The sequence below is a fragment of the Lepisma saccharinum genome, chromosome 7, assembly GCF_977018435.1.
Source record: "Lepisma saccharinum chromosome 7, izLepSacc3.1, whole genome shotgun sequence".
NCBI lineage: Eukaryota > Metazoa > Arthropoda > Insecta > Zygentoma > Lepismatidae > Lepisma > Lepisma saccharinum.
Window position 1 is genome coordinate 49,032,686 of NC_139235.1, and position 72,089 is coordinate 49,104,774.

At 36.5% G+C, this 72,089-nt stretch overlaps 1 protein-coding gene across 1 annotated transcript; it reads right to left on the reverse strand.

The window, feature by feature from the left end:
- Positions 1–3,056: 3,056 nt before the first annotated feature.
- On the reverse strand, positions 3,057–57,555 carry LOC145990460 (DNA-directed RNA polymerase II subunit RPB7). The gene is made up of 8 exons (XM_083126153.1): positions 57,544–57,555; positions 38,646–38,755; positions 32,382–32,541; positions 23,304–23,354; positions 22,327–22,392; positions 13,185–13,256; positions 8,318–8,351; positions 3,057–3,673 (listed from the first exon to the last, which is right to left on the reverse strand). Exons 1-8 carry the CDS (start codon positions 57,553–57,555, stop codon positions 3,657–3,659), a joined length of 522 nt encoding a protein of 173 aa, XP_082982279.1. The 3' UTR covers positions 3,057–3,656.
- Between the last annotated feature and the right edge of the window lie 14,534 nt (positions 57,556–72,089).

A 72,089-nucleotide genomic window follows, 5' to 3' on the forward strand; every position in this document is an offset into this window, starting at 1 on the left:
TCAACTGCGACCACTCACACGAATCGTCAGCAAGTGGATGAGTTGGTTGCGCATCATTCACCTCGATTTCCTGGAATGCGGTCGTACCATCAACAGCGAGCGGTACATTGAGACACTCCATAAGCTTAGAGAAGCCATTAGGAGGAAGAGACCGCACAAGAATCTGAAAGCTATCCACATTCACCATGACAATGCAAGACCACACACCTCTTTGGCAACAAATCAGGAGATTGGCGAACTGGGCTGGTCCATGGTCCCCCATCCACCGTACAGCCAGATCTGGCACCCTCAGACTTCTACTTGTTTGGTCTCATGAAGGACAGTCTTCGGGGACAACGATTTGATGACACAGACAAGGTGAAAGTGGTTGTGAAGAAGTGGATGTCGGACAGTGCACAATGGACTTTTTCAAAGAGGATTCTAGAGTTGGGTTCAACGATGGTGCAAATGCATCACTTTCAATAGAGACTATGTTGAGTAGCTGGTTTGTATAGAGGAAGAGTCACTCCAACTACATGTGCAATTTGAACAATCTACATCAGTTAATAAAGAGGTTATGACCACTTGCATTACTTTCGGTATGACCCACATATCTTGTCTCAAACTTACAGTCACTCACTGGACAATCTATTCAACTACACTGGAAAATTATTATTGTAAAAGTTCCAAACTGGAATATGATCCTTTTAGTTTGCCAGCTTATCTGGAAACTCTTAACCTGAAATTGGGTGATTTCTTAAGTACTGTTAAAGAGTATTCAATGACTTATGGTCGCTTCTAATGAAGACCTCAAAACGAAACTAGAACAGTCTAATGCAGAAATCAAGGCTCAGTTAGAACAGTCTAATGCTGAAATGAAATCTCAGTTAGAACAGTCTAATGCTGAAATGAAATCTCAGTTAGAACAGTCTATGAATTTGCAGTTAGAACAGTCTAATGCTGAAATAAAATTCAGTTAGAACAGTCTAATGTGGAAATGAAATCTCAGTTAGAACAGTCTAATCAAGAACTAAAAACACGAATGGATCTTGCTAACCAGGATAGGAAATTACAGTTAGATCAATCTAATCAAGAATTAGCACAGTTTAATAAAAATATTAAGTCTCAGTTTGAACAATTGCAATTAGACATTTATAGTAACCCAAGTTCGAAATTGGAATTGGTTCATGAAGAAATTAATACTGTTAATGAAAGATTAGACAACTTGAATTCCGATGTTAAAACACAAATTGATTCAATAGCTTCTGAATGTGTTAAGAATAATGAACATTTGGAAAGTATTTTTAATACTGTTCCAACATTTCTCAAGTTCGTGCAGAACAAGAAGTACAAGGGCAACACATTTTAAAGAATAAGGATTTGATTATGGATAAGGTTAGTGAACACGATAAATCTATTACGGTATGTTCATCCCAAATAACGGATATTAATAATAGATTATCATCGTTGGAAGTTTCTGGTAGTGAAAATGTACATTTTGGAACATATATTACTGATTGTAATAACAGGTTGCAACATATAGAATCTCGTGTTGATGTTTTACAAACTAATTATGCAAATTTTCAACGCAACACAAAAGGAAAGCTGAAATCTCCCCTTGCACATAATAGTTCTCATACTAAGACATCACATCAAAGGGCTAGAAATGCAGTTGACTCAGGAGTTATTCTAGTTATTCTTCTGATGAATGTTCAACACATGTAAAAATAATGTTTGATGAACTGCATGTTTGAAATCGTGTTCACTGGAAGCAAAACAAAAGATTTATTTCAACCTGTAATAAGGAACATTACCGAAATAATGTGCCACCTAATAGTGTAGTTTAGGGACACAAATAATTATCCAATTGACATGCAGACAACTTCTAGATTGAATTCTACTGTTACAAATATTGATAAACATTCTAATGTTCAACAATGTTGTACTGCAGATCATGAAAATAGTTACATAAATCAAACGTTTACATGCTCTCAAGAACTTAACCTTCCTGTAGTTCATTGTAATAATGTTCCTGGTGAAACGTGTAGGTTGTCATATTTCTTCCTTGCAGAATGAAGCGTGCAGACCATGGTTTCAAGGTTAAAGGCTTGATGCAAATTTAATGACTGGCACAAGTTATCCAAATGCTGAAATTGGTGTTAATGATCCAAATACAAATAACAATTACTGTGATAATCCACAAAGTCAGTTTGATTGTTGTATTTCTCCAACATCTTCACTTGTAATTACTGTTGGGAGTAGACGAAACAGATATTTGGAGATAAATGAACTGTCTCATTTACCCAAATTTTCTAGGAAAATAGAAGAACAATTGGCGCGAGAATATCTAGAACATCTCAATTCTATGCTTGATTTTATGGGCATCCCAAATAACAAAAGGCTACAGAGTATTCAGCAGTGTTTCACCAAACGAGCTGCATACTGGTATACAACTCACAAGCATATGTTTTCTTCATATGATCATTTTAAACGGGAATTTATGAAACAATTTGCAAGTCTGGAAATAATACAGTCTCAGTTGGCAGTATTAAGGAATAGAAAGTATGATTCTGCAGTACATGGTGATTTAGAAAGTTTTGTGTTGAAAACATATTCCAATTATTATAATTTAGTTGAGAACCCAAACAAATTGGATGTTATTAAATTACAAATTAGCCAGTTACCAAATAATATAGCTAATAACAACTTGTTATGAGATACGTTCTAAGGACCAGTTAACAACTATGTTAAGGAGATTAGAATGTTGTAACAATAGCAACAAAAAACAATAAGTACAAGAAGTGGTGATGGAAGTGGTGCGATTTCCTGTGCCTGTACTGTATTTGTTTTAAATATAATTATTAACTATAATTACCGCAATATTATTTGCATTGGTAATTGTTCTGCAAGTTCAAGCGCAGCAGTGGTTATCAAAATCCACAAATCCCTCTTTATAAAAAAGGCTATCGAGATAAGCACACTGGTATACTAACAATCTAATAAACCAGCTGGTTTCTTTTGCAGGTAAACATACTAATATCATTATAAAAATGTAATAATTACAACATAATTTTATAATTTACCAGTTTATTATAATAAGAAATTTTGCAATTATACAATAGTAACTCAATCACGTAATACTTTTATAAATTTAAGACCTACATTTGTTTGTATCAAAATATCGAATATTTACTAGTCAAATGGTAAAAATGTTGTCTTTTGGTATTCCATTTGCTACTACCCTACCTTACATGCTATAAAAAAAAAATTTGCAACAGTTTGCAGTTACTTCAAATATATATTCCACTTAAATAAAGTGATTAATGTCATACATTTAAAGAACAAAATTATTTTGTTCATATGAATTCATCTTCCTACACTATTATTAGGTAAATAATGCCAAACAATACAGACTGCAGTGATCATAAGAAATGTGAAGTAAATATTACTGTTCTCGAATATTCACTTTTTCCACAACATGCTCTTCTGATGGCAAAATGGTCCTTTTATTAAATTTTTATGACAATACAACAATTTATGAGAATTATGTCTATATAATGTAGCAATCACTACTATGCTCCAATGCATATATCACAGCATGGAAAAGGACAGATATATTTGGTTAGTGAAAAAGCATTTTCAACTCCATATGATATGCCTGTAGAATGAACAATTTCTCAACTGCACACCAATCCTGAAAAATAAAATATACAGCATTACATTGCATTACATACACACACACACGCACACAATAGAATGAAATAAGAAGAAATCCAAACTTGGAAATTATGATATGTTAATTCATGTTTCATGCTTTCTTTTTATTGCAGTAACAAATTAATATACTGAAAGGAAGACATACTTATTGGCAAAACTGGATTTCTTGGTGTTCTGTTAATTGTGGTGACTATAGAGTGACCACAAACAAAATAACCTTTGGCCAAAAGCCTTCGTGCATTTTCCCTTCCATCTGTTCAACTCGGGCCATAAGGAAGCATGGTCCACTCCACCCCTACTGAGTACGATGCACATGCCATGGCAGTTCTGCACAGGTTCTTTTACCTGTGGTTTCACTATACCACAACCATCTTCTCGGGAACTTGAATCAGTTTCATAGTGAATACTTCCTTTCAGGACATTAATATTAATTTTAAATTAGATTACATCGACCTTTTCATTTCTTACAGATATTTAAAGAAACAGGTTAAGCAGACTATTTTACATTACAAATAACTGGTATATGGTATGTCTGAGGACAAAGGCCACTTGGTATTTCCAACAGTTTTTCAGGTCAAAATCTTGACAAAACTATACTCAAAACCCCCAGAGCTTGGAGAGATATATTTCAACGGAGTCTGGAGGAACCCAATTCTGTAAAATTCACTCACCTCTTACTTATGGACCCCCTGCGATCTTTCAAGAAGCAAAGGAGAGAATGGAGTGCAGAAAGTAACAGGGAGTCGCACACTTTTTCTTCCCTAGAAAAACCACAACTGCCATGAGCAGTCTTTCCAGGGTAAAAGATTCCACATGCCTGGGAAGGATCCTCTATGACACAAGTCAACAGTGATAAGAAGAGAAGTCATCAAAAGAAGAATAGGTTGAGGATTGGAACATGTAATGTCAGGACACATCTGCAGGCAGGGAAGTTGGGAAACTTGAGAAGAAATGAAGTAGATATTATGGGAATGGGAATATCAGAAGTAGATGGGAACGAAATGGTAAATTGGTCAGTGAAGAATTTAAATATTTTATTCTGGAAAATGTAAAGGAAGTCACAGTGTTTGCATGCTATTTGGACCATGTGTGAAAAATAAAGTGAAATCAGTGTGAAATGTGAAAGACACTGCAGTGGTGAGATTGCAAGGGAGAAAAAAGATTTACTGTTCGTGCAAGTTTACATGCTACATAGTGGATTAATGGAAGACGTGGAGGAGAACTACGATAAGATTGAAAAGATGGAAAAAAGAAAAAGATTGTGCGATGATTGTCATGGAGAACTGGAATGCTGTAGGAAGATATGGATTAGGAGAGAGAAATGAGAGGGAGTGATCCCTTGGTGAAATTCTGTAAAAGGAACTCACTAATTGTAGGTTATGCACTACTCCAACCCAACATCATAAAATAAGATACACATCGATATGTCCAAAAGGACAGTAAACCATATCCGAGACACTACCATAGTACAAGATAGATTCCAAAATTGTCTGAAAAATGCTAGACCTTCCTCGTGGTTGGTGGGTGAAATAAACATCCATTGGAAGATAAGATGAGAAATCTTCAGAGAGAGTCGTTAAATTAAAAGACAGACCCAAGAGTACTGATAAGGTTTGGGATGGTATTAAAAGCTCTAATGTAAATACTGAAGAAGAATGACAAAACCACACAAAACTAAATAACCAGCTAAGTAGAAAAACTGGCAAGGAAAAAGATGAATAGGTGAAGCAGAATAGTGAAGAAATTAAGGAACTAGAAAAAAAGCAGAAGGTATGATCCAATGTATCGTGCATGGACTTGCAACAAAACAATGTGGATAATAGAAGGAAGATGACAGAGGTTGCGAAATCAGACAAACCAGGACTACTGAATTTATGGGGAAGTATGTAAAAGAACTATAGGAGAAAAGGAATCATTGGGACACCCTACCTATAGAAAATGGAGGGCATATACCTCATGATGAGAATGGGCTTACCATTCTGAAGTAGGAATCGAGCAAGCACTGAGGGAAATGAAGTTTGGAATTCAATGCACTATTTTTGGCCAAAAATTGTCTAATCCATTTACAAATGGTCAAATAAGGTAATAACTGAAAAACTTTACGAGAAAAGAATAACTTTTATAATTGAAGGGCTCGGGTGTAAAACATGGTGACATTTTAGTCATTTTGGAGTTACAATGTGCATCGTGTAGTCCATCATAAATAGAGTCGAATCGTATTCGAAGTGTTTCGTTTCGTCAACAGATGACAGAGCTAGACATGTTGAAAGTTATGGTATCTACCAGTTGTTTCATGTAAAGTATGGTAAGTAGCAGAGATGGCAGCGAAACGGCTGATACTGAATTGCAACGTGTCTCAGAAAGTTCGCGAGTATTCAGGCAACAGCAAAGATGAGAACGAGTTAGAAAGTGTATATGATTCCCATAATGACCCGGAATATGTACCACCGACTAAGAATGAGGAAAATGAAGAGGTTGCCAATCAAAAATGCGACAAACTATGCATGGCCACGTACATTCAATTTCATGTAGTATCTACTGCAGATACCATTGTTTACATGCAGCAGTGCTCATAATGGCAGTTTCGAATTAAATTTTACTCTCGTACCTGGATGTGAGCTGCGATCTAGTAGAGAAGCACATACTTTTCTTCTACTAGATATAAATAACTGTAGTCACATAGAAATTCGTTTGGTTTTTACATTTAAGGCTGCTTAAGGCTTGCCTTACAAGCAACGTCAAAAATGTATTACACTTAAGGAATATGTAATTTTATCTGAATCATATAATTTATTTGGAACAGTTTAGTTTTTTTATAAAATATTTCTTTCATAAATCTGTAATGCACATTTTAAAAGTTATAATATTTTTATGCTGGACCTAATAACATATTTGTAATTTTATTAACTTTCGTATTTATGATATGTGTGACTTTGATGAAAGCAAATTATTTTATTGTTGATATTGCAAATATGTCTTCTTCTTGGTTCGAAATTATAACTATTTTAATCCATGAGAGCTAAATATCAGTGAAAACTATTAAAAACTTAAGCCCTGTGTACATTTTAAATCATTCTTTACAAACATGTCAAAGAAAAATACAACAGAAAGTTAAAAGGTCATCATTGTGTCTGCATTGATTTGCTTAATTTTACTTCTCACTTTTGGCTTTCAAAAACTTCCATGCCCAAGCTGGGATTTGAACCTGGGACCCCTGGCATCGTAGCGCGATTTCCTAACCACTCCGACACGGGGGCCGGTAATTGTTATCTTGAAGATAGAGATTTAAACTAGGGATGGCCTTTTCGAAAAAATTGATTTTCGATTTATGAAAATTAAATTTTTCGATTTTTTGGTTTTCGGTTTTTTGAAAAAAATAAATAATCGTTGTTCACTTTTCGCTTTCTTGTTTTTCGAAACAAAAAAACAAAAAAAAAGTTTTTCGAAGAAAAAAAGTTTTTCTTTTTCGAAAAAAAAATCGTTCGTTTTTTGAAAAAAAATCTTTTCTCGAAAAAAAGATAGTTTATCTTATTTCGCTTTTTGTTTTTCAACATCTTTTTCGTGCATCCACTTTTCATTTTCGAAAAAAATATTTTTATATTAAATTTTTCGAAAAAAAGAGGCCATTCCTATTTTATGTATAAATTGCTTATTGACTCACCAAGATCAAATATTGGCATTGTATGCAATTTGGATAGTCTACTTAACACAGCTTTGTATAAAGAGAGGCTTGTTAATTGCATTCTGCTTGACATGCTGAGGTAATAAATAGAGCCTCTGTGTGTGTGAAGTAGATATGTGAAGCTGAAAAACCGCTCATATATAAACATTTTTTTACGAATATTGATCTCCATATAGATATAAGGAAGTTATTCACAAGCATTCAGAACTTATTTTTTTTAAATACTAACGTAATAAAACGATGAAATCTACTTTTCTAATGGTGTCCATTTCAGTCATAGATATAGGAAAGCAGAAACTTGTTTCAAGTAGCTCAGATTATTGTTTATTGAATAAAATTATTATTATTAAAGGCTTTCATTTTTGTGTTACAAATTGTTATGGTTGCTATAAAAAGTCTAATGTCAAAATATTATTATTGAACTGACATCACAAGTTAGCTTGAATAAAGCGATATCTGATCACTCATTTTGATAATATTGTTGCATGTAAAGCATGGTTACTACAACAATTCCTTGAACAACCCTCAAACAAATCGCACGTAGCACCACCGAAAAAAATAATTCGGATGAAATATCATGTTTGTATGATAGTAAACATACAAGTGAATCATATTTGCTGTAAATAATTTAGAAATTTATTTTAATTTGTAAATCAGATTTTTTTGAAACATCAACTTTCAATATCTCGAAACCTGCATTTTGTCACTTACCATGTTTTACACCAGAGCCCTTCAATTATCATTTCACAATAGTACATGTGGTTACAGAATTATTGGGGCACAAGTGGGACTTTTAAAAAAAAACACAGGCAGTAATATTTTATTTCTCCTGTCAAATCTCTTGCAACAAGTACTTCAAGATTTATTATGGATGGAACATCATTCGTCAAAATACTACACATTAACACAAATATTTCTATTTTAAGTACATGAACTTACCCAAATAATCATCCATCAAGGTGCCAATGGCAAACTGTAAAATAATGGAAATGAAAAGATGTTTAATGTTTATTTTTACATGTGAGTAACTGTAAATATAATTTAGTTACTGTTTAACAAAATATGTGTAGGTCAATTATTTTTTTAAAAACTAAGTTTCCAAACACTCGATTACAGTAATGTAAATAAGCAGCAACATCACCAAATGAGGAGAGGGTACCTAAGTCTCGCGTCAGGTTAAGTTTGCAGCAGGTTTTCGCATATGTAGATCCAAACGTGAGCGCAGAATATAGTTCCGCTGAGACTGGTTCCATTCCGACACAACTGCACAGTTGCAACAAAACAGTAATTTAATGTGTAATATACAGACAAAATGACATCCATTAGCAGGTATGGACTTTATCAGTTGCAATCACTGTGCAGACGAACTTAAATCTGCAGATTCGCTAACTGGGCAGTCGGTAGCGCTGAAGCAAAAGGTCAAGAGCGAGTCGAGTAAGACTGAATACGTTGCAAAGCACGTGGAATCAGTGATATCAGTGTTGCACATCCCACTATTTTAACCTTATTTTTGTTGTGATTCATTGCTATTCGTGCTGTACAGCGGCGAGAATGGCTGAAATTGAGGTCTCCTGTTCAGTACCCAGCTTTGCCCGAGTGTTATTTTGAGCATCATATGAAGAAAAAATCTCTTCAAAGTTAAACAAGTTGTTTTAAATACATATTCCTCCTTACGGCAACAAGGCCAAAATAAAACAGGGCGTGAGGTGATTTGCCGACAATGAGCGCATGAACTGTCTCGGATGTTGAATGATTTGAGGTTGAGTTTAGGAGTAGGAAATGATTGTTTGTTGTTTGACGACAAAAGAATCTCCGTGGCATTAAAATATATCGCCGTGAAAAAAAACATGTTAATTATTTGGACGAGGCATGAGTCAACGCAGGTCGTAAATTGATTCAACCATGGGAGCTTGCAAAACCACCGCCAGGGCTGAAGCAACCGACGACAGGGGAGGGGGAGGCTTATTGTTTCACGCACTGGTGGCAATGAAGGCTTTGTTGAAGATGAATGTTTACTGTTCCCTGCAAAGAAAGGGAAGGGTGATTATCACCAAGAAATGGACAGACCAACATTTGGCTCCTGGTTTAGTGAAGTGATTCATAAATTGAAACCAAACAGAGAAATAGTAGCAGACAATTCACTACATTGTATATATCACCAATAACAAATCATGCTTGCTTTTTTGGTAGTATAAACTTGAAGGGCGTTTATCTTATAGTACTTATAGTAACGTATGTATTGGGAACGAAGCAACCAAGATTTTCATAAATTTATTTCTTTCTAAACAAGAAACAATAACTCGTTAAATTCAAGAGGGGCCTGTCGTTTCATTTACCTTTGTTTTTTACTTTTGCGCATGCTCGACACATACACACATGCCCTCATGTTTCGAAGATATTTCGCGATTTATATTAAGTAGGGACACATTTATTACATAATCTATGCCCAGAAAGTACTTTAAAAATTGTATGGTTCAAGACAAAAAGAAGCAAAAGTGCATTCCGCTTGATATGCATGTACGGGTTTTGATATGTTAAGGGGTTGGCAATACTGCCGATTCTCTCATTGTCTGCGATACGAAGAGTTCGGTGGTTCAGGCAAGACTGGTACGGATGATTCTGAGCTCTGTTCTCGCACTGATTAATACATAAAACCTGCTGCAAACTTAACCTGACGTGGAGCTAAGTTAGCTTCTTCCGACCAGAACACAAACAAATAAAACTGAGTAACGGACTTCTACATCAGTAATTAATTTTTAACGTACTCCTTACGTAACCTTACTACAAATAATATTGCATCTCAAAGCAAAATTTTCATATATTAACACAACCTTTTGAATTCCTGGTTTTTTCATTTCAACAATCCGTAGTCAATCGTACTGACAACACCCCCTCCCCCATCTTCCCTTTCGCGACAGCTATGCCTTGGATCATTCACCTGTGATAAAGACTGAACAAAACAACCAATAGCGTCAAAGAATTGCATTGAATTGCATTGAGTCATCGACAACCCCTGCCTGTTCATGAACCAGGCTGTGAACTGATGGGCAAGTAAACTTTCTACTCTATGCAGGGTGGTCAGACTGGTTCAAGACAACAGCTGCGCAGGGGAAGCATTTCTTACCATTAGGCTGGGTGGGCCATGGATCAAGTTTGCAGACCTCTAGTAATTTTACATGTTAATAACAAATGTTTTAAATGTTAAACTGCACTAGCTTTTCAAAAAGAATAAAGTTTATTTAATGCTGTTGAAAATAAACAAACAAAAATAGCCTGTAGAAACATTTTTATGTACAATAGCTCCCACCAAGAAGATTGTTGAAGAAAAAAATTCATTCTCAAATCCTGACCAAGTACAAACACTGCTTGATTTGCCTGGACTTTTCCATTTTTTCCAGAATTTCCATAGCAGTAGGCACATAGTACATATGACTAGATTAAGCATGCTTGCATATAAATGAAAACAAAAAACAAAATGCATGAGCAAATTTGAACTAGAAACCAATAACTTTTGATTTGTGTGAATGAGTAAATCTTTTTATCCTTTTTATAGTGGTACTTACTGAAATATTTAGTAGGGATAAATGTAATGCAGAGTAGCAGATTGATTTTAATTCCAGTAAGCTAAGAAATGGAAATAACTGTGCAGCAATGAAATGGATCCAAGTGGCCTTTCAAATAAAGTATAGGCTGCTGGAACTTATCATTAGATAGACTTAGAAGCAGGGTGGATAAAAATCGTGATTTTTATTTAAAAAATCATTTTGGATGATTTAAAAAAATGAAAAAAACCACTTAAAATTACTTGTATTGTTTTTGGGACCATACATATAGTTTTCTTTTGTAGAAAATGGCCCTGTAAAATATTGGAACAGGGTGATTAAAGCAAGTAAAAAAAAATATGTAAAAATATATATACGAGGGTATATTAAAAATTGAGTAAATTTTATACAGCCAAATGGAAATGTATTCACAAAAACTGAAATATACATTTTGAAGATTGGACATTACTCTACTTTCCACATAACATCCATTCACATTTATACATTTGTCCAACCGTGACACCAATTTTTCGATTCCCATGTGGTAGAAGTCGTTCAGCTGGATGGGTAACCAATGACGCGTGGCTGTCACAACTTCCGTGTTGCAGCTGAAATGTTTGCTGGCAAGTTATTTGTTCCTTCAGTGGGCCGAACAGGTGAAAGTCTGATGGGACCAGGTCTGGACTGTATGCTGGAGAATTTCCCAATGCCAGGAATTGACTTCTTGCATCACTGATGCAGCCATATGGGGATGAGCATTATCATAGAGAATGATGGCCTCCTTCAGAGATTTTGTTGGATGTTTACGGCACAGAGGAGCTTGTAGACGATCCAGTGTGGCACAATATGCAGCAGCATTTACAGTTGCTCCTTTTACCCCAAAATCAGCAAGAATGACACCCTGGCTGTCCCAGAAAATGGTAAGCAAAACATTTCCTGCAGACAGGGTTGTCCTGAATTTTTTGGGTGGGGGCGAGTTTGTGTATTTCCATACCATACTCTGTTGCTTTCATTCGGGGGTGTAATGAAAAACTCACGATTCGTCCCCGGTAACAATATGGTCGAGGAATGCGTTTCCAGCCCTATGGTACCGGAGCAAATGCTCAAGACTGTATCCCATACGGTCTTCCATACGCTGTGGTGTGAGCTGTCTGGTGGCCCATCTAGCTGACACTTTGCGATACCCAAGTTCTTCATGGATGATGGAGTATGCACCGCCATATGAAATGCCCACTGCATTCGCTGCTGTTTGGATTGTTGACTGTTGATTCTCCTGAATCAATGCCTCTACAGCGTCAACATTGCTCTGTGTGTGGGATGTGCGAGGCCATCCAGAACTTGGTTCATCAAAGACATTTACATGCCCTGCGATGAACTTGGCACACCAGTTACAGACACACAACTCACGATAGATTTCAGGTGGTCTCTTCCCTTTTGACCACAGAAATCAAATCACACTCCGCAGCTCAACTGGGTCGAATGTCTCAAGTGTAGCTGCAATTTTGATACAATTGCTTCTCTGCGTGCGCGAGGTTTCACACACCTCCATCTTGTGGAAAGGTGACAAAATACATGTACTTCCAAATGTATATTTCAGTTTAGCTGTAAAAAAATTACTCAATTACTTTTTGATATCCCCTCTATTTTCAGTTTCTGATACTGTATATATGAGCCTACTATGGTAATGTTTGTTAAGGGTGCTAATGAAACTATAATAATTCAAGTAACTTTTCTTCCAGTGAAAAAAAATATATATATTCTGAATGTATCCTATAAGTCTAACTTAAAATATTTTTTGTAGTCTTTATAGCTGAATTTTGGCATACTTTTTACGATATTTTGCAAAATATCAGCTGCCATGTTTATTTACAGTTTATGATAATGACACTATTTACTGTTTAACATGATTAGTATTTTGTATATTTTTCTACACAAAATGTTTGCTACTTTTGCCTATAAAAAATATTGAATTCAAAGATAAATTTAAGTGTGTTTACAGTCTTCATATTATATTTCCTTTTGTATGAGCATCACCCCATCAGTACACATATTTTGTTTCCTTTCTTAGAGCGTAATAAACACCATTAAATGATGAGATTAATGTAACTTCACCAAAAGTTATTGTGATCTCTACAAAATCCTTACGTACATTATTCTCTAAATTATTTCTTTAAAGTGATTCAAATCAGTGATCTTTTATTTTTTTAAATCATCCACCTTGATTAGAAGTACCAAAAAAAAAAAGAGAAAAAGTTGTCACTTACAATTCCTGAGGCATCCACTCTTGTTCCAACTATTTTCAATCTAATTTCATCATCTGGTTGAATAACAACATCCTGAAATTATCAATTGTATTGTAGTTAGTAATATATTTAAGACATATTACATATTTTTGTGGAACCTTGACTTTACAATTTTCAGGGAACAACAATGAAAATACTTAAAATACAGACAAACGAAATTTGGGAAAATTTTATAACAATAGAATGAATGTATAGTGTTGGTCAATGTAAATATGCAGAAATATTAATGCAATTTCTTAATTGTGTATTTGTCTATTTTAGCTTTGTGGTGTAATTTTTCAGAAATGGCAAAATTTGTATAAAAAGTTTTGAGATGTTAGTATACAGAAAACCCACTGCTACATAAAAAATAGAGAAACCAATAGAAATTCTCCCTACTGCAGATATTGGAAAATATATTATTCTATTTATTTCTTTAATTTAATACAGATCAATTTTTAAAGTCAAGTAATGTGTGCTGCAGTTCACAGACAGAGGTTTTAAGTGTTTACACCATAACTACTATAGTCCCTTTAGGTGAGTGTAACTACTGTGGTGGGATCAAAATGAACCCCAATATGTATATTAAAATTTTGTCTCCTTGCAGAATTCTTGCCTGATTGCAAGGTTTAAATATATATTTTAAGAATATATTTTTTACATAATTGAAAAAATATGTTTCACAAAGATAATTGTAAGTTTTTAAATTTTCACAAAAAAAAACTGGAATTGGGGAAAAAAGGGGGTGGTTGTAATTGTTGTGACCCAAGAAAAGTTTCCACAAGTCATAGTTATGATGTTAAGATACATAGTTAAGCTAAAATGTTATTGAACAAATAATAATAATAATAATAAAGACAATGACCTTATGAATGCTACTTACACTGTGACGAGTTCTTAACAAATCATAATTTTAGGCTATGGCATGTCATTGCTGACAAGAAATCAACTTTATTGCAATATATGGTTATCACACAAAAGGATTGATTAATTGAGTTTGTGTTTTAAGTCCACTTTATGTACAGTAAGGCTAATTGGGACTGGACATACAGTCCGGGTATTGAGCCCGGGACCCCTTGATTACAAGGCGACGACACAATCAATGCACCATCGGGGAGGCTCCCTACACAAATTGGATTTGCTGACATTCGTACTATAACCCCCCCCCCTCTCCTCAATACTCATATATATATATGAAATTTGTGGAGAAATGGATGAAAATGCTTCCTCAAGTAATCTTTAAGCCAAGTAATTAATTACCTTTGCTAAACTTGAGTGTTACTAACACGAACAAAGTGGACAACTTGAGGAATAATCATGATTTCTTTACTGAGACAACATTCCTCCTCTTCTTTACACTGTACTGGGAATAACCTTTAGTGAAGGTCAGCTAACCAAAGGAAAGAAGAAAAAAAAATTGTCACCCATAAGGTATATTCATATCATGTTCAATACAAGAGGTAACATCCCTTGATCATTGGGAATTGCAACTATTCAAGACTGGAAAATTTTCAGCATCAACATGTTTATGTGTATTTTCAGGGTTGGTAAGCATCTGGAAAACCTACGAAACTGGGAAATGTCAGGGAATTTGGCTTGTCAGAAGAAAAGTCAGGCAATTTCGCAGATAATCCAAAATTTGCATATATTTTGGAGTCTGCAAAAGAACAAGGTGCAAAATTTACACGTGATCTACGTATTTCCACTTCCAGATTTGGTTCTTGTGATTACACTCCCCAAAAAGATTCAGTTCAGAAATTTGTTTCTCTCATCCTTATGATTCTCAGTCTGGTGCAAAATTATGGTTCCTTCAAATTTCAGTTTTACATTCCTTCCCTCTTGAATCAAGGTTCTTTGATTCATTACAACTAAACCGTTCCAAATAAAAAAGCTTCCATCACTGAGATAGGAGGTTCCATTCATTTTGCCATTCGTTCTATTAAACTTGTTCAGGGAGAACAAGCTAGAGGCCAACACACATATCTCTGCCGCTGCGCAGATCCCAATTTTCGTTTTATCTCCCTCTCTCTTAGCATCACGTGTTCTACCCTGCTCACCAACCTTCGCCAACTGTCATTTCATTCCTAGACACACTCGCGCAAACATTATTGAAAACAATTGAATAGTGCTCCAGCTCCCGGTTCACACCGTTGGACAGGGACTGTAATGTGGCAATATAGCATGACGTAATGGTTGCTTCTTTCATGCAGTGCATGTTCATTGGCTAGCTAGTAACTAGTGTTGCCAACTGTAAATATGAAGCACTATTTTTGTCACGGAAGGAGAAATGAAAAGTGGTGGTGAGTTTTGTTAGAATGGAAGCGCCATTGTTTTCACTTTAGGTATTTGACCGGTTTGAGGTTGCGTGTGTGTATGTAAAAGTGCATGTGTTTGATTAGTGAAGTTAAATTCCATAATGCCTCCAGTACTAATGTTCATATTTCATCGCTCGGCTCCAGCATGTGCTCTTGTAGGAATTGTAGAAAGGAAGCTGTTATTTTTGCTGCTTAATGCAATGGAAGGTTTTTTTTCTTTTCAAAATTGGCATGCTTTGATGGGTGACAAGTTCATAACGAAAGAAATAGCTGCGCAGCTTATCGTCTGGTGGCAATATATGTACAGTGTGTTTCAAAAGTCGCACAACCCAAACTTTGAAAATTTATATCATGAAAACCATAAGATATATTTACACCGGGTTTGCTGCATTATGAAACCTCATCCATTGAGATATTTTTCAATGCTTAACATTATCAATTTATGCCATACAGAAAATTAAATAAATTAATAACTGGCAGAAGGCAGAGTTAAAATTTTTCCAGAAATGCACTTTTGAGACATAAATCCATCAAATGCTGTACTGAGACATAAATCCATCAAATGCTGTACATGATCATTATTGGTTGCAAATGACAGATTGACATGGCATCACTCATCAAACTTCTAATTATGACTCTCCGATAATTTCTTACATAGTTTACTCACTAAAAAGTGCATTTCTGGAAAAATTTTAACGCTGCCTTCCGCCAGTTATTAATTTATCTAATTTTCTGTATGGAATAAATTGATAATGTTAAGCATTGAAAAATATCTCAATGGATGAGGTTTCATAATGCAGCAAACCCGGTGTAACTATCTCTTACGGTTTTCATGATATAAATTTTCAAAGTTTGGGTTGCATGACTTTTGAAACACACTGTACTTCTTATTCTTGTTATTGTTGCGGAAGCCGGCATCGTTGGTAAATGTACAACAAAAACAGACGACTGTCGCCCATCACAGAGAGGCAATAATACTGCTTAAGGAAGAGTGTTTGTGGTCCAATTGTCACGGTTTAACACGTTCGCAAGTTACACTGTTCTACAAATTTTCACTTTTTTGTGTTACAGAAAGGAAAGTAGCGGATTCCTACAGAAATTGACTTCCTGAACACAAATATGCACTTCATTTTCTAAGATTGGCTCTTAATTTCAAGTTACGGCATAATTCATGTTACCCATAAGCAATGCATTGGCACTTATTTTCAAGATAAGAATAATTCACGTTACATAATATTTAATCATAATCAATGTGAGCATAACTTAATAAATATATTAAGAGTGCCCGCAAAAGGAGGCCAGGGGGCACTTCCACCTATATCCCCTTCCGATATATGGGAAGAACTAAAACAATTCAAATTTTGAAATTAACAAATTAAAGCGTGAAAACATAGATGAGAGATGCCGTGAAAGACAGATGCAAATTAACTTAATGCTGGTGATGCTTTATGATAATTTCTTAACTGGGGGAAAGCATAACTCTGTTTCCTCCACTTCAAACACTTCCGTATTCAGCATCCTCATATTAGTAAAGATTGGGTACTCTCATTTCTGTAACAAAACGTGTGTAGAACAGTGTTATTAGTTCTCAACCCAGTGGTAGTGTCAGTCGTGTATCACATGTCGTTGCAGTTACAGTACCAGTGTGAACTGTTAAAATGCCACGAGGTCCATTAATGCAATGGAAAAAAAATTGAATAATTTTATTTGAAATCACTATGAAGAAGTCTTCTTTGTCATTTTGGGTAATTTTATGCATGTCATTAGTGCACATTTTAGTCCATATTTAGAGAAGTTTTAGTCCATATGTATGTACATATAAAGCCACATATTAATCCCAGCCCTGGTTATAATGCATGGCATATAACGTTGAGAGCTGAGTTCTCTAATTTCCTTGTTCTACAAACAGCTGTGCCTCGGCGCATTGTAGCAATTTTTCTATTTAACAGGTTAGGAACACTGGTTCTTGCATTCTGCTGCGTCGATCGCAGCAGATATATGTGTGTTGGCCTATACTCAGGACGATGAAAAGAGCCATCCTCAGAATTTCGTGCATAAAAAAAAGGGTACCTTTATGTGTGAGTGTGTGTGTGTGTTTGTGTGTGTGTGTGTGTGTGTGTGGTGAGGAAATCCCATTTCTTCAAGAACACACCAGTGAAACCTGTACTCTTTTCCTATGTGAAGCTGAGGGGTATGAGGTTCATTTTGGACAGTTCAATGGTTTGGCATCTGCAATAACTGCAAATTCCTTTAACACTAGGATCTCACGTGACTGGCTGTGGTTGATGTCTCACTGGACATTAACATTGTGGGTGCGAAGTAAAAACAAAAGGACTGACTACTTTCCCCCAGAAAGGAATCTCGTTCTGTGCATTTTGGTCCTTGTTCATCATGACCTGTTGAGGAGCAACCTATCTCAGTTGCTCATTGCAAAGATTTGTTTGTTCGCAAATGACTCATACCTATGTTGAAAATCCTTCCTTCCATTTAAGAACTGTAAGACTGGTAGGTACTACATTTAATTTTCACTTTTTCATACAAGGTTTTAGAAAGAACAGTGTAACAAGAAAATAAATTTTGTTAACAAGATGATAGAATTTTACACAATGAACTTTAGCTAGACTCAGGATGCCTACTATTTTGTGAAAATAAAATTCCCAGACTTTTCCAGACCAAGAACAAAAATTTTCCAGACCAAGTCATTAAGGTAATTAATGTCCATGAACATGTATGTACAGTAGCAGCTATTAGGGTGGGAGGGTGGGGGGATTGTCCCCCTACTTTTTGCTGCACCAGTACGGTCTCTTAATGCTATCCCTTATCTACCAAGAAAAATTAACTGTCCTTGCCCCAACCCCAAAGTTTCGGCACCCAGTCAAAGGTGATATACTGTATGTAAGAAAATCAGAGCACTTAGATGAAAATTCACACTTAGTAACACTCAAGTTTAAAACCGTAAACTGTAGTACATCAGATTAATCTTTTCACTAAAAAGCATACTTATCCTCTTGTACCTGTAGATTTATGGGAATTTACCAATATACTAGCAAGCTTTCATTGTCACATTATGTGAAATTATTCATGGCCTCCCTTCGCCCCTTATAGCCATCTGATCCACCCACACATTAAAAAATAATTGTTATACCAATTTTTTGGAGTTAATTTATTTCCATAACAATTCAGTAGTCGTAAAGAAAATAGTATATATGGTTATAAACTGAATGTAATTTTGTACAATAGTTTTCTTCCTTTAAAATAAATGCACAATTTGAATACTTGAAATGTCTTTCTAACATATAGGTAGAATTGGCGTTCATGAACGTGAGTGAGTGAGAGAGAGAGCGGGGAGCACCCCCAAACCCGAGAAAGAGGAGAGAAGAAGGAAGAAGAGGAGGAAAAAAAGAAGGGGGAGGGAGAGAGAGAGAGAGAGAGAGAGAGAGAGAGAGAGAGAGAGAGAGGGAGAGGGAGAGAGAGGGAGAGGGAGAGGGGGGGGGAAGAAACATTAGTCGGAAAAACACAACTACACTATTATCTTCTTTAATGCTTTCACCTTTTCATCAACTTCTTGGATTTCCTTTGCAGATCTCTCTAGGATTTTATCTTTCTTTGTACTCAGTTCTGCCATACTTCTTTTCCTCTCTTCTAAATGAGCATTCTGAGTTCCTGTTGTATCTAGCTTCCTTTTCAGATTTTGTTATAGGGACTTTTTCAACCCCTCCATAAGTTACAATTGCATCATGTATACATCGTTGGGCAATAAGTGAGTCCTCATCAAGATTATCCACAAGGCATTGCTTATTTACAGAGAAACTCCGCTCAACAGAAGCATTTCCATGTGAAAGCATTAACATCTTCTGGACAAACAGTATAAAGACACTTTTGTTACAGTTTTCAAGAATTGTCATCCACATCTGATCCAGCCGATCAACAGCAATGTCAAAATTTTTCATTCATGCAATCACACTGTCATTACTATACTATATAAGTCAGTATAGAACCGTTTTATATAATCTGCAGCAGGGCCAAAATAATGACACTTTTCAACTAGGACTTGTAATGCCACATTTACTTGGTCTTCACCTACTTTTCCATCCAAAACAGATGCTGGAGAGAAACATGCTGCACCATATGTGAGCCTATATTTCAATGGTGATCTCATACATATTAGCATTGTAATATTTTCAGACAATCTTCACGAAAATGTAACACCTGAACGTCAGATAGTTTCACAGATCTAAATGCTGCTCGGGTTGCAAATCCAATGCCCACTTCTTTTGCAGAACACACACATTCTGGATCAGTTAGATTTAGTTTCAAAAGATCTTCAGAACTTACAGCTTCAAGCAGAATGGACTTCTTTATAAACCTGGACATAAGGGACTTCAGTAGCTTGAGCAAATGTTCATAAAGGAAAGGCACTATTGGTGAATCAAACTGAAACCTGACAGGATTCTATATCAGCTGCAATAGTCTGAAAGCAAGCTAGCCTGACTGGTAACAGAGGATTGCTCACTTGTGACTTATAGTTTTAAAACTTTCACACCTTGGTTGTTCCTTGGTACCAGAAACTCTGTCAGCATAGGTTTTCAGAAATGGTAAAAGGTACTGTGCTTTTTCCACCACACTATCATTGTCTAACCACTGAATTGGACAAAACTTTCTTGGAAAAACTTTTGATCCTGTAATTCTTGTGAAATCTGCTCTCTGAGCTGGAACATTTTTAAATAAATTTTACACTGCTCTTAAAAATACTGCTACATTCCAACCAGAACTCTGAAAAGATGCTTTGAAGCACCATGAAGAACATGAAGCATCTTTTCAGAGTTCTGGTTGGAACGTAGCAGTATTCCTATTTCCAGCAATGTTGTACTTTCTGGCTAATTAATAGCCATGTTTTCCTTGAAAAAGGTGAGAAATTTCCAGTTAACTGCTGGTCCAGTCATGGATATTTGCACTATGTTTTTCAAATTGATACCTTTTATATCTTCTTGAAATATCAGTAGCTTTGGTATAGCCCAGAAACAAAAACACAAATTTTTCCAGAAAAATAGTAAATTTCCCTGACTTTTCCAGAAAAATAAAATTCCCTGACTATTCCAGGTTTTCCAGACTGGTAGACACTCTGAGACTGTTATCGGTTGATTCTCCATAATAGTAATAAGATTTGTGAGTAGTGATTTTATGCAATATCAGTTGTGACATCTTTGAATATGCATGTGTATTGTGCAGAAAGTGAATATAGTCTCGTATAAAATACATTTTTTTTATAAGCGCACAGCATCGGAGAAATATTTCTTGCATACAGGAATTGTATAGCAAATCGCTAGAAAGTAGAAAATTTGGTTTATAAAGATTGTATCTCACACAGTCTATCATTGTATCTCACACAGTCTATCATAGTTTTTAGCTCGCAGAGATGTGTTATAATCTAGAAATTAGTGATTTTATGTAATATGAGTTGTGACATCCTGATGTCATTCTTCGAATATGCATGTATTTTGTGCATGTGGAATGAAATTTGTTTATGATTGATTGGGTTGGTGTTTTAAGTCCACTTTATGCACAGTAAGGCTAATCAGGACTGGACCTACAGTTTAATGTAGGATCCAAACCACTATGTGCCTCCACCGGGTATCGCACCCGGGACCCCTTGATTACAAGGTGACAATGTGACCACTGTGCCATCGGGGAAGCCCTGAAAATTGCATCTGAAAAACTGGTGACGTTTCTGGTTTCTGCATCTCGAAATAAATTTCAGGCTTCATTAAACATGATACATTTCACCTCTGCAATCACTTAACGGGAAGTGCATATTTTCAAGGTATGCATATAATTTTCTAAGATTGGCTCTTAATTTCAAATTACGGCATAATTCATGTTACCCATAAGCAATGTATTGGTGCTTACTTTTTAAGATAAGAATAATTCATGATACATAATATTTAATCATAATCAATGTGGGCATAACTTAATAAATATATTAAAGAGTGCCCGCAAAAGGAGGCCACTTCAAAAACTCCGAATGTCACTTATACTGTCACAGTTTTAAAGTTTTAACATTCCAAGGAGCAGTTTCTAATCGGGGAAACAGCAAGGTAGTATGACGTGCACCTGTAATGGGTTTTAGATTTTTATTGTTTTTTAACCACACACCTTTTACCAATCCTATATCCTGTACCTATGGAGAGGTCGACGTGGTTATGATTTATATATAACCTAAACGTGAACAGCCTGAGGAAGGGAGCAGTTGCGTCCCGAAACGTCGCAGGAGCTACATAGATACTCGCAAAACGTAACTTATTAATATATTTATACTCTACAATAATGACAAATCATTACCAAATTTTCAATAAATCTTACAAAACTAGAAAATAAAACTTATTACAAGGTAAAAACTCTAGTATAATCTGTACCGGTTTAAACATCGGATTTTTGCCGATGCAGATACCGATGTGTTAATTTCTGCCGATTTTCATACATCTGTAATCAGCTTCGGCACATCCCTAAGTATTAACCTATTACCCTGACTACTCTGCAACCAACAATGTTCTCTACTTAAACTCAAGTCAAGATACAACAATTAATATATAATCAGAGAATTGAATAGAGCAAAAGGGTGCACACAATATTTTCTTGTTGGTTCTGCTTCAGTTGTCATATCAGCTACATATTATTCTCATATATTATCAACATTTAACCAGTATGTTGAAACATTTATTTTATTTAGAAATTTATCAAGTACATAAGTGACACAAAAATCATTAAAGATTTCGAAAATGGCTGTGTACTGACATGTTATAAAAACTTACCTCCTCTTTAGTTTTGTAACATGGTGGATTAGAATTTGGATCAAACTGCATATCAGCTGGTATTGACTGTAAAAAGAAAGAAAAAAAACTGTCAGGATGTGATTTATGATACTCCCGTATTAGAATTACAGAGGCACTTGCTACATGTTATGCATAAAACCAGCACTATTTCATTTGTATAAGTGAAATGCAACTTATAATTTTAATGGCATCCCTGCACCATTACAAAAAATTCAACAAAAAATATTTTTTTAAAAAACCCAAAGAGAACTTGCTACATCTCCAACCTCAATGACATCCTTCCCTGCAACATGTGCGGTGGGTTTCACCATGGAGAAATATTCTATCCACTGTTCTCAATTTCAGGATGAAGAACCACAGTTCTTCCACTTATATTTTTTTTTTCCAACCTCTGATGGTGGCGCCAGGTGGCCCATGAAGCACTAGGAAGCAGACCTGGCTCAACAGACAGATAGATGGCACAGTTTCTTGCAGAGGGTATTGGAAAGCTGGTGCATCGGTACGATAAATGTCTGAATCTTCTTGGTGATTACGTTGAAAAGTAGATTATACATGCACGTAACTTTTGCCAATAAACCCATTTTGCTATTCATTGTGGTTTTGATTTCATGCACTATCGAAGGTTGAAAAAAAAATTGCCCTCCTATAACTTTTACCACACAGATATCTTTCATAGAATCTATAATTTGGAGACTTTTGTGGCAAGAGATACATATTAAGGACTAATGTAAAAAAATACATTTTTTTACACACATCAGTGTTTAATATAAAATGGTTGTGGTTACATCAACAATCTGCAAATTGTTGTGTTTGAAAAAGGCCTGTGGGTTCTTACATAAAGCTTGGCCTATTTTTGAATATAGATAAGAAGCAATTGTAAAGACAAGTGCAATTCAACCACTAAATTACCACAAATTTTAAACATGCAATCAATGAAACTAAATTTAAATACTTACATGGTGTGATATGAAGCAAGACAATGGCCCAATCTCTGCAAACATACCAACCTACAAATTAAAATAGTATTTGTCAACATTTTTACATAACAATATATGTACGAGGGGGTATCAAAACGTTTAGCTGGTTGGGGTATAATTTGTTTAATAATGGAAAGATTGAAACAACGAACATACATATAGTTTGCTTCTAGTGTTCTCTAATCAGAGTTACCCTTCCACACAGTTGCCAACACGTTCGACGCATTTGAGCCAGCATTTTATCCAGCCCTCAAAACCAGTTTGGAAAAATTCCACAGAACACTCCCTGCCCCACTGTTTAGAGTCGTTTTAACCTCCTGTAGGTCATCGAATCTCATACCACGAAGCACAGACTTAGCTCAGACTTAAGTAGTTAAGTTCAAAGTGGGAGAAACCGAAAGTGTGGACATGACAAGGAGTGGCAGGTCATCAACGTCGTTGACCGACGACAACTGCCACAGGGATGATGAGCTCATTCGAGAGGATAGACGCATCACCACCAGGAAATTTCTGATGCAGTGCACATGTCCTATGGGTCAGCACATGCAATGATGGAGTGTTTGGGATACCATAAAGTCTGAGCTAAGTCTGTGCTTCGTGGCATGAGATTTGACCTACAGGAGGTTACAACAGCTGTGAACAGTGGGGCAGGCAGTGTACTGTGGAATTTTTCCAAACTGGTTTTGAGGGCTGAATAAAATGCTGGCACAAATGCATCGAACGTGATGGCAACTGTGTGGAAGGGTAACTCTGAGTAGAGGACACTACAGGGAAACTATATGTATGTTCATTGTTTCAATCTTTCCTTTATTAAACAAATTATACCTCAACAGGCAAAACTTTTTTGATACCTTCTCATATTCAGAATTTCTAATATTCTATCAGACTCTTTTTCCCATTATTAAAGCAGTGTTCTACATGCATATATGAGAACATCTTATAAAATATTAACAGTTTCTTCAATCTAACTGGTTTCTTATGGTGCCCCTTACAGAACAATATAATGTAAGTAGTGTTTTTGAATGCAACATAATGTTGTAACTGTTTTGTGAATGATTGGAAGTATGACACATTTATGATGAACTGGTGGTTGACGACCAACCTGTGTGAAAAACTCTTGAGGGTGATAGAAGGAAATGGAATAACGGAGTATGTTAAGGGATAGACATTGAAATAAAAGTAACAAGTTGTAAGTTACATGTTAATTAATTTTTCATTGTTTAATGTGATTAATATTGATAAAAACTGAATATTGTGTTCAAGAGTATTTGTTTCTTTGAATAGAGGAAGGAAAATGTTGAAATGTGTTTGAAGTGTGTTATTTTGTGAAAGTAACAAATTGTTTTCCTGCACGCAAAGGAGTTTGTGTAACTTAAGTTGTCGTAGTTCATTGCCTTACAAAAAAATGTTGAGAAGTCTGATTGAGGGATTTTAGCAAACTTGGGACTATTTACACATAAGTCAGTAGGTGCACGTCAATGTAACCCCCATAAAATAACACATTAATGTGTCTCGAGAACCACTATTATCAAGTAAATGACACTTTGTATACATCTTATGGCCATTAAGTGAATCTGAGTCATTTCACGTCACTTCGACCAATATCCAAAAAGTTTCCCGTTCATAGCTTTGGATTTGGATGAAATTTGGCGTGATGATTTAATCGCGTTTGGAAGGTTCAGTGGCGTCAACTGGGTTCCGAAATGGGGGGGGGGGTACTTTCCCTTGGTAGATAAGGTTTAGCATAGTGCAGGGGGGGGCAACAACCCCTATAATCAGTGCCACTGGGAAGTGTTGTATTCCAAATATTAGGTTACTCTGAGAAATAGTTTTAGAGTTATAGCCTGTGGCAGAAGGTAAAAAGGTAACAGAAAATGTGGCCCAAATCTGAGAAATGAGCCTTGGAGCTAACTTCACGACTCAGTAACTTTGAAACTATCAGTCACAGCCCAGTGTTCCACCCAAGGAACATGTGCATTGTATCAAAATATGCACAGCTTGTTTGTTAGCAAATAAAAAATCCAAAATATGCCTTAAAAACTCTTACATGCCAAAAATGCATATTTTGCGTGTGGAAATACAACTGTAAAGCACCCAGGAACAGTTGTATTAATTTTTCTAGTAACCCTGATGTGGGTTGTGGTTGACTCCATATCTATCACAAAATCCATGTTACATGTGGCTGAAGAGGTGAATAAACCATGTGGCTGAAGAGGTGAATAAACCATTCAGGTTTTTCATGGAAGATTTACAATTTATATTAGATTTGGTTGAATATTGGTAAATTTTATATCTGTGCTTTATTGTTGCCGGCAAAAATTTCATATTGTTCCCTCCCCAAATTCTTATATTAGTGAGGAGTGACAGCCATATTTCCAGTAATACTTCATTTTTACATTTAACAAGGAAGACTCAGTCTTTTTTAAAGAGGAAGGGGGATATGTATACATTTTTTGGTAGTTTGGCCTAATTCTGCCATGTCTTCGACATTCCTTTTTAGTAATACTGGACCCCAGGGGGGGGGGGGGGGCTTATAACACCCCACCAACCCCCTTTGGGCATGCCACTGGACTCAGTGACCTAAATCAAAGCTCTAGGAAAGGTCTGCTAAGAGCAAGTCAAGAATCAACATTGAAGAAATAAAATAAAAATCCACAAAAATTCTTGCAGTTGTAGCTGTACAAATTGCAACTGATACAAAATCTCCAGGGGTGTAAGGGATGACCCCTTCAGAAGATACAAAATGTCAACTTTGCTTCCATGAAGCTCACACTTGACTGCTTTTTGCAGACTTGTAAGGCTCTTGCAACTGGACTTGTGGGCAGTATCATACTCTGTGGGACTTATGATATGTATATGTACAGGGTCCTCCGTTCAGCCTTAGGCACCTTGACGGCAGCACGCTTAACTGCCATCCGGATGCCAACTCCCGTCAAATCCCGTGCAATATCTCTGCTATGAAAGTCGCTAGCTTTGAAATGATTTCAAGTTCTCAGAATTATAGTTACAATTACATTCAAAATAAGCACGTTAATTGTCACGGGGATGTTGCAAATGTTGTCCTCGTGCATCCACTAGTTTTTAGCATGTTTTCAGGAAATTTCGCGTAGATTTGGTAACAAGACACGCTAAAAGGGAACTTAAGTTTCCTAACACCTCGTGGCGCCAGAGTGCCAACTGAAACACATGGCTTTGAGCATAACTTGTGGATTTCTTTCTTAACCCTATTCCATTTCAGTAACTTTGCGATCTCAGTTCAGTCGTATTTTGAAAGTGGGTATGTGTTACAAGTGTTCTTGCGATTTTCTATTGTTTTATACAGTGTTCATTAACCGTATAACAGTTGGGCTGTAAAGTTCGTAGGCTGACTCATAGATGGTGTTACTAGAATTAAATCCATGTGATTTTTACTTAGTACTAACCTTCAAAAGATACGTGTATAAATTTCACAGTTGCCGGATAATTAGTTCGTGAGATATAGCATTGTGAGTGAAGCAGCTTTTGTTATTGTGAAAAAATGGATAAAAAAGAATTTCGTGTGTTAATAAAGCATTGCTTTTTGGCGAAAAAAATACTGTTGAAGCCAAGGCTTGGCTTGATAAACATTATTCGGACTCTGCACCAGGAAAATCAACCGTTGAGAAGTGGTTTGCTAAATTTAAATGAGGCGAAATGAGCATCGAAGACGATGCACGCAGTGGATGCCCCAAAGAGGCTGTTACCGACGAAAACATCAAAAAAGTCCACAAAATAATTTTAAATGATCGTAAAGTGAAGTTGATCGAGATAGCTGAGACTTCAAAAATATCAAAGGAACGTGTTGGACATATTGTGCATGAATATTTGAACATGCGAAAGCTGTGTGCAAAATGGGTGCCGCGCGTGCTCACAATCGATCAAAAGCAACAACGTTTTGATGATTCGGAGCAATGTTTAGCGACATTCAACCGTAATAAACTCAAATTTTTCTGTCGATATATTACAATGGATGAAACATGGCTCCATAACTACACTCCAGACAGTCAGCCGATTGGAAATACTGTGCGAAACCTTGTGAACAAATTGAGAACGAGAGTCAGTTAAATTTCTGTAAATGAATTATGGGGAATGTTAGTGGTGGGGTAATTGATCCACAATTAATATTCTTCTCTAACGAAGCAAGGTCCCATTTACAGGGAACAATGGAACCTTACTTCCGTTGTGAAATCATTTTGAATAAGGACATCTAGCTTATCTTTCTAAATTTTATTTGAAAAGAAACTATTCTTTTATCACATTTTGATAAAAAATTGTGACTTTAACTCTCCTTTTCGAGCAGAAATGGGACCTATCGTCCACTGTTGAACTCGTTTTGAAAAAAGGATATCTAGGCTTTTCTAAATTTAATTTTCTTTGGAAAAAGCTCACAATCCTCCAATATTTTTATCACATTTTGATCACACACTGTGACTTTAACTCTCCTTTCCCAGCAACAATTGGACCTTTCGTTCATTGTTGAACTCGTTATGAAAAGGGATATCTAGCCTTTTCCAAATTTAATTTTCTTTGAAAATAAGTCACTGGCCTACAATACTTTTATCACATTTTGATCACAAGAAGTGTTTTCCTTCATCTGTCGCTTTTCATCAATGAGAGAGAGAGAGCTTTTGTTCCATTGTTGTACTTTCTAAATTTCACATTTGCAGCCTTGTTTAAATTTAACTTTCTTTAATAATCTCGCATTTCTGCAATGTTTCTCTCACATTTGTATCGCATGTTGTGCAATTTCCCAGTTTCCCTAAAAATTTAGTGAAATCAACTGATTCAGTGTGTATGCTACATGGACGTAAGTGTTTTACGCTCATCTCGTAACTTGAACCCGCAACATCTCAATCCCTAAACTAACGTGGCTTCTTTTCACATTCCTCTTTTGTCACCCTGACTTATTGGTTAGCATTAGTAAGGTGTTTATCTTGGGGGAAATTGTAAAATAAAATCAATGCAACAAACCCTCAGACATTAGAAGAACTGAAGAAGAATATCAGGAGAGAAACTGTAGCAATTTCAGAAGCTGAACTGTTGCGTGTAAATGGATATTTCTGAAAAACATGACAAAACCGTGTGGATGCATCAGGACAACATTTCCAGCATCTCTTGTGACAAGGTACATGCTTATTTTAATTATAATTGTAATTGACACTTTAATGATTGTAACTGTATTTGTTGCAGGAATGAATTTGCAAAACTTAGTAAGTCATTACAGTAAAAATTGGCATCTCTGAGAGTCCGATCTGCCACCTTCCAAAATATTTTTTCTAAATTATTAAGGGCCGTGCCCTCCCGTCCCTACGCTTTTGATGCCAGTATTGCCATGAAGCCAGAAGTACACCCAGTGTAAATAAATTATTGTAGTTTAGTAAACCAAAAATAGGGTACAGTGCCAGTGGCGTCAACTTAAATGAGCCTGTGGGGCTCGAACCCACACATTAATTTGCCTGTTATATATATTTTTTTTTTTTTAGAAATAAAGTCTCTGCCATTAAGAAAAGTTTTCATCATTAAAGACTGAAAGAATTCTCACAAGTTTAATTACTAACTGTCTTCAAAATGTTACATAATTTTTATATGAGACTTTTCAGTGTCCTATATAATTTACACCATCCACGGTCATCACTATTACCAATCTAAGTGAGGTTAAACAAGGGTTATAAAACAGGATGAGGATTGATAGGCACTAAAAACTCCCAAAATAAGCAGGCAAATAAGAACAAAATACAAAATATTCACTAATCGTTCTGCACATCACGTTACGACGCCAGGAGCCCCAGGTTCGATTCCTGGCCAGGGCATGGATGTTTGTGAGTGTTCATTCATCAATTTCATCATATCACTCATGTCCATCTTCGTATATTAGCAAAAAGTGGCACAAAACGGGAAGTAAAATAAATGAAATCAAATCAAAGTAAACATGCTGAACATTTTTCATTATTTTCATGGATTAGACACTGAAAAAGCTGTTGTAATCTTCGAAAGAAGCACTTGTGACTAAAACAGTCACAAAAGAACACTATACCTGTGAAACCTGCATACCACTCACTCAGGCACATAGTGGTTCTGGTAATTTACAATGCATTACAGAGAACAATGACGCGAGCAAGAAAATTTTTGGATCCAATTTTTTTGCAGGCTGTAATCAATATTGATTTAATAAGGTGCAAATAATTTCACGGGACGCCAATGCATTCTTTCTTTTAGAACTTTTGTGTCTCCTAGATGGTTTCTGATTGATTGATTTGTTGTTTTAAGTCCACTTTATCCACAGTAAGGCTAATAGGGACTGGACCTACAGTTTTTAAAGGGGGATCCGAACTACTGTGCCATGTGCCTCCACCGGGTATCGAACCTGGGACTCCTTGATTACAAGGCGACGACGTTACCTATACGCTCCTCCTCGATGGTGTAGCGGTAACATCGTCGCCTTGTGATCAAGGGGTCCTGGGTTCCATACCCAGTGGAGGCACAGTGGTTCGGATCCCACTGTAAACTGTAGGTCCAGTCCCGATTAGACTTACTGTGCATAAACTGGACTTAAAACACCAACTCAATCAATGAATACCACTCAAAAATGTCACGAGACGATTTTTAAACATAGCTGCCTACATTATCTGGCCAAGGAACAAGGAAAGGCATTTTATGGCAAATCGTTAGCCTATTATTGCATAAAATTTAAAACAAATCTCCGGGAACAGCCCACAACTTTCCTAAAACTGTGCCAAAAATGAATGGATGCACGAGGACAACATTTCCAACATCCCCCGTGACAATTAACGTGCTTACTTTGAATGTAATTGTAACTATAATTCTGAGAACTTGAAATCATTTCGAAGCTAGCTGTTTCCATAGCAGAGATATTGCACGTGATTTGACGGGAGTTGGCATCCGTGAGGCCGTTAAGCATGCTGCCGTCAAGGTGCCTAAGGCTGAACGGAGGACCCTGTATTTGTGATTGTCATCACTAGAGAATGGATCTTAAGGTGGAGAATTATAGTCTGAAAACGGGAAAAAAAGGTTCTGAAAATGTTTTAAAAAAAGTGATGATAAAATGCCTTTACTCCATACTCTCTTTTTCACCGTTGCACATGGACCACATAGAGAACTGTGGTTCTGCTGAATAGGTTTTGTTGAAGTTTGTGTTTTCTTTCACGGGTATAGTTAGTTCTCTTGGGAACTATTGTGGCTGTAATGATTATATTATACCATTTTATAGCTCGCGTTCTGCACTACAAAATGAGACTATAGAATTTTATGTAGCTGCTCAAGAAGAGTGAAAATCATTTAGTTTCCTGACCAAATTTTTAACAAAACATAAAAGAGAAGGAAAGAAAAATGTGTTGAAGCATCAAAGAGGGGATAGAAAGGGGATAAATGTGCTACTCTCACGAAAAGGTGCAACAAACTGTGTTCATTTTACTTTATATCAGGTCCTAAAATACATATCTCAAACGATCGGTACAAAACCAGCTATATTTTTAAAATTCGTTGCCTACTTTATCACCCTTCATCCTCATCTTCACAATTAGCCAAAAATGGCAGAAACATGAAGTAAAATAAAACAATCTCTAGCTTGATCTATCCAAGCAGCTAAAGTTTTGTAAGAAATTCTTGACCATGATGGAAATGGACGAGGGTTTGTGACACTGAATTTATCTGGAAAGGTCAATAGGCACAATATCTGGATATGAGAATCCCAGAATATCCATCCTATCATTGAAATGGAATGTGACAGCTTCAAACTGAACATGTTTTGTGCTGTTTCTGGAAGACGTGAGCTTGGCCCATTCTTAGTGCAGGACAGTGTCATGGGAAAGGTGTATCCGAACATGCTGAAAAAAATGTTAATGCTACACCCTACAGATGAGCAGGAACCGGAATTTATTTAGCAATAAGCTGAGCCACACCACATTGGCATAAGGTCATCTGGGAGTGCCTAAATGAACACCTGCCAGGTTGTGACAGAGTGGCCACATACATCTTCTGCACATGGCCACTGGACCTCCCAATGTGAGACTACTTCCTGTGGGTTTTTCATCAAAGACAAGTTTTACATTCTTACACTTCCACAGACACTGCCGGAACTGAGAAGGTGCATCAACATTGCCATTGGAAACATCTAACAAGACATGCTTGGGAAGGTTTGGCGAGAATGGGTGTACCACCAAAGCATCTGTCATGCCACACGTGGGGTACACATAGCATGCATTTCAGGTCTATTTGAAACTGTAAATATTTATATTACAAATGGTGGTAATATCATGCATTTCTGTTCACTATGGGTGAAAATATGGTCTTACAAAATCAACCAATAACTTGTGCATACCCAGTGCAAACAATAGACAATTTAATTTTCTGTTATCACAATTAGTATTACAGTGCAAAATTTATGTTACATTTTTTTAATGTCTACTATTGCAATTTGCATTCTTAGTATATTTTAGTGTGCAGTTATCTTCATAAAGAAATTTTTTGTGCGTTTACTTTTGAATGCATCTGTTGTCCTCCTTTTTTTTTACCTTAAATTGTTGTAGGTGACTGTATTTGTATCTTTTCTCTTTAATGTCCAATCTGAGATTCATCTGCTCAAGCTCTTTATGTCCCCATTCTCTGCTCGTTTCATCTTTCTTTCTTTCTCCTTCATGTATATGAAAGGTGGGATGTGATAATGGTTTACATTATTTTCTTCTTACTATGTTGTATTTCCCCACAGTTTTTGTCTTCTATCAAGATACAAATTTCACTTTCTCATCATTTATCCTGAATCCTTATTAGCATAAGAACTAGGGAAACACTAGATTAATACAGGGTGCTTCAAAAGTCCCTTAACACCCCATATAAAATGTAAAGGAGTTAGGCTGGGTATAATTGGTCATGATAAAAACAGATTAGGGGTAGAGGGAACTATATTGGTGTGTTCCAAGTGGACATCCATCATATTTGTGGCCCCCATATTGAAACCAACTAATAGGCATGCATACTGTTGTTCAGCAATATAATTAATTATGTAAATAAATATCAACTTACTTTATTGACTTGAGTCACAACTGCATCTAAAACTTCTCCTTTGAATGGTCTGAACACAATAGCTTTGTACTTCACTGGGTAGACGACAAAGCCTTGCCCTGGTTGAATAATTCCAGCACCAATATTGTCTATTGTTGTAACAGCAATGACAAAACCATATCTGAAAGCACACATTTTTCAATAATTATTTGCAGCGGTTAGACAAAACTGTGTGAACATCTGAGAAGAGACGGACACACTAATCTAATAGGGTGTAGGAACACCCTTGGCACTCACAATAGGCCAAATTGCATCATATATGAAGTACTTATAAAATTTTGTGGTGAGCCTTGTCTAAACAATACAATAAGTTTGCTCAGTGATTGATTGATCAGGGTGGCCACTCTAGGACCATGATTCAAGTATAATTCCTGGTTTTCAAGGCGAACTTTCCAAAAATTCAAGCAGATGTTTTTTTTTCCTCTATTTCAACTTTACGTATCACCAGCCTCACACACATACAAATACACTAGACTCTCGCTAATCCGGCCATTCCTAGCACATATGGGTGCCGGATTATTGAGAGGGTCGGAAATTACGTACTACTATGTAGTTTAAACACACAGGGACTATACAGGCTGTACTTTACGTGTTTCCTTTTAGAAGCTATAGTATGTACTGAACTTTACTGTAAGAAAGTCTCAATTTCAAATACTGTACGTATGTATAGCATTGTTTAACATTTTTAACTAGCAACAATGTTGAACATGATAATTCATTGTTGTGCGCGTCATTTCTGCTTGAGTGACTACAGGCCGGATGTGGGCCGGACTACTGAGAGGGCGGACTATTGAGGGCCGGATTAGTGAGAGTCTAGTGTATTAACAATATGAAGGGTCTGTGCGATTCCAATGTATCCAAAAATTGTAATTCAATTCAATTAAACGGTATATATATTTAAAATATTTAAATTAAGGTGCGAAGTTTACATTTGTCATTTCACATACTCGGACTAGAAATACATTTAAAAATACAAATCACAAATATTATGATATATACTAATCTAGGGAAAAGTTGGTAATTGTATAAGAAATTTCAAACTCAAATTTACCTAATTAACTTCAAGATATCTTCTTCTGTCTGTCAAATAGATTGTTCTGCAAATGACACTAACAAAGTACACGGATTGAGAGAATTGTTTTATTTTCCACATAGCTTCATTTTCCTTCCTTAAAAATAAAAGCTAAACTGTAAAAATTTGACACAGGGCATTTATAAAGTAGTATAAATTCAATGGGATTTTGATTAATAAAAGCTGCAATTTTTCATGTCTACGGAGAAAAATTCACGCAGAATTCCCGGAGCCAAAAATTCACGTATAATTCCTGGAATTCAAGGAATTCCTGGTGAGTAGCCACCCTGTTGATTTAAAATTGGTGTGTGCATAGGCGCATTTGGCCATTTTGCACTCTTCAATGTATACAGGGAAATATCTCCTTATTCAAAATTCTTACTTAAAAGGTTAAAACAAGGGGTGTATTAAGCCCGTTGAGAAAAGTTAAAGGTGCAAGTTTGTAAAAGGAACTGTACAAGACAAACACTACACATTAAAAAGTACGACAGTGGAAGAGACCAGCTCTACTCAAAAACTTTAAAACATTTGGTAACACACTACCATTATCAGGGATGACACACAGTTGGGAAGATTAAAAGTCAGGCTGAGGAAAGCAAAATCTGCGCATTCAAGAAGAATATGCCGAATACTTAAAATGATATTACAGTCACGACACATTGGAGGGTTTAGCCCTTGCAACAAGTGACCATGGGTAAGACTGCTGTGTCTAATATGTAATTCTGCCATATAGATGGAACAAGCAAGACGTAACGAGTAACTGGAACTTTTGCGAGTCTATGACGAAGGTGCAACGAACTGATTTGACTGACTTGGACCTATCCGTATAAAAGATGGTAAAATTGGAGTACTGTGTGCGAAGCTTTAAAAAAACTCGACCATTGATGTTTTTGCCTTTGCGAGGGCAGTGAGATACATATCAATCGAAGGTGAAGGAAATATCAACTGAAGAAACGCCTGGCAGATCACCATTAACACCAAGTACTGACAGAATCTCCTCTGCATGAACACCGAATGGTCTCGTGGCACAAGGATGTAGCCGGTATGTCGCCTTCTCTCGTCTGAGACAGTATGATAAGACGGTTGCACAGCCATCGAGCATGAGAGACAAGATAAAATTTTGATCAGAGTCAAATTCTGAATATGTAGTAGTATAACTGCTAAAATATGTGCATCAATATGTAGCAAAATGTGGTGAAGTATGTAGTTAAATATGTAAAATTGTGCAAACATGTAACTTACAAAGCCTAATTTTTATTGCAGATGGCGGGAAGAGTGGGATGAGGTAACAGAAAACAAGCTTTATACTATTCTTTTAATACTCTGGTAACTATAATACGTAGCCGTACAAACCTATGCCCTTTAAATACACCATAATAAACATGTTTTGTTGCTATAAACGGAGTTTTAATGCACTTTTTCTATTGTTCTTTTAGGTTATTTCAGTTAATCTGGACTTCCATTAAGCCGGTCAACTTATCCCCCATCAGTCTGGGTTAACAAGGTTTTACTGTAATCAATTACATAATCACAAATAATCAAATTAAACAACCTGGATCTTTCACTTGTCTTTCACCATAAAAGAACAAAGACTTGTGCAATAATTATATACGTATATTAAATACCTATAGATATATAATTGTAGAATATAATGGAAAATCATGGGAAAAAATTGTGACAATGAAATGCTTACAACGTATTTGTTGTCATAATTCCGTTTGTTTCAATCATTTTTTTCTATAGTTTGAATGGCAATGAGAAATCTAAGGCCTGATTATTATACAAATCACACATTCTATTTAGTGGGCTGCTTTCATATTTTTGAGATTTAGGTATTTTGGGAATCAGTAAGTTTCGCCCACGTAAATTATTTCTTCTCATATTGAATTGTAGTTGACTGAGGAAAGAACTATTGTCTAATATACCATTTACAACTTTATGTAAGTATAAGTGATACAGAATATAACGATATGTATTAATATTTCAAAATAAAAAGAACCAGTTGAACAATATGACTAGCCAATTTCAGAAGGAAAATCTATTTTGTTCCTGTTGGGAATGAAAAGAAGCATATTCAAGAGTTGACCACATGCAAATACTGCCATCTCACCAAAATTCCAAAAATAAATTTTGGTACCTCTGTATTACTTTGATCACCTGCTGCAAATAAATATAAATATATGTTTTAAGTTTGCAAAACCCATTACAGTAGGCGCCCTCTAGTTCGGCTTCGGTTAGTTTGGCCGCCGGGTGGTTCGGCCCACCCTTACAGATTTCTTTTAAATTAACTTTTTTAGTTTTATAGGCCAATAATATCATTTAACAGTTCGGTTTTTACTTTAGGCCTACGTGTTTTCTACTCTGTAAAAGGAATACTGTACATATAACTACCATATAACTAATTTTAATGTATGGCCGTAACATTTATAGGATTTATTGGTCTTTTTTGCATTACTTCAGTTCATTCGGCCATTTTTTTAGTTCGGCCTATGGTTCGGTCCCGAGGTGGCTGAACTAGAGGGCACCTACTGTAGTTCAAGTTTCGTGGCTACAGAATCTGTTAAATTTGTTATTCTTCCTTCTTTCAAAACCCACTAAATTTCATCATTTCCACATAGCCATCACAAAAACACAGTTACCAACTATGATAATTGTGTCCATGTTCGTTAGTGCAAACCAACAATGGAAAGGTGTGCTGTTACATTTTCATTACAAACCGTTGCTTAATTTATTCAAAAGTTACAAGGTAAATACTTTAAATATTACTAGAACAATCACCTTATAAAGATTATATTTTAAATTACAGCAAAACCACTGACATTTCCAAAAAGTCAGAATTTTTTTTGTAGCCCATCTAATGAGGATCAAGATCAAAAAAGATTACCCACTTACCACCATTAGTTATGGAGATATAGGTCAGGAACTAAGAGTCTGAAGTTAGAAGGGGTGCTGGGGAGAGGGGAAGCACCAGGGGAGGGAAGGGGCAGGGACTTATTTTGGGATTTTGCATTCCAAGTAGTATTCCGACAACTAACCAAAATTCAGTATTTAAGTAATTACTAGCTGATTACCTGGCATCGCCCGGGTATTTATTTATCCCAGTCTTGTATTAGACAGGAAGATAATGAATTCTAACTATAGTGTAAAATGTAACTAATTTTAAATGTGATCGTGAATGTAACCAATTAACTCCGAAAACTATGGATTCGACACTAATCTAGGTCATTTGTGGCATTTTATTTTTCACCCCCTCTCACCCCCATGCCGATAGGTGATGAACTTGGAGTTGAACCGCATTGGGAGTGTCACGAAAACGATGGATTCCATTCGCAACACAGCCTGAATGTTAGACAACCCAAGAAACACTATCATTGTGCGGATTGCATCGAGTCATGGATGTCTGTTTTTGCGGAATTTAATATCGGTGGTTCTCGATTAATTTTACGTCACCCCTTCCCACCCCCACCCCTAGGGGTGCCAGGGGTGTCTTACCCCCCACGTATTTATTTCCAGGTTCCAAGTGATACGTATACCAAGTTTGATTGAAATTGCTCCAGGCGTTCGAGAGTTATGCCGGAACAAACAAATACACACACCCACACAAACACACACACACATTTTTATATATATAGATAGATATTCACGACATTCAACATGTTTTCCTCTTCATTGAGAGAAGCCTAAAAATTTTTGAACTTCAAGTGCTGTTAGATTGATTGAAATTTGAATGTTTTTCTTTCTTTCTCTCTCTCTCTCTCTCTCTCTCTCTCTCTCGATGAATGGCATCAGTTGAGGGGATGTCCCGGAAAGAAATTCAAAAATTGTAAGATATGGGCCACCCTACAGTAGAGTTATTCAATGTCCATTTAAGCAAATTAAACCAAAACTAACAGTAACATGAACTCAGATACTGTCAGGGTGGATAAAAACCATGATTGTTATTTAAAAAATCATTTTTGTTGATTTGTTTTATTAAAATCAATTATAGTTTTGTATTGTATTGCTTGTATGTTTTTGGCACCATACACATAGAACACAAGAGGACAAGATTGGAACACCGTGGAAAGAGAGGAGTGGTGGAAGACCAGGAAAAAATGGAGAGGCTTGACTTATAGAAAGGATTTTCCTAGTAAATGACCCTGTAAAATATTTGAACAGTTTGTTTAAAGCAAATAAAAAAATATATGTAAATATCCATTTTTCTGTTTCTGACACTGTAGCTACCTACTATGGAAATGTTTGTCGAATGTGTTAATGAAACTATAATAATTTCAGTAACTTTTCTTCCAGTGTAAATAAAACATTTTGGATGTACTCTTAAAATTGTAACTTAAAACATTAAGTTAAATATTTTTGTAGTCTTCGTAGCTGAATTTTTGAGATTTCTTTAAAGGTAGTTTCAAAAATATCAGCTGCCATGTTTATTTACAGTTTAATGATAAGTTGACCGGTTTAACGAAAGTCCAGATTAACATAAAAAACCTAAAAGAACAGAAAGTGCATTAAAACTCTGTTTATAGCAACAAAACACTATTTTTTATGGTGTATTTAAAGGGCATAGGCCTAAATGCACTATACAGTACAGTACAAAGTCTGCGGGAAACAGAACTTCATCAGTGGTTGACTGCCTTTTCATTGGGAAGTTCTCTTGTTGACTTCTAGCCACATTTAAAACTTTGCATTCTGCTTCCCCCTCCCCCTGTCCGGATTAAGCAAAGTCCAGCTTATCGGGGTTCGGATCAATGAGGTTTTACTGTATTTATAGTTTAACATAATTAGTATTTTGTATATTTTTCTACACAAAATGTTTGCTATTCTTGCCTATAAAAATTATTGAATTTTAAATCGAGGGAAATGAGTGTTTAAATTTCCTTTTGAGTCAGCTTCACACCCTCAGTACATGTATTTTATTTCCTTTCTTAGAACCTAATAAACACCATTAAATGATTACAAGATTAATGTACTTTCACCAAAAGTGATTCTGATATCTACAAAATCCTTATGTACATCATTCTATAAATTATTTATTTAAATCTTGATACAAATCAATCCACCTTGGATACAGCATGCACAAGCATATCCTAAATTTAGTAATACACCCACACTGAAATGATCTTTATCGTATAAATTTCTTGTCTTTAATGATTACTTACTTTCCAGTGCAAGTCCCTTCAACTTCTGTAAAAAGCTTCTGCTTTACAGTGTCCAATAGCTGTGGACCAAAATATCGAGGGTGAAGCAAAATTTCATGTTCCAAAGAAATCTGTAAGAGAAAAGTGTTTACAATATCATCAGCACTAGTGTTGAAAAGAAGGGTAAAAGGGTTGAAGCACACAATATGCAACTGTAAAAAGCTTCTGCTTTACAGTGTCCAATAGCTGTGGACCAAAATATCGAGGGTGAAGCAAAATTTCATGTTCCAAAGAAATCTGTAAGAGAAAAGTGTTTACAATATCATCAGCACTAGTGTTGAAAAGAAGGGTAAAAGGGTTGAAGCACACAATATGCAACTTGATACTTAATATGAATAACTCATATCAAAGCACACTGAGAAAATATACAATTCGTTCTTCTACTATTTTTGAATAGTGAGATAACCTCCCCTTTTGACAAAAACATACAATGGAGTCAGTAACTGATATTATTGTTACACAAATGGTCAAAGCACAAAACAGTGGTGACACTATGATATAAAATTTGGGTGTTACTTAATGTATATAGTTTAGTTTAAGAGTGTCAAAATAGTATTTTTTAAAGTAAAGAAAATATGTGGAATGAGTTTTGTGTTATTATTTAAAAAAATATTCTTAAAAGTTATTTAAGAGTTGCTTTACTATTTTTATGTACTAACCTTTAGAAGACAGCTGTTTTTAAATGATTGATTGATTTGCTTTATTTTACTTCACATTTGTGCCACTTTTGGCTGGCCAAAATTTGCGAAGATTGGGATGAGTGATAATGTGATGAAATTGATGAATGGACATCACAAACATCCATGCCCAGGCCAGGATTCAAACCCAGAAAACCTGGCATCGTAGAGTGATGTGCTGTTTTTAAATAAAATTGCTACCATGTAGCAGAAATTAGCATGTCATTTCTTGAAACAACAGATGATAATTCAGGTCTATAGTTTTTTAATTTACAAAAAATATGAAGATATGACAGGAATGCCAAAACAATATATTAACTGTTACTATTTTTAACAAATGCATTTTGATAATGTCGATCTCTCCACCCAAAATGTTACTTAACTCTTGCTGATAATTTTACTTTTATACGTAATAATGAAAAAATAACTTGTTCACAACATGGGATAATTAGGGGTCCAGCAAGAGATGTTAAATTTTCAAAATCATCTGAAAATTATAATTTTCTAAAATTAGTGCATATTTATTTTCAAACCTATGTCTTACCCACATTATCATTCATAATAGCTACTAACGGGGCTTACTATGTAATTTGTATGATGTAATTAAGAAATAATTTTAATTGCATGTTAATTCATTAAAAGTAAATATTTGTAACCAATAATGTAAATTTGCCTGTTTTTGCCCAACTTCTCCCTGTTGTAACTTTGTTATCCATGGAATATCAATCTCTAATTTTTTTTTAACACGTACATCTCATAGAGTACTCTTTACAAAATATTTATTAGGTACCTCACCAGAGATAACTAGGTCCAAAATTTTGGAAAAATTAGAAATGAGCATTTTCAAAGAGCTATAACTCTACGAGAAAACCAGTAACAGAGCTCAAATATTTTCTGCTAAAACTTTGTATGTATATGCTTCCTCTAAAAAAATTCTCTCTCTGATATTACATTACTTCTCTACTTTAAAAAATAATAAACTTAAGATTTTTCTTCAAAACTGAATATCAGTTTTCGCCCTACATTTTAGCAAATTGCATTAGAGATGGTGACAAAAGGTACAGAACATAAAATGTAGCTTGAAATGTACTGAAAACAATGTTTTTTACCGCAAACTTCTAACATCTTTCTTCCTGAAATGGTTTGAAATTTTACATACTGTAAGGCAAAATGGATAAATTAATTTAATAGTCTACCCAACTTGAGCCGAAGACTGCACCTGATATACTGGGTGTACACAAATGAATATCGGTTTAAAACTTTTATATTTTCTATGCTATACACATTACAAATATGAACCATATATGAAATGAAAGAGTAACTCACCAAGTTTCTATTCTACAGATGCGCAAAATTTGTTCCCTAACTCTGCCGTTTGGCGGAGCAATTCCTAAAGATGGCAACTCCCGAGCGTAAGTCTTGTGTGTTGGAAAAGTTCAACGGGCGTATCGGCGAAGATTTGGAAGTGACCCTCCATCTGACAACATTAGTAGGTGGTATAACCAGTTTAAGATGACAGGATGCCTGTGTAAAGGGAAAAGTTCAGGACGGTCGCGTGTATCAGACGAGAAGGTGGAAAGCATCAGAAAGCTTTCACTCACAGTCCTAGAAAATCTGTGCAGCGGGCGAGTCAAGAACTAGCAATGCCAACAATGACAGTGTGGAAAGGGTTAAGGAAAAGACTCCAAATGAAACTGTACCATCTGAAAAGTGAACACACATAATGTTTGTATGTGGGGGGTGCAGAACCCACGGTAAACTACGCAGCACGTATGGGATTCACTCAAAGTTAATGTCTTTTGTGCAGTACCTAAACAACAAGTTTATGGGCTGTTCTTTTTTATGGAAGAAACCGTTACTGGAATTTCATATCTAGACATGCTACAAAATTGGCTCTTTCCGCTACTGGAGGATAACAACACATCATTTGGCAACAAGACTGTACACTCCCCCTCACTTTCATAACGTAGTGCGAGAATGGTTAAATGAAGTTTTTCCCCATTGTTGGATCGGTCGTCATGACTTGCACCTTCTCCAGTGGCCTCCAAGGTCCCCTGACCTCACCCCCTGTGACTTTTCTGTGGGGCTATGTAAAAGATCGTGTTTATGTACCACCGCTACCTGCCAGCCTACCTGAGTTGAGACGCAGGATTGTTGCAGCAACAGAGTCGATTACACCAGACTTGCTAAGTTTAGTGTGGCAATAAATGGAGTACCGGCTGGATGTGTGCCATATCTTGGTGAGTTACTCTTTCATTTCGTATATGGTTCATATTTGTAATGTGTATAGCATAGAAAATATATAAGTTTAAAACTCCAATATTCATTTGTGTACCCCCTGTACTATAAGACTTTCAACACAGTTTTCACAAACTCATATTTATAAATACGGAGAAACTAGTACTCACTTTTATCCGCGAAGCTGTTTTTTTCTTTTTCTTTCTAAACATTCATAGATGTACCAACTTTGTCACATATATATTTTTCATTAAATATCGTTGTGATGCAAGAAAAACGTGTTAATTCGAAGAGACAGTAAACATTAAGTGACACAAAAGATATGAATTTTTGCATGCCAAAAGGTAAAAGTGGACATAAAATACACTTAAATGTTCACTATCCCTGTTTAGATATATCATATTTATCCATGATAATGGTATGTAATGCAGGCATGCCTCCTCTGCTTGCGAGGTGGGTCATCTTTAAATCCATCATCATAATCAATTTTCCCCAGCGGTCTCTCTACAGCTAGAATTGCAACAACCTCTAGGGCCTCACTGGATGATTTTTGTAAAGTGTGTACGAAGATATAGAAAGCATTGCATTCGAAAGTGTTAGAATGAGAGTGAATTAATACCTGAGGTCTGTACAGTCACGGACACTGCCGGCTTGTAATGAATACATTGACACATCGTTACAAACCGGCGGTGTCCGCGACTGTACGTGTATAAGTTTGTTTAAAGTTGTAGGAAGCAATAATTAATTTTGAAAAGAAGCTTGCATAATACGTCGTGATCATGAATTTTAGTTGCTGGAATTGTACACTGCACAAATGTAAATAATACGAAGAAAGTGTAAACCAACTCTCCATCACTTATTTACATATATTTCTTCATAATAGTTTTGCAAAGTTGCTTGAATAAAAAGTAACTCAGTTATAGTTACTGGTATTAGAAAAGTAACTAAGCCTCTTCTACAGTTACTACTGCAGAAAATATTCTTGCAAACAAATTAGACACAATGAATTGTAATAAAATAAATACATGAACAGACCATGATAAAATTAAAGTATAATTCCCGGTTTTCAAGGTGAAATTTCCAAAAATTCAAGGCTACAAACACATGTTTTCTCTATTTCAACTTATCACCACCTCTCACGACCCACACACAAATATATTAACAATAAAAGGGTGTGTGTGATTCCAATGTATCAAAAAATTCTAATTAAATTAAATTAAATGGCATATATGTTTAAAATATTTAATTTAAGGTGCAGAGTTTACATTTGCCACTTCACATACTCGAACTCAAAATATATCTACAAACACAAGTCACAAATGTTACGGTTTATATTCTAATCTATGAAAAATTGTTAATTGTATAAGAATTGCAGACTAAAATTTACCTAATCATCTTCAAGGTATCTTCCTTCTGTCGGATATTGTTCTGCAAAGGACAGTAACAAAGTAAACGGGTTGAGATAATTCTGTTTTATTTTCCACGCATCTTTCCACTCCTTCTTCGATAAAAATAAAAACTAAACTGTGAAAAACTTGCCTCGGGCATTAATATGTATCTATAAATTCAATGGGATTTGGATTAATAAAAGTTTCAATTTTTCATGTCTCCGGAGAAAAATTTACGCATAATTTCCAGAGCCAATAATTCAAGCAGAATTCCCGGTGAGTAGCCACCCTGATCAAGACTTTGCATATATATAAGACACTTTGCATGTAGTAGCATCAATTCCTCAACAATGACATGTTTCTTGATTAATTTTTATATCATAGGCATATTAGCACATAGGCTTTTTGGCCTGTCACACAACATGGGGATTAGCTCCTTAACTACATGTACATGGGCAGTGTTGTTGCCATACTTAATTGCAACACCGGTTTTATTTGTCAGGGGTCTAAAAAGAAAATAAAAGATGTCTATTAACCCGGGAGGATGCATGTGGTGGGGATTTGACCGTAAATTTCTGCCTTTGCTTGCCTTTTTGCACATTCGTGTTGGTTTGGCTGGACATGTGGGTGACTAGTTTTAATAGTGGCCTTCTAGCATTTATAAGGGACAATTCAGTTTCGTCTGTGGTGCTTTTGACCATGCACGCTTAAACAATAGATATTTATTGAATTTTTCTCCATAATTATGAACCCGGAAGAGGAGGTTGGAAAACTTCAAAACTGAGGAACAACATGATAAAGAACTTGAATGGCAATTTCAAAGAGTATGATGAAACCTTTTTTGGCGATAAAGAATGTAAATCAGAAAGATAAAGAAAATGCATCCACTGTTCAGTCTACATATTTCGTGAACACAAGTATTTTAATGTGTGGAATGTACAAATGGAAATTATCTTGGCGATGAAGAGGATATGAGGTAAAAAAGATGAAATAAAAAGAAAACGGGAGTAGTAAATGTAGAGAATATACTACAATTGTAAATACATTTTATTGTCACAATTTAGTTCTCTCTAAAACCATTGCATTAAACTTACATAAAAATATGTTTATTTTGTAATTATATTGTATGGCCCAAGTTACTTTTGATTTATTGCGATTTCATCATGCTACGAATGCAATTTTTACATGGTTCGATTTCGATGTACGTCTGTTAACATATACAGCGGAGAATTAGCGATCACTTAAGGTTTTATTCAATATATGCTTTCGTGGTTAGGTTAGGCAGGTTAGGTTTTGTTCCCTTAGCATTAACATAAAGTTCCCTTAGCATTAACATAAAGTTCCTAAATGCATTCTACTAAGGTTCTGATTTACATCTACATTCATTCCCACGTTTCTACGATATTTACTGTCGCTTGTCGACTGAGAATATCTTGTCTATGAGAAGTGCATAAGGTAATTTTTAAGTTGTTTTTTTCAACATAAATAACTTTTTTTCCGAGTCCAAACAGTGCTCATTACTTTAAGGAAGGTTCAAATTTCGTGTGACAATTATTTCCAAAATTCTACGACAATTAGTCTTTGTGCTAGGAGAAATCATAAAACAATCGGAACCGTTGGTAACTCATTTCCGTAAGTAGTTTCTTGTGTAAAAATGAAGAAATCCGTTGGGACCATACAGAAGTTTTACCAAAAAAACAAATTAAAAATTATCTTATGGGTCATTCCATGTCAGTTCAACCAGAAAAAGGTACCCATGCTCTCAGATTTTGATGATACTTGGCACATTTAATCCTTCCATGATGGTGAGAACCACAAGTTATTTTTTTTTTTTTTGCCTCTAACTTGTCTGGTTTCATTTTTATAGCCATTCAAGCTTTCAGTGATTCATCCTTTCTTCCATTCCCAAAGCCTCCAAGCGTGAGCTGCACTGTCTTAGAAAAATAATTCTATCACCCTTATAAATTAGTCAATCTTTTTTAAACTTCACAACAATGTTAACCAAGCAATAAGGATTCCAGAAAAAAAATATGCCAACATATCATATTTGTATTTTAGTACACTAATATATTAATAAAATTTTATTATGTGGTTTTTTTGGACCGAAAACATGGTTTACTAAAATTTGAATTATCATTGAAAGGGAAAGGTGCAACGCCAACACAAATATTTTTTTTAATTAACTTAGACATATGATTTAACTTACCCTGAAATAAAATTGATGGCTTTTTCATTTTTTCGGTAATAATGACAACTTATTTTTGAAAATGGCTACTGGATTTTATATTTTTTCAAATTAACTCAAAATCTAAGAATCTAGCTACAAAACATCATTGAAGCAAATTTTTAGAACATAAAATTTTAAATAATGTTTGCATAGATGCAGAGACAGAGGGGCAAGGGGGACCATGTCCTCCTCTTCCATGGAAAATTAATGTCAACCTAAAAGTATATATTTCACACATAATTCTAATTCAGTCACAGTTGTTTGTGTTTATTATTAAATAATATTGCAGGAACATGATAACGTCATATCGACGGAATGTTTCTTTAAGGGGAAGACATCTTGCAGATGTCCATGAGTGTTAGTGATTATTTGATTGAAAGTATACCCTTATAATTGCTTATATTACCTAGTCTGGCCATAAATACTGTTACAAAATTTCGGCTTGGACTGTATATCCGGTAGTCAGGCTCATGAACCATGCTTGTGCTGAAGTTCACTCCTGACCATAGTGTGTTCAGCTGTGAAAGAGCAAGCATGTTTCCTCTTGTCATTAGCATGGAGTGGGGCGAATATGAAAACAGAGTAGCTGTAATTGCTCTGCATATGGTTGGGAAATCACTCACTGAGATTTTCCAGCCCCTAAAAATCCCTAAGATCAGCAAAAGGTTTGTGTATCAGATAATCTAGATATTCACTGATACTGGTAGCATGAAAGATCGCCCAAGAGTTGGTCGACTTCACACCATATGAACAGCGGCGGCTGTTAAAGCAGTGGTGGCTCGCATCTGCCAAAATCCCATCCGGAAGCAAGTGATGATGGCACAGGACCTGAACATTTCACAACAATCAATGTTCAGGGTAATTAATGAAGACCTTGGAATTGGAGCTTACCGTTGGAGTACTGGAAATTTCCTGACAACACAAGTGAAGAAGCAGAGGGAACTGAAATCGAGATGGCTCCTGCAGCGGTATGTTGCCAATGGGCATTTCCAGATTCTCTTCACTGATAAGAAATTGTTCACCAGTGAATAAAGTTTTAACCGCCAAAATGAAAGGGTGTATGCTTCAAACTCTCGAGAAGTTTGTGAGAGAGTTCCCAAAAATCAGAGATGCCACCAGCCCTCCTCAGTCATGGTTTGGTGGGGGATAAGCTACGAGAGTTCCACCAGGCCTCATTTTTTGAGAAAAGGGCTTAAAAGCCATGCGAAAGTGTATGTGGAAAGTGTCTTGGACCCTCTCGTGACACTGTTGAACCAAACAATGTTTCACAATGAATCCTGGATGTTCAAGAAATATTCTGCCCCAGCTCATAAGGCAAGGATGACACGACGGTGACTGGAGACCAGTGTACTCGATTTCATCTCCACTCATTGATTGGCCATCTGATAGCCATGATCTCAGTACCTTGGACTACAAACTGTGCTCAGAGCTAGAGGGGACTGTCTGCAAGAAGAGGCACCCTCTAATTGAAAGTTAAAAGCACTCCTTGATAGCAGCAGGGGTGGACTTTCCCAAGACCATCCGTGCTGCAATAGATGCCTGGCCAGGGAGACTTCAAGCCTGTGTGAGGGTGAAAAGTGCACATTTTGAAAACTTATTGGTGCTATTTGTATGTAATATATGTAAGTGTAACATACTAAAAGAGCATTTAAAAATCTGAAACTATATTCAATTTATTTACAAAATAGTGTGTAACAGTATTTATGGCCAGACTAGGTAGTATGCAAATGGGTGGTTTAGGAGTGCTATGTCCAGGGCCCTTGTCCGACAGTACCCCTCGAGAATTACGTATTGTTTCTTCAATAACAAAAAAAATCAATACATTTAGACTTCGAGGGTATAAAGAAAAATGTTTTTCCAAGTGCGGAAATCACAAATAACAGAGATATTCGATCCCAAAGTATGACCCATGTAAGTTAAAATAAAACCTACCTCATAATACTTTCAATGTACAGGGCCAGAATTTCATCTGCAAGAGGCTTCAATTGAGAAAAAATTGGGTTGAAAAAGGCCACAAAATGTCAAAAATATTTTAAATGTGCTCAAAACATATTGACTATCTGAAACAAGTTGATTTAAAAGTTATAACTGAAATTGAATATGTTGTTAACCAGTCCCCTCTCTCTTTATATCTGTGTGTGGGGGAGGAGGTGGGGAGCTAGTTCTTCCCCTCAGCTATCAACTAGCATGCGTTAAAAATTGGTGCAATTGAACAAATTATATTAACAATATAATCAGTGTGGTATTTGTAGGGGGGGGGGGACAAATTATTGGCAATTTACTTACTTTTTCCCACTTCGCCATTCAATTGGAACATTTTCTCTCAGACAACTGGAAGCTCTAACAGGCGAACACAGATGTGGACTTAAGCGCTGTTCTATTCCTGGAACTGTCAAACAAGTAGCCAGGGTTGAAGACCACCTCCCCTCTTCCCTTTTCTTTGTCCACGGAATTTGGCAGGAAAGTGCCACCGCAATCAATGTGAAAGTTACAAATTAGTTGTCACGTGGCTCGAACTTGTCACCACAGAACGTCTGTATTTGTATGAGTGGAACAATAGTGCACGAAGATAGCCTTCATGGAATTTTTGACATAAGCGCGATAGCCCTTTCCGAAGTCTTTTTTAAAGAACATTTGAGCAAATTTTTAAAACAATGAACTAGATTTCTTTGTGAAGCTAGAATGTTAGCGGAAACAATTTGTATTACAAGTTCCAGACTCTGTAATATCAGGAATCTGCATTCAAAATCAACGAAATGTGGTTGTGGTGAAGGCTGTGTTGGTCAAAGGATGGGTTCTGAAAATTTGCAAGTGGATCTCCACAAGAAGGCAGGACTATTAAAGTGATAAGTTCCTTTTGATTGTTGGTTGCCTGTGAAAAACAAATGAAAAATTACACTGCCATGGCAGGATGTATCTAGTGATGTTACACGTACATTATCTTTCAACATCACTGAATTGAAACACATGGGTCGGTCCCTGTGGTGGAGTGGTTAGCACATTGTGCTATGACACCAAGTGTCCCGGGTTGGAATCCCAGCCTGGGCATGGGTGTTTGTGAGTGTCCATTCATCAATTTCATCATATCATCACTCATTGAGTGGCATAAAACACATGTGGAGTGACCCCATTTACCATTTAAAATTGTCAACCCCCTCCCCACCCAAACAACCCCTCTCCTCTAGCGGCCACAAACATGTGTGTATATAGCTATGAGGGTGAATCAAATATGAACGAGCCTTGTGCGGAAAAACAAAATTTATTGAAGGAAACGGAGACATTGCTACATCCTATTTTTCTACGTAGTCTCCACACTTAGTGATACATTTTTCCCAACATTGTGGTAGATTCTCGATGCCGTTCTCGTAGAATGAAGCTGGGCAGGTAGCCAACCAGTTGCGCACAAAGGTTTCCACCTGATTGTTGGTCGCAAATCGCTCGCCCCCAAGTGCTTCTTTGAGGGGTCCGAACAGGTGAAAATCACATGGTGAAAGGTCTGGGCTGTACGGTGGATGTGGAAGCGGTTCCCAGTGCATTTCCACCAGTTTCTGCCAAGTAACACCTGCTGCATGGGGTCTGGCGTTGTCGTGGAGGAACAAGTCCTGGCGGATGGGACAGCCTCGTCGTTTGCGTCGATACTGCACCTTAACTTGATCCAGGAGGCCGCAGTAGTAGGGTGCGTTGATGGTCCGACGTTCGTGTAAGAAATCCACCAGTAGGATCCCCCTCCAGTCCCAAAACACCATGGCCAACACCTTCCCCACAGACAACCAAACTTTGGCCTTCACGGGGTTTCCTCCTCCACTCCATGCTGGCACGCTTGGATGCTGGGGTGTAATGATGCACCCATGTCTCGTCACAGGTAACGATGCGATGCAAACACGCTTCCCCTTCCACGTCAAAACGAGTGTGAAGCTGGTGAGTAATGCTAACTCGGTCATCTTTTTGAGCAACATTCAGCAGCTTGGGAACCCACCGAGCTGTGATTTTGCGGAAGCCCAAGTGCTTTGTGATGATTGATTGGACACTTCCATAGCTCACACCTAGTTATGCCGCAATTTGCTTCTCAATGACTCGGTGATGCTGTTCGACAAGCTCACCAACATGAGCCATGTTGTAATTCGTCACACTGGTGCAAGGACGACAGGGGTGCACTTCATTTGCAACACGTTCACGGCTTTGCTGGAATTTCTTACACCACACCTTCACTCTAACCCACGAGAGGGTACCATTCCCAAACTGGCCCTGCAGTTTCCGGTAAATTTCGGCCGGTTTGACATTTTCCTGGGTGGGGAACTTGATGATTATGCATTGCGCAACAGACACTGGCACACAATCATCGTGAGAGCTACTAAACGAAGCATGCGACACGCCAGCTGTTCTGGTTCCTGACTCACGACAGCCCCACCTACCGGCCACACATGCCCAATCACACCCTGCTACCCATTCCGCCGCTTAGCCAATCAAGGCTCGTTCATATTTGATTCACCCTCGTATATACACACACACACACAGCATATAAAGCATTATCTCATGCTGTCTCTAGACAGTCAGTAGAATTTCCCCCACTCTGGAAATTTCTTAAATACCACACTGAATATAATATAATATAATAATATAAGCAACATTAAAATATGCTGCAACGTAAGCAAATATATGACTACAAACACAAGAGAATAAAAAGCATTACACAAGCCTTGCCCATGGCGTAGTAGCAAAGTTATTTCCATTATCCCATCTGAGTGTACAGCAACAAACAATATTCATCCAATAATATTCACATACGTGATAGATTTTTGGAATATTCATATGCAAAGAAATGAATGTGGATACCAAAAGGAAGGATTAAAAATCATAAATACTAGAGTTTGGTTTCCAATTAAAAATTAATCAGTAGACCTAAATAAAAATGATTTAGATCAAAATTTAGCTTATTCAATTCTGCATTAATCTATGTTATCCAATTTTTTCTCCAGTATGCCTTCTATTTTATTATCAGTATGAGAAATTGACCTTTTTTGGAGTTTTGCAAACTATCTCTCTCTTTGAAATTTTACAAATAAAGAACTGGTGGTCCAGTCATGATGAAATTTTAATACGGTGCAGGCAGAAAAGTTTTTAACACAAATCTTAATTTTCAGAATTCAAAAATTGGTCAAAAAACTGTCCTTCTCAATTTGTGAAACAACTTTTTCTTAGGATTGGTCTTACGACCTTCATCTTCTTTTTAAACCCTTTGCATCTGTTATTAAAATGCAGTATCATTGTCAATTCACATTGGAAAAATGTATTTGATACAGATTTTTATTCCGCAGAGTAAAGATATATGTGGAACGTGGCAACACTGCTCACACTGACAGCCCGCAGTTCCCATGTTTCAACAACATGGTGGTGCCACATTCCACATACATCTTTACTCCATGGAATAAAAACTGTGTAAAATCAGTTTTGTAATGTAAATTGATAATGATACTGTATTTTAAAATCCGATGCAAAGTGCTTCAAAACATGGACAATATTGTACTTGTAGGGCTACCCAATAATTAGAAAAAGTTGTTCCACAAAATTGATAAGAATGTTTCTTTGACCAACTTTAAAAATCTGAAAATTAAGAATTGTGTTTAAAATCTTTCTGTCTGCACCATATTAAAATTTCATCATGATCGGATTTATTTAAAGAATTTAATAGAGGGAGATAATTTGCAAAACTAAAAAAAGCAGCACCTTTTTTCTCATCCCAATAAAAAATAGAAGGCATACTGGAAAAAAAAATTGTTACCATACATTAACGCAGAATTGAATAAGCTAAATTTTGATGTAATTCGTTTTTATGTAGGTCAACTGGCTAATTTTTAATTGGAGTCCAAACTCTAGTCTCCATGATTTTTAATCTGACAATAAGTATTGATGGCACCAGTCACCAAGGTAATCAAATCTACAACTTAAAATAATACAAAGTACATTCCTCATTAATTTCATTTCATGTGTTAAAAAGTTAAAAGCATATAGACTACTTTTTAAAATATGCCTTTTTCCTAATAAATGTAAATAAACCAATATTGAAATTATAAGGATATTCTTTCAGGTCAAATAACACAGGTCAACAATGAAAATGCTTCGGAGATAAAAGTAACCAATTCTTACTAATTTGAGGGTGCTGATAACGAATATGACATTTGTTTTTGAAGATTGGTTCGAGTTTCGAAGAAATACATTATCGCCGGATGTGGTCCGGCGCGCAAAATAAGGGTTTGTGACAACAGCAGCTGTCTCCATATTTCAATAAATATCCATTGTTTGACTGTTAGCTTTATCACTATACTTGCCGGCATCCATGGCAGAGTGGTTAGCACATCGCGCTACGATGCCAGGAGTCCCGGGTTAGAATCCTGGCCTGGCATGGATGTTTGTGACTGTCCATTCATCAATTTCATTATATCATCTCATCCTCATCTTCGCAAATTAGTCAAAAGTGGCACAAGAAGCAAAGTAAAATAAAGCAATTCAATTCAACAATTTATCACTATCCTTATCTCTAGCACGTGATCGCTGACAGAGAATCATCAACCACATCACGCTTCAGTTTGTATTGAAGATTTTGCCAGGTGAAACGTGTTCCTGTGTAGTTCCAATTTGAACTCCCGGACATGGTCGTGGTGAAATTTTGTGTATTTTTTTTTTTTTTTTTTTTATCGTATTATGACTCTACTGATCAGAAACTTGTCGCGTAAGTTAGTTGTTGTGGTGAGATATTGGATGAGTGTGTGGTGTTATTTCTTTTTATCATTATATGACTCTACTGACCAGAAACATGTCGCGTAAATGTGTTAACAGTGCAGACAATTTTTGTTATGTTTGCGGCGAAATAACATTTGTCGATCAAAAAAGATATTTCATGCCAATCATAAAGAAAGCCTACCACTTGTACCACACATTTGTTGTAATATGTGTTCGACAAACTTGCGGGACTGGCTACATGGAAAAAGACCACGCATCCCGTTTGCAGTTCCAATGATATGGAGAAAACCGACAGATCATAATTCAAACTGCTATTTTTGCATGGTTCCTCCAATTAAAGGCCTATCCAAAAAAAAAAGTGGACTATCACTTATCCCATTATTCCTTCAGCTATTCGTCCTGTGCCACATTCTGAAGAACTACCTGTTCCACAACCTCCCACATTGTACTCCAGTGATTCATCCGACGAAGAGCAACAGGTGGCTAAACTCAACGCAGGAATGCCAAATCCTGTTGCAGATTCCTCGTCATCCATCGATCCTGAATTCACAGCCAACATATCATCATCTAATCGCCATCTGATCACTCAACATGAATTAAATTACCTTGCGAGGAACCTGGGGTTGTCAAAAAGTGGTGCAGAACTACTGGCATCCAGACTCAAGCAGTGGAGAGCTCTTGCAGAAGATGTTAAAGTATCCGTGTTTCGGACACGTCAGAAACCCCTGGAAGAGTATTTTTCAGTGGAAAGTGACATAGTGTGTTGTAAAAATGTGACTGGTCTTATGAGTAAACTTAACATAGAACATAATCCCGATGAATGGCGGCTGTTCATAGATGCATCAAAACTAAGTCTAATACCTGTGTTAGTGAACAATGGAAATGAGTTGCCATCAATCCCAATCGGTTATGGAGTGCACTTGAAGGAGACATATGCAAACATGGAAGAACTGCTGAAAGCCATAAATTATAACGAATACAATTGGAATATTTGTGGAGACTTCAAAGTTCTAGCCATACTTCTTGGCCTGCAGCTCGGCTACACAAAATACTGCTGTTTCTTATGCGAGTGGGATAGCCGTGATAAGGCTTCCCACTACTTAAGGAAAGACTGGCCACTCCGTAAATCTTTGGAGCCAGGAACAAAGAACGTTCAACATGTTCCTTTGATAGCTCCCAGCAGGGTTTTACTTCCCCCTTTACATATTAAACTAGGTTTAATCAAGATCTTCGTTAAAGGTACGAACCAAGCCAGTGATGCATTCAAGTATATTTGGCTTAAATTTCCACGAATTAGTGAAACTAAAATCAGGGAGGGAATATTTATTGGCCCTCAGACTCAAGAACTCCTCAATGATCCTGCATTTGATGCACTGTTAGAAGATATGGTGAAGATTGCATGGGACTCTTTCCGAAATGTGGTGACAATTTTTTTGGGAAACGTGCGGACTCAGAATTATAAGGAACTAGTGGAGCACCTAATATCTTTCTACCAAGCAATGGGGTGTCATACGTCACTAAAAATACATATGTTACACTCCCACATAAACTTATTTCCAGGAAATTGCGGAGCAGTCAGCGATGAACATGGGGAACATTTCCACCAAGTTATATCTACAATGGAGAAACGATATCAGGGCCACTGGAGCAAGTCTATGCTTGCTGGTTATTGTTGGACAATCGCCAGAGATGTTCCAGAACCACAATACACTTAACTCGAACCAATTCAGCATTTTATTATTATTTTCATATTCAGCACCCTCAATTCCATAAGGAAATGTACTTTTCATTTCCGAAGCATGAAAAAAGTTAAAATTTGTTGTCCAGTGTAATCATTAAGAGCAAAACATTCAAAAAGGAATTTCTTTGGTGGTGGTAGTGTGTATGAGGGGGGAGAGGGTAAACAAGGAAAATTCCCCTCCTAACAGTGTTCCCCCCTTAAAGAAACACTTCATCAATATAAAGTATCTTCAATATTATTTAATAATAAACACAAACAACGGTGACTGAATTAGAATTATGTGTGTGAAATATATACTTTTAGGTTGACATTAATTTTTCGTGGAAGAGGACATGGTCCCCCTTGCCCCACTATGCAAACATTATTTAAAATTTTATGTTTTAAAAATTGGCTTCAATGATGTTTTGAAGCTAGATTCTTAGATTTTGAGTTAATTTGAAAAAATATAAAATCCGGTAGCCATTTTCAAAAATAAGTTGTCATATTTTCCGAAAAAATGAAAAAGCCATCAATTTTATTCCTGGGTAAGTTAAATCATATGTCTAAGTTCATTTTAAAAATATTTGTGTTGGCATTGCACATTTCCCTTTCAATGATAATTCAAATTTTAGTAAACCATGTTTTCAGTCCAAAAAAAATCACATAATAAAATTTTATTAATTTATAAGTGTACTAAAATATAAATATGATATGTTGGCATTTTTTTTTCTGGAATCCTTATTGCTTGGTTAACATTGCTGTCAAGTTTCAAAAAGAATGAATAATTTATAAGGGAGATAGAATTATTTTTCTCATGCTTGCAGGCTCTGGGAATGGAAGAAAGGATGAATCACTGAATGTTTGAAGTGCTATGAAAATGAAAACAGACACGTTATTGGCAAAAAAAAAAAAAACTATGTGGTTTCTCACCACTATGGAAGGATTAAATGTGCCAAGTATCATCAAAATCTGAGAGCACGGGTTCCCAAACCCAATTTTTTTTGGTTGAATTGACATGGAATGACCCTTATGCAAGTATGCGCACTTCACATGGACAAAGCATTATCCGTTGATAGAAGCAACAGTAAGTATTGTATACTAGTGGGTATGAATGTAGAAGTAAATTGGAACCTTTCTGAAACTAATCAGCACAGTTTTCATTTCGAAAAAGTCAAATTTATGGGCATTAAGATGTTAGAGATACCTTACGCAAAACTCCTAGTTTTGCATGCATGAAGCATTCCACAGACTACTACCGCTATTCCCCTGGTTTCGTGTTTGAGATCAGCAATACCGCTATCAGTAGTACAAAGTATTTAAGCATCTTATTTTAATGCTAACAGAACAAAACCTGACATGCCTAACCTAAGAACGAAAGGGTTATTATCAAAATGCTAAGAGAACTAAACATGACCAACCTAACCTAAATACAAAAGCATTTATTGAACATCATCTTCAAACATTTTTGCGGGAAAAATGGCCCAAGTTATTGTTTTATTGCGATTTCATCATGCTATGAATGCAATTTTAACATGGTTCGATTTAGATTTACTTCTGTTAACACATACTGCGGAGATTTAGCGATTACTTAAGATTTTGTTCAATATATGCTTTCGTAGTTAGGTTAGGAAGGCCAGGTTTGGTTTTCTTAGTAGTCAATTAAAATAAAGTCCCTAAATGTATTCTACTAACGTTCCAATTTACTTCTACATTAATTCCCACTACTCTAAGTCACTTGTCAATGGAAAATACATTGTCCATGGGAAGTGTGCAAGCATGCGTAAGGTAAATTTTAAGTTGTTTTTTTCAACATATATAAAATATGTCAATAATACGTAGCGCTAGTAATAGAAGAAAAATCGTGCACGTAATTTTGACATTTGTAAATTCGATTTGGATAGTTACATTTTGAAAACAAAAGTTTAGAACCATGCACTATTTTCTTGTAAGACTTTTAAAATTACATTTGTTCCTTATTTACAGCCTTATGAATATTATTATTGTTTGAACTTTTCCCCTTCATTCTTAATGTACGAACAGGCTTGTCAATCAAAACCTTTTCTTAAAATATTCTATGTTTAATAAAACCATGTTAATACATTTTGAAATGAAGAATAAAACTCCAATATAAGGAAAATAACCAAAGTAATGTTAACAAAGAATCTTTATTTTGTTTTCATGATGTAGAGGTTGTTATAAAAATAGATTCCTTTATGTACGTAAAATTTACGTAGTGCTAGTTACACTGTAATATTGGAACATGTTAGTGTTCTAGGGTTAAGGAAGGTTCAAATTTTGTGTGACAATGTTCGCAAAAATTCTATGATAATTAGTCTTTCTGGTATATATTCAGAATACCGGCAGTATCTCCGATTACTTTCAAATTCGGCATACTCACTAATTTTGACCTCGTAATCACGAATCTGCAGTTAAAATTGGCGGTCACGTCTAGAAATTGCAAAATAAGCTTGTCAATTACCACTATGCAATAACATGGAAACCATGTTTCTGATATGAAGATGTCTTCCTTTCCGCACAACGGTCTTGCTACCATAGTCCTTACAAAACGTTCCTCAAGTGTTGTGCAATAATTGACCCCCATTACATGGAGCATTCATTTGCATGTGAGAAAATGACGTCTTGCGTAAAGTCGAAAAATATGTTTACCCCACGAACCATTCACGGTAAGCTTAGGTTAGGTTAGGCAAGCATAGTAAAAATTAAGTGTGATCGTAAACATATTTTGAAACGCTAATCATTGCAAAAATAGTTGTTTTCTTCATAAATCAATGGTGTTTACTCCGTTCACAGACCCACTTTTTTAGACTTATTTCGCAATTTCTAGACGTGACCGCCAAATTTTAACTGCAGATTCGTGATTACGAGGTCAAAATTAGCGAGTATGCCGAATTTCAAAGCAATTGAAGATACTTCCGGTATTCTGTATTTGCTCAGTCTTTCTGCTAGGAGAATTTTAAAAAAATCAAAAAAAATCCATTACCGGAAAAAGAAAGTGCACATATGAACACCGCATGGTAAATGAACAAATTCCGTGAACAGGCACTGGAAACCCCATCATACCTCACACATGTGACCTAGGTATGAGAGGCAGTTCGCAACTAAGTCAATAGTAAATGAATGGCTGTTGCCAAGTACAGAATTACTTGGAAGTAAAAACCAGTGTCAAGGAAACATGCAGCAAGTAATCACTAAAACTTCGTAGTATGTGTAAACAGAAGTAAATCGAAATTAGACCATGTAAAAAATGCATATGTAGCATGATGAAATTGAGAAAAAAAAAAGAAAAAAAGGAACTTGGGCCTAAAGGGGTACTCAGCACACAAGGAAAATCAGGACAACATGACTCCACAGAGGATTATCCTGGCTGTGGACAGGCGCCACAGCCTCGTTTGCCTTCAAGAAGCAGTTAACAGAGTGTTTTATGGAGAAGTGAGGTTGACTTTTGGGTGGCTTACCAGAACCTGACCTCCTATTCCCCATTTCTAGCAAGACTGCCGCAAACCAAATTAATGCAGCAATCCACCCAAAACACTAAAATCTTCACGGACATTTGGAAACTATGAATTGCAATGAGGCGTGGATATCATACACTTTACAACGAAGCCTAGCTTTCTTGCCTCACGAAAATCGTTTCACCTTAGCATCCAGAGAAACATTTAAAAACAGTTGATAGCGTTGCCCTTCCAAACAATGCTTCATATTAAAAATGTTGCATGTGCTATAACACAAATTTTAGTACTTGTCTATTACTATTACAACCGTACATACAACCTTATGTTAACTACATATGTAGTACCGAATCTTAAATTGTAATCATGAACATTTTTTTGTACATAAATCATAAACTTACATGATAAAACATATTCAATGAAGTTACACTCAATGAAGTTACACTCAATGAAACTACTTAATTACAGGCTTATATATTGAGAAGGTTCCCCGTAATTACGCAAATAACCTAATCTGTGCAAATGACATTCCTGACGATAGAAACATTTTAAAACAGCAGTTGCCACAGATTACAACCAGAGCGATCGATATGCTGTGCATAGACAAACTACCAAGATCTGTCAGCCAGAGAGAAGTCTCACTTATCGCACAAAACGCACACACCTTTTGGGTCAAGCCCTGATTTTGTCTTCTGACGTGTGCAGGGACGGCGCCAGGGGTGGGCAAGCGCCCACCAAAAAATTCCTGTGCCCACCCGATTGCCCACCCAATCAAATTCAATAAGTACATATACTTGGAGATATATGGATGATTCGATAAATAAGTGTATTCTGGTGTTCATAACATGTATATTTTACTTGTGAATATTATCTATGCTAGAAATATTCACATATTATCAACCCATAAAAAGCCAATTTTGTTATTAGAAAGTGAAAGTAAATACTAGAGCTATTGAAACAAAATGAACTTGTGGACTGCAGCTCCGAGCCTCCACATTACGTATATAAATTCCGGTCTGGGTATGGTTAAAATAATCTCCAAATAAACAAATAAAAACATCATCTTAGCGTTACTTCCTCCGGCAACACAATACATTATTTTGATATTTTTAATTATTATTATTAGAATAATTTAATCAAGAATACTTAGATGGGCAGGCCATGTGACACGAATGGCAGAGGAAAAAAATAGTTTACAGGATTCTTGTTGGGAAACCTGATGGCAAGAGACCAGTAGGAAAGCCAAGACGAGGATGGAGGGATAACGTTGAGATGGACCTAAAAGAAATCGGCAAGGATCGAAATGATTGGATTGATCTTGCCCCGAATAGGGACAGATGGAAGGCTTCTGTTGCTGAAGCCATAAACCTTCGGGTTTAATTATGCTAGAGATTATAATATACTTTTAATTAGCTCTGTATTAAAATTCCAGAAGTGTCCCTTTTTTATTTCATTACAATTTTTATGTACTTGTTATCTTCAAATATCAATATGGTATGCGAAATATCAACTTTATATTCATTTTACTAATAAGAAGGAATCACAATAGTCACTACAATACTGCAGTGAATAAATTTTAATAAACCAGTTATGTATGGAAAAAGCTACAGAATTATTCAATTGCTAATGAGTGGCTTATCCTATTTAGAAATCCTCGTTCCATACATAAATTTTGCCACATGAATCTGCCGAAAATGTCAACAGAATCTGTACATGCAGCTGAAGTAAAGAAAAAAGTTATGTCACGAAGTATCCAGAAGACGATTTTGTTAGTTTGTTTTTAAGCCCACTTTTATGCTCAGATAGGCTAATCGGGACTAAACCTACAGTTTAACGTGGAACCAGTGTGCATTGTGCTTCCACCAGAGGAGGGGGGGAGTCGAACACAGGACGTCTTCATTATAATGCGACAGCGTTATGCCTTTGGGGAAAAATATACAGAAAAAACTCGCACCAAACGTGGCATTTTATCACCACAGAAGATGCGTCCATTTTAGGAGGGTTATTGCCTGAGACGAACATTTGAGACTTTCGGAAAACAACATCATTGTTCACGGAATTAGCTGCCTTGACTTGATCCATTAATGAAACGCTGTGCAATTGAAACTACCATCTCAACTTTCTAAGAGGTATGAACTAATGTAACTCCATTTTTGGAAGAGTAGATGTGGTTGATTTGTCATATTTAACCTTTAAACAGCCGAGCCGGTTTTCGAAAGTAACCCCTCTCTCGCGGCGGTCTTTGCGCGCAATTTTTAAATTTTTGCACTTATTTCAGAAAAACGTTATATCCCTGAGACTATTTGAGCAATCTACTTCGGATAAATTTTGTTTGAAAACAAAAACATCGGAGCACGCGACCGTATACAATTTAGAAAACCCAAGTGAGAAAAACGGGGTTGGGAGGGGCCAAGTCCCCAAATTTCAATGAAAAAATCGCGTTCGCCCCCTCTTCTCCTGTTATTTTGGAAAAAGGGCGCAAAATTTTGCATTGTTTTCAAAGACTAGACCTTTTCCAACAAAGTGAAACTTCTTTCAAGTTCTAGTTCTCATACAGGCTGAACTATGACGCAATATGTACAATCCTGCATTTTGGCAAAAAAGGCTAATTTGCATATTAGAGAATACATTAGTATATCTCGGAGACTATTTGAGCAATCTACTTCGGATAACTTTTTGTTTGAAAGCAAAAACATCGGAGCACGCGACCATGTACAATTCAGAAAGCCCAACTGAGAAAAACGCGGTTGGGAGGTGCCAAGTCCCCAAATTTCAATGAAAAACAAATCTGGCGTTCGCCCCCTCTTCTCCCGTTACTTTGAAAAAAGGGCGCAAACTTTTGCATTGTTTTCAAAGAGAAGACCTTTTGCAACAAAGTGAAACTTGTTTCAAGTTCTAGTTCTCATACAAGCTGAAATATGACGCAATATGTACAATTTGCATTTTGGCTAAAAATAGCTAATTTGCATATTAGAGAAAGGGGGAGGGGGGTTCTTCCAGATGACATTTCAAAGTCTTATCTCAACATCTGTCAGCGTTTACAACCTCACATACAAGTATGAAGGTCCTAAAAGCACGTGAATGTTGTAATCGGCACCATGGATCATATATGACCCATTGGCTGTTTAAAGGTTAAAGTCATTTTTCTGCTAATTTTGATAATGATGACGATAAGGTTCAATGGTGATTACATTAAAGTTAGGAAGGGGCGAAAACAAACACAAGCTGACACTCAAAATACAAACCCTCATAAATTATTACTTTGACAGTGGTTCCAAGCACCAGGGACTCGTTGCCCTGAAAGAATAAAGTTTCCAGGGTGTGCTGCACAGGATAGAGGTTGACATTCTAGTGTGTTCGAAATGGTCACACCATGCAACCCAAGTCATTATGAAAAATATATGAATTATTACTGGCACGGTTATCAACTTCGATGAATTCCTTGTGTCCTAAATCATTTTGTCACCTCAAAAAATATGTTCATGTAACCATACGGGTATTGCTTCTCCCGCATTAGTAACATGAGAGTTCAGAAACGAATAGCAACTTAGCTAATAATCTCTTCAATTCTGAACAGATTTTTTGATCTTACTTGTTTGTGAGTGATATTCTGTCAAAATAGCCTTTCATTAGCCTAGGAATACTTCATGGACAAAGAACAAAGAATTTGATTTCCGTGTATGTTTTAAATCATTCCTAATAAGACGTTCATTTTAATCCAAACATTCAGTGGCGGCGATTAGGAGGAGCGAGAAGTGGGGGATGCAGTTCCGCCGCCACATTTTGCCACTTTTTGCCCCCGCACTATGGTCTCTTTATGCTAAGCCTTTCCTACCAAGAAAGAGTATATTGTCCTTGCCCCTCAAATGTTGGAACCCAATCGCTGCTACTACAAACATTCAGATAGATTTGTCAGTTGTACAAACCTTGTAAGCTAAGAAAAGTAACCCCCAAGGAGTAAGAAAACTCTATCAGTCAAAAACTCATACGATGAAAATACTATGCTCAGGCACATGCATTTAAATTACGAGAAACTTCACGATTGTCTACCATCGCACTATCTATCATTGTCGCCGAATACATCAAATCAAGTATGTGTCCTATATTTGCAACACAAGCTTAAACCTAATTCACATTTATTTCACTGTATTAACATGCATGAAAGAATGTGATTAGAATGTATGGCTGGGGTATGGCTGCGCATGTGTAAACGCTTCCTTGAAATAATTGTGTCCATCAGAGACAAAGCGAAAGGAAATGGAACAAGATGCGACAATAGATTAGAAAATAATAAGAAAGAAAACAAGAAAAGGGAAGGGAAAAGAAGTAAGAGGAAAATCGGGAGTGTAAGAGAGAGGGGGATACATACATCTTACGTACACATACATGGTCTTACATTTATACTGCCCACCCTAATATATCAATAAGGAGCTTCTGCCCACCCGGTCGAAAATTTCTGGCGCCGCCCCTGGACGTGTGCCTAAATGTTTGCGTTGTTAGGTCAGGTATGTTCGATTTTGGTTAATACATTTCTCTTTGCAAGTAGTGACTCAATCAAGGGATCGAAATTGCGCGATAGAAGAGTGACAGCAGTGATCAGCTTCTGCAGTAACGTATACTGCTTCGCACCGCCCTCTTCCTTTCCTCTCCTTCTCTACCGTTACGTGTGCGACCTTGCTTCAGAGTTCTAAGATAGAAATATCAACAATACAGTCCACATAACAAGAATAAATTACAATTTGATTCCCAGGGTAGAGTATAAACCTAACAATAACAGTATCATCAGCTTACGTCAGGAGACGAGAGGCGGGACTTGAACATGCACAAAAAAGGTGTTTGTGTTTTGTGCGATACGTTAGACCTGGTTAGACACAACTACATCATATGGAGGAGAGGTACGTACCATCGGTAACTAACGAGCAATTCTGCATTACAGAAGCACGTTTTATTTTGGCAGTGTCTGCTGCCAATTTATTTTTCTGCTGGAACCTCAAAAAAGATGCGCGTGGCAGTAGACTCGGTCTTTGTTTTATCGTGATTTCATCATGCTATGTATGCAATTACGTCTATAACACATACTGTAAAGTTGTAGCGATTACTTTCAGAAAAATATTTTAAGATTAGGTCCCTCAGCGTCAGCATTCTTCTAATAATAAACCTAAATGCTCTCCTAGTTAGGTTAATTTCTGTTAGCATTAAAATAATATCGTTAAATGCTTTCTAAAGAAAAAGGTTCTAAATTACCTGTACATTCATTCCCACTAACCATAAACTTTCATTTCTCTCGTCTTAATCTGTTCTTAAGATTTGTAACATCCTCTTAGCAGACGAATTACGTGGCAGCAGCAAATTTGATGCTTATTCTTACTGCTGACACGTGCGTGGCAGCAGACTCGGCCTTTTATTTTTGAATTGGTGTTTTAAGTTCATTATATGCACATATAGGCTAATAGGAACTGAACCTACAGTTTAAAGTGCGATGCTGACCACTGATTGATTTAATTGTTGTCTTGAGTCAACTTTATGCACAGATAGGCTAATCGGCTCTGGATCAAAAGTTTTCAGAATCAAAAATAGGGTGACCAGACATACTCTTTTTAAGAGTATTATACTCTTTTAGAGGTTCATATACTCTATACTCTTTTCAATTTGCAAGAATCCCCAAATATGCTCTTCTCCTTGCTATTTAATTTCATTCATTATTTTACGCATAAAAATGCGTTAAAATCCACAGAAAGAAAAGAAACAATGAGGGTAAGTGGAGGTCAGTACAGGCTGGGTCAAATTTAAAAGTGATTGTGCCTCTTATAAAAATCTTGTTTACTCTGACTGGTACTCACAACCGGATCAAGAAAGTGTGGGGCGTTACCCCCACACCCCCTATACGCCTTCATGGCGTGGTGCTATGCACAGGGGAGCACTTTACTTTTTTTTACTTTTGGTACAAATGTTGCTTGTGAACAAAACTTCTTCAGTGTTATTAAAACATATTGGCGAGAGGAAAAAAGTACACTCCTGGTGTCGACACTGGAACAAGTAATGAAAGTGAAATTCGGTGTGGACATGACGTGTGAAGAGTTTGGACTGGCAATAAAGGACGATTTAATCATAATTTAATTACGTTAGACCCCATAAGTAATTTGAATCTGTAAAGTGTCGTCCTATTTTATAGGGGCTATAATGGAAGCAATACCAAATAGCCACCCTTGTTTTCGTTTTCTCTTTGTTTTGTGATTGCACACCTTCAACCCAAAGAGAGTAAGATTAGGGGAGAGAAATAACTCCCTATCCCTACAATGGAAACATTTTAGCAGACGGCTTGAGATGACGTCAGAAATTTTGAAACAAACTGGCCAATGAGGAACAGGCAGGTGGAATGGTGCTGCCGCCACCGTCTAGGTACCGAACTACGTTGGTTGCCATAGCAACGCAGCAAGCAAGCTATATGCAGACGTCTTTCAAATTCAACACTACAATCAATTGGATATTGAATTTAGTAGTTTCGTGTTGCGCAAAACATTAAAGGACTGAAATATGTTGTTCGATTATTAAAATCAATTAATTGTCTATACTTTAAAAAGGATATACTTATCTATTTTGATAATAGTTATCACTAGGGCCATAGAATAGTTACGGTATAGAAGATTACCCCACATTTAAACCTCACTGCGCTTGGAAATTGCAGTTCCGTCGGTGGCCAATAGATGGCGCGGCCGTCTTCTTTTGCTGTTTCCAGCACAAATTGGGGGAGAGCTCTTTCGGTGACAGTCACGTGGGTTTCAAACGTCCTTATTGGTCAGATCTCTTGTATCCCAGCAAGGCTGTTATGAATGGCAAGGGCTTTCTTTACCGCTGGTTCCCTTCCAAGCGCCGCTGTTAGGGGTGGGGTGAAGAGATGGGATGAGAGATTAAGATGAAGAGAACCGCAAAGTTCTTCGGAATCTTTTACTCGAAAGTAAAGTTGCCTTTCCTATGCAATTGTTAACAGATTCTTTGAGTGTTTATTTGAAGGCGAAATTGGGAATGTAAAATGTAGGCATTTTCAAAAAACTTTTTTTAAAAATATTTCAACTTCGCTTGTGGAAATTTCCATTAAAACTTTTGAAATGACGAGTACAGTGTGTGGGCATCCCCGATGGCGCAGTTGTAGCGTCGTCGCCTTGTAATCAAGGGGTTCCGGGTTCGATACCCGGTGGAGCTACAAGTGGTTCGGATCCCACTTTAAACTGTAGGTCTAGTCCCGATTTGCCTGAGCAAAAAGAAAAATAACAACTCATAACTGAAGTACAAACTGGGGGCAGCGAATTCCATGCACCGGCGCAACAATCATTTCTTGACTGCGACAATCTTTACTCGACCCCGCCGCACAAGAAATGAAAATGAAGTGAATAACGTGAAATTCAAATAATTTTTGTTTCACTTTGCTCGAAACAAAATCGTTTCTTTAAGATAGGGTGACCATTCGTCTCGTTTTGACCGGGAGAGTCCCGTTTCATAGGCGTGTCCCAGTTGTCCCGTCGATATTATACAAGAAACACTATTTGTCCCGTTTTTTAAAAGTCTAGGAATTAGCTTGAAAACCAAGTCTAAATTTGAGAGATTCTTAAAAAGAATGAATTTCTGTGTCTTGGCGGAAATTCAAATGTCAAATCCCGCGTTTTGTGTTAGATATTAATATGTGATGCAACTTTTTCGCGGAGCTTTATTAACAGTTAGTAAAGAATAAAGTTGTTCTCAAGAAGATTGGTTCTTCTGCAAAATACTTCTGGCACTCGTCAACTTCAGCATAGGACCAACATCCAAGGTTGATCAGAAGCCAGAAACACTATGTAGTCGTACCGAGATTATAAAAATGAATAGCTCTTGACAACGAGAGATCATATTTTACATAGATATTGTTCATGATGTATCATTTATGTGATCCATACTATAATAAATAATAAAAAAGGTAAAGTGCTCCCCTGTGCTTTGCACCACGCCATGAAGGCGTATCTCGGCCGAAGCTTGGAGTGATGTGATCCGCACCACGCCCCTGGCCACATTTACCTCCCAGAGTTTCCTCCAGATATCCACTTTATACAACGCTGGGTGAGCGCCGGAGCCGCATAAACAGGTGGGAAAAGTCCCGGTTCTCTCCGCCGGGGATCGAACCCGGGCCTCTCGCATGATAGTCAGTCGCCATACCGACTTTTTTATATATAAAATAAAGAAATACCCCTATTCGGTGGTATCCTCCGTCATTCACACACATTTTCTCAACATTCGTACATATCAGTTTTTGTCTATATTCTCGGTTTTCTAAATTTACGGACAACACAAACATCCAAGTCCTAGCAGGGATTCGAACCCGGGACCGCTATGCTAACCACTCCGCCACGGAGGCCGACCACCGACTGAGCTACAGCGGTTACTATAAATAATAATAATAATACGTTAATGACAATAATTGTATAGCTAATTCGGCCTAACCAATTTTTCAGGAGGGAGTAAAGTGACCTTTGGGTCAAAATATTATGGTCACCCTACTTTAAGAGCAACATCAAATCGTACTCGACCATGTTTTTATGTTTAAATTTTTGCAGCTTTTAAAAATTAAGATACTATTGATGAAATCCTACGAGCAATATTTGTATATTCCGCAACCAATACAAATTTTTAATTCACCATGCTCCTAAAAACTTGTAAAATTATTGCTTTTTTATTTTATGTTATTTTATTTTATTTTTTGAAGAGTGACAATTGTTAATTCAACCTTTATGTGGAGTGAGTTGACGATATGTTCGGAGTCAGTTGACAATACTTGTAATTCTACCTTTGAAATGGTTTGGAATATTTTATTTCAAACAATATACTGTCTTAAAATTACAGATTACAAAAATGTGATCTAATGAACAGCATAATATGTAACATAAATGTTCCAAACCAGGGTGCGGAATCCCGGGGGGACGGGGGGAATTCCTCCCGCCAACGACCTTGTCTTGAAATTCCCCCCCACAAAATTCTTCCGGGGGGGAGAGTTTTTGTTTTAACAACAAATATAAACAATTAGTTTGAGCGAATATACATGATTGGAATAATATCGAGAACATACAAAAAGAACGGACAACAAAGAGCCTCACCTCTAAGGACACTAAACCCAGCAATCCCCAGAACACAGAAATTAGACCGACTTGTTATTTCTTCTCCATTTCTCATCGTCTTTCGTTAGCAACCACGAAGTACATAGATATATTAATAAAACACGTAATAGCATTTATATGTGAATTTTATACATGAAACTTATTATCATCTTAATATATCTTTTTTTTTATCCCTCCTCCCTTATGCAAATCATTGTTCATCTATTTGCAATTATACATTTTGAATGAAAGACAGTCGATATAATATATTGTATATTTTATAAAATAATTTGAGACATTTAATGACATTATATATATATGGGTCGGGTCATTCATTCCATGTCATATCAGGCAGGAGTTGACCCTCATAGTCACCGATTTTGATGATATTTCGGACACAGCTTTGCTTTGCTACAAAACCTGTGAAAGGATTTTGCTGAAATATGATTATTACGAATTATATGAGGGTTGTTCAAAATGTCATTTTTGAGCAACATGCTCTTTTCAATTAAGTATTTATATCTCGGGAACGAACGAAGATACAGAAGCGTTCTTGAGCTCGTTGTAAAGAGGAAAAACAGTTGCATATTATGAGATGATAAAATGTTGAAACTTTGTAAAATTTGAACACACTGTTCAAATTTCAAGTTTGAACAGCTCAAAACATCCCCCCATCGATTTTTCTCATTTTTGAATATTTTTAACTACCATCCTTCCTCTTCATACTAAGAAAGTTTTATCGAGGTGTTTTTTTGATATAAGAGAGAAAAATGAATTTGAAATTTGTCCTGCATCAGCAATGAACTTAGCTATAATGAGACTTTTCATTTGTGTCGCGCTAGAGGATATACATACGTACAGTTCAGAAACAGATAATATTCCTCTTGATAATTAGCTTTATTTTGTGCTGTTATTGCTAATTTATACGTTACTGTTTTCATATTTTTAGCCGCGTTCATGGGGACGAGATGTGGGAGTGTTGTGAAAACTTCTGTGTTAGCAAAAAAAAATTAAGTTGAAAACGACGAATGTTGCGAATGATTCCGTAAAAGATGGATTTTGGTCAGTTGTTAGACCTCTACTACAAGAAAAAATCTCAAAAGTTCACGCCCTTCTCCCCTGTGCTTCCCCTCAAGCATCGGATTCACAGACTCTTAGTTACTGGCTTATATCTAAGCAGTTATTTTTCTATTAAACTTTTGATCCTCATTAGATAGACTGAAGAAAAGGTAATGTTTCGTTGTTCAATAATACGTAACGATCTGTAGGATTTTATGTTTTGGTAATGAACGATACCCCTATAAGATTGGATCACATATAAAGACGAATTCAAAGGAATTATTTTCCGGAGAGGGGCATCGTAACGATCTGTAGAATCTTTCAAATGTAACGTACAACGAACTCTAAAATCCCAGACATTTAGCCATCACCTTTCCAATCAGGAAATTGCTAGAACCATCTAAGAAATGAATGTCTTGTCAGACATTGCCGAGCTTCCTTGATCGCCTTCGTTGCAAACAGGTGTAAACGATCGCAATCAAGGAAGAGTCTACAGATAACTGAGTCGGCATTACTGAGTAAATTCGATTGGAATAAATGTCTGGAAGGAGAGAGGTCAGTGGTCAGTTCTAAGTCAGTCAATCGAGGAGCGAGTACGAGGATTACGAAGAGAGATAAGAGGACGCCTTGGGGAGACCGTGTCCAGACGAGTCGCTTCGCTTGCAGTAACTGCTTTTCTTAGTATTACCAAGTCCCGAAACATAGCTGGGGGTAGCGAAAGTCGGCCTTGGGCGCCGAACGATCTAAATGAAAAGAGATGAATTGTGGTTTTAAGTCCACTTTATGCACAGAGAGGCTAATAGGGACTGGACATACAGTTTAAAGTGGGATCCGAAGCACTGTCATGTGCCTCCGCCGGGTATCGAGCCCGGGACTTCATCTCAAGGTGACGACGTTACCACTACGCCATCGGGGAGGCTAAAAAGTTATAAAAGAGAGAATGCGTTGGCGTCCCGTGAAATTATTTGCGCCCTATTAAATTTAAAAAAAAAAATGGATCTAAAAATATTCTTGCTCGCAGGTTGTTTTCTGTAATGCATTGTAAATTACCAGAGAGAGAGTAACACTTTTATTAATTGATTTTGTTTTAAATGTATGAGCAATTGTTGAGGAAAAGGAACGTGCACAATTTATGTAATTTTTGCTGTTGGTTTATTGTGAGATGGATGAATTTATTGTGTAATGTATTTAAATAATATATTATATTGTATATAATATGCATTAAAGAAACTTTGAATACGTACACAATTTAGTGTCCACGTCGCTCCATGTTGCATATGTGCGAAACATATATCGTGCATGAGTTATACATGTTAATGTAAAAGGGAATTAATTATATTTGGAATGCATTTATCAAGTATTACTATCTTTCAAAAATAGTTTGAGTACTTGTTTTCCATTGTTAATGTGAAATTGAAAGTGTTGAAAAAATAATTAAGATCGTTTGTTCGAAAACAAATGCTTTAGCATCTGGTGTCCCTTGCCATCACTTCGCTTAAGAATGATTTAATACACAAGGATTCTCTGTTTATTTCTAATACACCAAATCGCCGACCTAGTACATGACGCTATAGTTAGCACTGTGCGCAACAATGCCAGGGATGCAAAGTTCGAATCCAGGGCTTTGCATGGTTGTTCTTTGTGAGTGTCGGTTCATCAGAACATCAATCATACTCATCTTCACGATTAGCTAAAAGTGGCAGAAAAGCAAATAAAATAAACCAATTCAATCAAACCACAAAATCAAAATTAAAAATTTGTTTTTACCCGGACATGCAAACAATTTTCATTGTGAACTCAGCCGGCTCCCGTGGCGGAGTGGTTAGCACATTGCGCTAGAAACGCCAGGGATCCCGGGTTACCGGCCTGGGCATGGATGTTTGTAAGTGTCCATTCATCAATTTCATCATATAATCACTCATCCCCATCTTCGCAAATTAGCCAAAATTGCACAAAAGTTGAAGTAAGAATAAAGCTAATAAAAAATATTGTGGAATTTTATGTAAATAAAAATACTTTTCGTAATATTTTCTTCCTCGTTTCGCTAGCAGTACCTGCTTTTCTTAGTATTATCAAGTTCCGAACCGTAGCTGGGGGTTGCGAGAGTCGGCCTTGGGCGCCGAACGATCTAAATGAAAAGAGATGAATTGTGGTTTTTCCATTAATTCCGAAGAAGAGCACCCTGCCGAGATTTCTTCTTTGGAACTTTTGAATATGGTATTCTGCGCCTTTTCTCTCTTCGATCTTCCATTTCTTGAAGGTTTACTCTTCCAACGAAGGTTTGGCACTTGTTGCAAATAACACAAACTCCCGTTGCTTCGTAAAACACACTGAAAGGAGGTTCAAGCATTCCGTGGTCAAAAGCAGGCGGGCCATTAGCAGCACCCCTCCCTTCCTTCGCGGTCCTGCCGAAATGAGGGGAAAAAAACTCCAACCGCCGGGAAAGACCCCGTCCCGTGTAAAGGGTCGAGGTTGACTTCGCCTGTTTATGGCATTTGGAATGAACATTGCCAAATTTAATGTAAATAAAACCAAATATCAAACCATTTGTGATAATGAAAATTTGAATGAATAGATTATGAAATAAACCTTTGAAAAGTGTCCCATAAAAATTTGAAGGTCGTAAGTCCAATAGTTACGGAGAAGTGGAATTGATTACTTCTTTCAGAAGTAAACGGGGAAAACTCGGGAGACGGTCGCGCTCGAGCGAAAGGCATCATTTCCTCTTAAGTATTCAGTTAATCTAAAATTTAAATCAAAACTTCTAACAAACATTGCCCAATATTACAATATATATTATAATACTATCGTTTGATTCGGGAATATTTTTAAGACTGCTAACTAGTAGCGGTGATCGGCACAAGAAGAGAAGTAAAATAAAGTAAATCAATAATAATAATGTTACAATAATATTATTAGTAACATTATTATTATTAACATTATTTTGCATGATTTACGACGATAATAACGTCTTGTAATGCTACTATTATTACTACCACTACCACCACTGGCCGCGGTGGCTCAGTCGGTAACGCGTCTGACTACCATGCTAAAGGTCCCGGGTTCGATCCTCGGCCGGTTCAAATCCGGGAACTTTTCTAACGATGGAAGCGGCCCCGGCGCCCACCCAGCGTCGAATAACATGGGTACCTGGGGGGTAAAGGCGGCCAGGGGGGTGATGCTGATCACATCACCCCCACTCACGACAGGATCAAGAAAATGTGTGGCGTTACCCCCACACCCCCTATACGCCTTCATGGCGTAGTGCTATGCACAGGAGAACACTTTACCTTTTTTTTACCACCACTATATTACTATTATTATTATTGGCACGTTTGTCCTGGTACTTGACCCCCCTCTCCAGATAAAAAATTGTGGTTTCGCCTCTGCAGAACACACAGCAGAACCTTTAGTTCCAGAACCCAACTTGACTGAAGTTAAAGATGCTATTAAAAGGCTAAAGAATAACAAAGCACCTGGCATTGATTTAATACCAGCTGAGTTAATTAAATATGGTGGAAATTCATTAATGTATCAAATTCATAAATTAATCTGTTTAATATGGAATAAAGAAGAAATCCCTCAACAGTGGAAAGAATCCATAATTGTTCCTGTGTTTAAAAAAGGTGATAAAATGAACTGCAATAATTACCGTGGAATTTCTCTACTCTCAACAACATATAAAATATTATCTAACATTCTTTTAACAAGACTAACCCCATATGCTAATGAAATTATAGGTGATTATCAATGTGGATTTAAACATAACAGATCAACTACAGATCAAATTTTTCACATCAGACAGACACTTGAAAAAAAGTGGGAATATAATCAAAATGTCCATCAGCTATTCATTGATTTCAAAAAAGCATATGATTCAGTCAAAAGAGATAAACTATATAATATATTAGTTGAGTTTGGAATACCTAAGAAGCTTGTTAGTATGATAAAAGTATGCACCAGTGAAACAGAAAGTAAAATTCGTGTGGGTATTAATATGTCTGACAAATTTACAATTCATGATGGGTTAAAACAAGGAGATGCATTATCTCCATTGCTCTTTAATTTTGCCTTAGAATATGCTGTTAGGAAGGTAAAAGAAACTAAAGAAGGACTAAAATTAAATGGTGTGACTCAGTTGTTAGCATATGCAGATGATGTAGACTTACTGGGGGATGATGTGAATACAATTAAGAATAATGCTAAAATATTTTTCAAAACTGCTAAAGAGATAGGTTTGGAAGTTAACAAAGAGAAAACTAAATATATGCTTACAGGCCGAAACCAAGTGTTAGGTAATAATCAAAATCTAATTATTGATAACAACTCGTTTGAACCAGTTTCCAAATTCAAATACTTAGGAGTAATATTAACAAATGAAAATTATATTAAAGAGGAAATAAAAAGTAGGCTTAATTCAGGAAATGCATGTTACTTCTCTCTTCATAAACTTTTGTCTTCTCGTTTAATATCTAAGAAACTGAAAGTTAAAATATACAAAACAGTAATTTTGCCTGTAGTATTATATGCATGTGAAACTTGGTCCCTTACATTGAAAGAGGAACATAAATTGAGAGTATTTGAAAATAAGATCCTTAGGAAAATATTTGGACCTAAAAGGGATGAGGAGACAGGTGAGTGGAGAAGGTTACATAATTTAGAACTACATAATTTGTATTCATGTCCAGATATTATTAGAATAACTAAATCAAGAAGACTTAGGTGGGCAGGCCATGTGGCACGAATGGGAGAGGAACGAGGAGTTTACA

Excerpts from the sequence above, each read along its gene's own strand:
- LOC145990460 (XM_083126153.1), bottom strand. Across the intron at positions 32,542-38,645 it reads GAAGGGACTTGCACTGGAAA|ATATGGTTTTGTCATTGCTG; the intron begins GTAAGTAATCAT and ends GTGTGCTTTCAG. Across the intron at positions 22,393-23,303 it reads CTTGCTTCATATCACACCAT|TCAATACCAGCTGATATGCA; the intron begins GTAAGTATTTAA and ends TTCTTTTTACAG.